We start from the raw sequence: 72,089 nt of genomic DNA, 5'->3' as shown, positions 1-72,089 counted from the left end.
TCAATTTGCATTTATTTGCCTTATGCCCTATTTTTCCGCATTTATAACAAACAATTTTCTTTCTAATAAAATTATTTCTTCTTAGTTGGTTCATTTTCCTTAGGTTTTTTATATCTTATTTTCTTAGAATATTTTTTAACTTTCTTTTTGTATGCTGAGGGTGACTTAATTCTTTTTATTCCAAATGCATCACAGAAGGATCCTACTTCTTTTTGTTTTGATCCATATTTTATTTGTAATCTTAATTCTGAACATAACATTAATCCTTCTTTTTTCACAAAAGCAAATAATTGTCCAAAAGTAATATTCTCGAATGAAATGACATCTGTTCCCATTTCTTTTTGTAAATTATCCATTATTCTTTGTGAAAATAAGTTTGGTAATCCAGTTATGAATCTTTTTTTCCAGAATAAAGCATTACAATCAGGTCTTCTTAATACATTTGTTAAAAACATATCTTTATACCATCTAAAATTTGATAATGTTGGACATCTTAAATTTGTTAAGAATGTTTTATTTGAATTTAATTCCTCTTTTGGGTTTCCTATGAAATACATGACTATTGTTACAATTAAAAATTCTGCAGCATCTGACTGTATTTGAATATTTCCTTGATCATCTTCTATTTCTTGTGTATGATCTAATATTGATAATTTATCTTGTAATGTTAAAGCATTATCCCACCAATTTTTTAATTGTCCAGTAAATCCTGAGACTAATAATGTTGCAATATTTCTTTCTTGAATGTTTTTAATTTTGTAAGCTAATCTAGCCATTCCCATTTCTTGCAAATTATTTAATACTTCATATTCAGTTTTGCCATCTATATTCCCTTCATATATTGAATCTCCATCATATTTAGTAGTTCTAAATTTTGATCTTTCCTCATATTGAATATCCGGAGGACTTGGTCTAGGATAATAATTTTTTGAACTTACCATTTTCCAATTATTTCTTTTATTATAATTTTTTCCTTTTATTCTATTTATCTGATTTCCTTCTGTTTCTTCAAATTGGTTTTCTATTGGTAAAATTATATCTTCTTCTTTTTCGGATTCTGTTGATTTTTGAGATAAATCTTCCATTTCTTCAGTTGAGTTTTCTTCTATTATTCTATCTAATGTATTTATTTTTGGAGTGGAAGGTTTAGATTCTGTGGTTAAGTTTTGTAGGGTTTGAGATATTTTATTTAATAAATTATCTGTAGTATTTATTTTTTGACTATTAATATTTTGTACTAAATCTTGCTCTTTTTCTCTTGTCAGGCTTCTAGGTTTAAAATGAGGTGCTGAAATATCATTTGAGAGTTTTAAATCTGATTTCTTTATTGTATCAATCTTAGTATTTAATACTTCCATATGTTGAGATATTGTATGAAGAATTTGATTTGTATAATTATTTTGTTGATAAACTTTTTTAATATCATCTAAATTTATATTATTATTTGTACTTGATTCAGATTCTCTACCCTTTTTAAAAGGTGAGGCTATTATATCTCCTTGTCCTATATTAATTTTTACTTCTTGTAATGGGGGATGTATTGAGGTTAATATTTGATCATCTTTTAATTTTTATTTTTTATACAAATTAGTTTGAACATTTATTTGCGGTGTATTATATACATTGTTTATTCCTAATTTTGATGTATAAAATGTTAACCAGGTAAAGAAAGGGAAATCAAACTTTTGTTTATCTATTTCATTTTTCCATTCTATAATTAATTTTTCTTTATATTGTGATTCTAATTGAAAAAACCAAATTCTTTTTTCAGTATTTTCTTCATCATCAAAATCTTCTTGTAAATATTTATGATTTATCTTATATGGTCTATCTATTACATTTATTTCTCCTTTCATTTGTGAATGAGTAGGGGAATAGTCTGATTGATTTTGATTTATAACTTCTGGAACAAGAGTTTTATATTTAAATGTTGAAGTATTTTCTACAGGAAAATTTATTTCAGTGGATTCATAATTAGAATGTCTAGCTGGTAACCATGAATAACTTGAACTAGGTCTTTCTCTTAATGAAGCAAATCTTATTAAAGTGTTTCCATCAGGTTTTTCTATAATATTTTCAGCAGTAGTTTGTTCTATATTTCTTGCTATTTGGAGATTTTTTATTTCAAATTCACTTGGTATGGTTATTTCATTCCATTTTAATCTTTTTGGGTTATAAGTTGTAGGTCTATCTGCATCTACTTGTAATAAAGTTGTTTCTTCTTTAAGAGTTGGAGTCATTATAAATTTTGGATTTAATTGTGAAGATAAAGGTCTATAATATATTCTGTATATTATTGCAAAATTCTTTGTATGTTTTTCGAATTCATTTCCTTGCATATGAATATCTAGTATGACTGAATTCAAGATGTGTGGATCTGTTAAATCTATTGAAAAATTTGGAACACAGTTAAAATATATAGGTCCATTACAGACATTAGTTTGAATCATAGAAAGTAAAGAAGTTTTATATCTTTTGAGTCTAGTATCTCTTAATGCTAAATATATAGGAGCATCTACTCCTAGATGGAATAAAGGTTTTACAGCAATTTGTATTAAACCTATATGAATATATCTATATCCTTTACTTAAATATTTTTGAATTGTACTATGATTTAATAATGGAATTGATTGATATTCTTCTTGAATAGATATTGTTTCTTCATGGGTTTTAACTGATAATGCTGTTTTGAAATCTAAAGGGCCTATTCTATAAATATGTTCTATTTTTTCTTCTGGAATAGTCCAATCTGAATTATTTATAGGCATATGATATTCATGACTTTGTACTATATTAGCTTGTTTTGAATTAGATCCTATTTTAAATTGTCTAAGAAATGCAGCCATGTTTAATATTTAATTAAAATTTTTACCTAATCGGGAACAACCGAGCACTATGCCTGGAACATCCTATTCTGGATTTACCAACGGTCTTACAAGGCATCAAGTCTTACCAACGATTTTAGCAAAAGTTTAATAAAATATGTAAACATAAATGCATGAATTAGCAAATTCAAAATAAAAACGTAATTCAAACCAGATAATAGTAGTATAAAGTCTTAAATATGCAGGTGCATATAAATTTGGGTGTGACTCTGATACCACTTCTACCCAGGCAATACAATAAGCATGCAATAGTTGGCAATAAGGATATAAGCTTGTAATAAGCAAAAGAGTTGGACTTATATTGAAATTAAAGATATGGACTTACAATGAAATTTTGAACTTGAGTTACACACGGAAGCTTTGACAAATTGAATCTTCTTACAATTTCTTGAAGTCAAGGGTGGTTGAGAGTGGTTGAGAGTGGTTGAGATGAAGTTGAAAATAAGAGAGAGTGGTTGAGAGATTTTTTCTAAGGGTTTTACAAGCACTAGTCTGCTAATTTTCGCCGATGCCTTCATTCTGCAATCGTTCTTCAATTTATAGAGGCTCGGGATTTTGTCATTTGAATTTCATTTCATTTTCATTTGAGTTTTATTTGCTTTTCATTTGTGGCCGACATCTTTTTCAAAAGTAATCGACCTCTTTTTTCAAAAGTCGTTTGGCTCTTGTCCGCATGGTCCCCCGAATGGATCAAAAGTTGATTCGGATGATTCTGCTGACTCGTCAATTTTGTCGGCTTCTTCCCTCTTTTCTGACTTTTGTAAATAATCTAGATATTCTTTGGTAGCCTTGGATCTTGCATCATCTTTTTCATCAAAAAGTCATTTGAAGTTGTCTCAGATACCATTTCAGTATCTTTCTCTTTCTTTATTGGAGTAGTGGTTGGAGTTGGTGCCGTAGTGGTTGGAGTTGGTGTAGACTTTGTTGTAATAGGTACAAAAGTTGTTGGAGTAGATGTTGGCTTGGTCCATTTGAGTTTATCTCCGGTAGTTAGGAATCTGATAATGTTCACTTGATCTCCGAATTCTTGATTGAATCATGTCCACCATTTAATTTTGAATTCTCTGACTAATGACATTGGAAGTGGTTTTTCAAGCTCTTGATGAATTTTGAAACTCCAGCAAAATATCCATGGTACTTTGAACTCCATATGGAATATAATTGGTCTTGTATATTCTTCCCCTCTTGCTCTTTTTAGATATGTTTGAAATCCCATAAGCACATTTGGAGGTAGTATCTCTGATTGTGGTCCAAACCATTTCCACCAGTGATTGAACCAAATTGGAAATTCTCTGCCACAATTTTCTTTGAATGTGAAGAACCATGAGTGATTGAATGGTGTAAAAAGGAAAGCACGATACCATGCCATTTTGTAGTCTTGATAAGTGAATCCTTCTGGAATGAACCTTACTGAAAAGGATTTTTTAGAATAAAGAGAAGTCCATTCATTTGGAGAACAAACTTTCTTTATTATGCATTTGGAGTGGCTAATTATATTTGGATTTTTTCTGTCTGGAATTGGGAATATTTCTACAGATTGAGTATCTGTAAGAATTAATTCATAATAATCCAGATTTTTTGAGGGATCATCTGGTTGCCAAAAATATTTTGGAGGAAAGATTCTTTGAGTAATTTGATTGAGTGTAGAATACAAAGGTACTTCTTGGAATTTGGTTAAAGTAATATGTTGAGTAAATGGCTTTGTAAAATAGGTATTTTCGATGGATTTTTCTGGGGATTTTGGTAGTTGTTGAAGTGGTTGGATTTGAGAAGAAGTTGGAGTACAAGCAGCTTGACTATAAGTCAATGCTGGAAAATCTGATAAAAGTTGGAATCTGTTTTGAGTAACAGGAGTTAGACTCATCTCATAATCTTGAGGAGTCTTAGGCCTGGAATTTCCTGCTTTTGAATCCATAATCCTGCAATATTAATAAACAATATCTTTAAGTTGGTCAGATAATTGCTTATTTTGCTTTCTGTGATATTGAATAAATTCCTCACTTCTCTCAATTCTTTTCATAACTTTGATTCGAATGGTATTTTTCTGAATCTTTCTTTGAATAAGAAAGGCTCTTTCTTGAGGAGTAATGGTGGTGTAAGGGCTTTTTCGAATGTGTATGGTGTCATATTTAGGAATTTGATGAGCTGGAATACATTGCTTGCCATAACTGGTTTGGGCAAAATATTGATATCCTCTAGATTGGATATCTTTTTCTTTGTTTTGGAGTTTGGGAGAATCCCTTTGAACTCTCAAATAATTGGTGTATTCTCGTTCTTCTCTTTGAGCCATCATTTCACGATCCATGTCCTTGTAGAAATTCTCTAGCAAGAAAATCTGGTAAAGAATTATTTTCTCCTTTGATAAATTCTATGTCAAAATCAAATACAGATAAAATAGCTTGCCATCTAGCAAATATTTGTTTTGAAACTATATTTTGAACATCTTTTTGTAAAATTTCTTTGGCAGATTTAAAATCTATTCTAATTAAAAATTTTTTATTATATAAGTCATCTTGAAATTTTGATATACACAAAACTATGGATAAAATTTCTGTTTTAATAGTTGAATAATTCTTTTGAGGATCAGACCATGTTCTTGAATGAAATCTAACTAATTCTTCTTTTGAATTATCTATTCTTTGTTTTAATATTCCACCATATCCTAATTCTGAGGCATCTGTTTCAACTATCATGAATGCTTTAGGATGAGGTAAACATAGACATGGTAAATATTCGATTTTTTCTTTTAAATATTTTTATTTTGAGTATGTTCTTCTGTCCAAGGTTTTGGGTTTTTCTTTAATCTATTATATAATATAGAACATTCTTGTCTTAATTTAGGAAAGAAATCTGCTATATAATTTAAGTATCCTAAAAATCTTTGTAATTGATTTTTATCTTTTATTTCATTTGGAAATTTAATAGCAAATTCTAAAGCTCTATTAATTGGTTTTATTGTTCCTTGATATATATTGTGTCCTAAAAATCTTACTTTAGTTTGAAATAATTTCATTTTTGAAGCAGAAACAACTAATCCATTTTTCTTAACTATTTTTAAAAATATACTTAAATGTTTAAAATATTGTTCTATCGTTTCTAAAAATATTAATACATCATCTATATAGACTATACTAAATGAACTGTAAGAATTAAAAATATCATTCATTATATTTTGAAATTCTGATGGTGCATTTTTTAATCCAAATGGCATAACTTTCCATTCATAATGTCCAAAAGGTGTTGTAAAGGCTGTTTTATATCTATCTTTTGGATCTATTATTATTTGCCAATATCCGGATTTCATATCAAACTTTGAAAATATCTTGGCATTAAATAATCTATTGAGTAAATCTTTTTTATTAGGAATAGGATATCTGATCCATTGCAATACTTTATTTAAAGGTTTATAATTTATTACTAATCTTGGAACTCCTCTTTCTTTTTCAGCTTGATTCATAACATAAAATGCAGCACAACTCCAAGGTGATTTTGAAGGTGTTATTAATCCTTTATCTATTAATAGTTTTATTTCCTTCTTACAAAATTCTAGTAACTCAGAATTCATTTGTATTGGTCTAGCTTTTGTTGGAATATTCTTTTCTTCAAAGTTTTTTTCATAGGGTAATTCTATCATATGTTGTTTTCTATTCCAAAAAGCATTAGGAATATCTGCACAAATTTCTTTTCGAAATAATTCTTCTAGTTCTGATATTCTTTTTTGTATTTTAATATCATTTAATTGTTCTTCAATTTTTAAATAAGATTTTTCTTCTTTAATATAACTTGTTTGTTGTTGTACTTTAGTAATGGTATTTATTGTTTTATATATTGAAGATGTTTGTAATGTTTGTAATTCTCTCTGTCTTATTGGAGTTAAGAATTTAAAGGTAATAAATTTTCCCATTATGTTTACTGAAATTCCTTCATTACTTACTAAAAATGGATGTATTTGAATTAAAAAGGGTGTTCCTAATATTACATCATGATTTATATTATTTACAATTATGAAATTATGTCTAATACAATATTCATTATTGCATATTGATCCTTTTGTAAATTTATATTTTATTTTTAAATTTTCTCCATTTGCTGCCATTAGTTTTTCTTTTGTTCTTTCACAATATTTAGTGGAGATTATTCTTTCTTTAATACAACTTGTATCAGCTCCACTGTCTATTAGAGTTACAAATGTTTCTTTGAAATCCTCTACTGTGATAGTTACTAAGGCAAACCATTTTTGAAAAGTCATTTTTTCTATAGTATTTATATATTGGTCTTCTTTTACTGGGTTTTCTGCTATTGATATTTCGTTTGTTTTGGTATTAGAGGTTGAAGGTTGATTGTTATCTATTAATATTAGTTTAGCTTCTATTTCCAAGTCTTTTGTCTTTAAATCTATAATTTCCTGTTGTAATTGTTTTACTTGTGTTTTAAGATTATTAATTTCTGATTGAAGATCTTTAGTAGTTTCTTTTTTCATTATATTTATATTTGGATATTTATCTATTAATTTTGAACTAAATATATAGGAGCATCTACTCCTAGATGGAATAAAGGTTTTACAGCAATTTGTATTAAACCTATATGAATATATCTATATCCTTTGCTTAAATATTTTTGAATTGTACTATGATTTAATAATGGAATTGATTGATATTCTTCTTGAATAGATATTGTTTCTTCATGGGTTTTAACTGATAATGCTGTTTTGAAATCTAAAGGGCCTATCCTATAAATATGTTCTATTTTTTCTTCTGGAATAGTCCAATCTGAATTATTTATAGGCATATGATATTCATGACTTTGTACTATATTAGCTTGTTTTGAATTAGATCCTATTTTAAATTGTCTAAGAAATGCAGCCATGTTTAATATTTAATTAAAATTTTTACCTAATCGGGAACAACCGAGCACTATGCCTGGAACATCCTATCCTGAACTTACCAACGGTCTTACAAGGCATCAAGTCTTACCAACGATTTTAGCAAAAGTTTAATAAAATATGTAAACATAAATGCATGAATTAGCAAATTCAAAATAAAAACGTAATTCAAACCAGATAATAGTAGTATAAAGTCTTAAATATGCAGGTGCATATAAATTTGGGTGTGGCTCTGATACCACTTCTACCCCAAAAAGATTAAAATGGAATGAAATAACCATACCAAGTGAATTTGAAATCAAAAATCTCCAAATAGCAAGAAATATAGAACAAACTACTGCTGAAGATATTATAGAAAAACCTGATGGAAACACTTTAATAAGATTTGGTTCATTAAGAGAAAGACCTAGTTCAAGTTATTCATGGTTACCAGCTAGACATTCTAATTATGAATCCACTGAAATAAATTTTCCTGTAAAAAATACTTCAACATTTAAATATAAAACTCCTGTTCCAGAAGTTATAAATCAAAATCAATCAGACTATTCCCCTACTCATTCACAAATGAAAGGAGAAATAAATGTAATAGATAGACCATATAAGATAAATCATAAATATTTACAAGAAGATTTTGATGATGAAGAAAATACTGAAAAAAGAATTTAGTTTTTTCAATTAGAATCACAATATAAAGAAAAATTAATTATAGAATGGAAAAATGAAATAGATAAACAAAAGTTTGATTTCCCTTTCTTTACCTGGTTAACATTTTATACATCAAAATTAGGAATAAACAATGTATATAATACACCGCAAATAAATGTTCAAACTAATTTGTATAAAAAATGGAAATTAAAAGATGATCAAATATTAACCTCAATACATCCCCCATTACAAGAAGTAAAAATTAATATAGGACATGGAGATATAATAGTCTCACCCTTTAAAAAGGGTAGAGAAGCTGAACAAGTACAAATAATAATATAAATTTATATGATATTAAAAAAGTTTATCAACAAAATAATTATACAAATTAAATTATTCATACAATATCTCAACATATGGAAGTATTAAATACTAAGATTGATACAATAAAGAAATCAGATTTAAAATTCTCAAATGATATTTCAGCACCTCATTTTAAACCTAGAAGCCTGACAAGAGAAAAAGAGCAAGATTTAGTACAAAATATTAATAGTCAAAAAATAAATACTACAGATAATTTATTAAATAAAATATCTCAAGCCCTACAAAACTTAACCACAGAATCTAAACCTTCCACTCCAAAAATATATACATTAGACAGAATAATAGAAGAAAACTCAACTGAAGAAATGGAAGATTTATCTGAAAAATCAACAGAATCCGAAAAAGAAGAAGATATAATTTTACCAATAGAAGACCAATTTGAAGAAACAGAAGGAAATCAGATAAATAGAATAAAAGGAAAAAATTATAATAAAAGAAATAATTGGAAAATGGTAAGTTCAAAAAATTATTATCCTAGACCAAGTCCTCCGGATATTCAATATGAGGAAAGATCAAAATTTAGAACTACTAAATATGATGGAGATTCAATATATGAATGGAATATAGATGGCAAAGCTGAATATGAAGTATTAAATAATTTGCAAGAAATGGGAATGGCTAGATTAGCTTACAAAATTAAAAACATTCAAGAAAGAAATATTGCAACATTATTAGTCTCAGGATTTAGTGGACAATTAAAAAATTGGTGGGATAATGCTTTAACATTACAAGATAAATTATCAATATTAGATCATACACAAGAAATAGAAGATGATCAAGGAAATATTCAAATACAGTCAGATGCTGCAGAATTTTTAATTGTAACAATAGTCATGTATTTCATAGGAAATCCAAAAGAGGAATTAAATTCAAATAAAACATTCTTAACAAATTTAAGATGTCCAACATTATCAGATTTTAGATGGTATAAAGATATGTTTTTAACAAATGTATTAAGAAGACCTGATTGTAATGCTTCATTCTGGAAAGAAAGATTCATAACTGGATTACCAAGTTTATTTTCACAAAAAATAATGGATAATTTACAAAAAGAAATGGGAACAGATGTCATTTCATTCGAGAATATTACTTTTAGACAATTATTTGCTTTTGTGAAAAAAGAAGGATTAATGTTATGTTCAGAATTAAGATTACAAATAAAATATGGATCAAAACAAAAGGAAGTAGGATCATTCTGTGATGCATTTGGAATAAAAAAAATTAAGTCACCCTCAGCATACAAAAAGAAAGTTAAAAAATATTCTAAGAAAATAAGATATAAAAAACCTAAGGAAAATGAACCAACTAAGAAGAAGAAATTTATTAGAAAGAAAATTGTTTGTTATAAATGCGGTAAACTAGGGCATAAGGCAAATAAATGCAAATTGAAAGAAAAAATTACAGAAATCTGTGTAAACGAAGAAGAAATTAAAAATAAATTAATAAATTTGTTAATAAATGAAAAAGATAAAAGTTCTGAAGAAGACTATTATGATGATATTACTAGTTCCGAAAGTGAAGAAGATTGTAATTGTAGTCCAAAATATATAAATGTTATAACTAAAAAAGAAGACAAAGAATTTTTATTAGATATAATAGATAAAATTGAAGACTCAATAGCTAAAAAAGAATATTTAGAAAGACTAAAAAGCTTAATTATTCAAGAAGATAAAATGCCAAAGATAATAGAATCTTTTAGCATTTCAAAATTAATAGATAAATATCCAAATATAAATATAATGAAAAAAGAAACTACTAAAGATCTTCAATCAGAAATTAATAATCTTAAAACACAAGTAAAACAATTACAACAGGAAATTATAGATTTAAAGACAAAAGACTTGGAAATAGAAGCTAAACTAGTATTAATAGATAACAATCAACCTTCAACCTCTAATACCAAAACAAACGAAATATCAATAGCAGAAAACCCAGTAAAAGAAGACCAATATATAAATACTATAGAAAAAATGACTTTTCAAAAATGGTTTGCCTTAGTAACTATCACAGTAGAGGATTTCAAAGAAACATTTGTAACTCTAATAGACAGTGGAGCTGATACAAGTTGTATTAAAGAAGGAATAATCCCCACTAAATATTGTGAAAGAACAAAAGAAAAACTAATGGCAGCAAATGGAGAAGATTTAAAAGTAAAATATAAATTTACAAAAGGATCAATATGCAATAATGAATATTGTATTAGACATAATTTCATAAGTGTAAATAATATAAATCATGATGTAATATTAGGAACACCCTTTTTAATTCAAATATATCCATTTTTAGTAAGTAATGAAGGAATTTCAGTAAACATAATGGGAAAAATTATTACCTTTAAATTCTTAACTCCAATAAGACAGAGAGAATTACAAACATTACAAACATCTTCAATATATAAAACAATAAATACCATTACTAAAGTACAACAACAAATAAGTTATATTAAAGAAGAAAAATCTTATTTAAAAATTGAAGAACAATTAAATGATATTAAAATACAAAAAAGAATATCAGAACTAGAAGAATTATTTCGAAAAGAAATTTGTGCAGATATTCCTAATGCTTTTTGGAATAGAAAACAACATATGATAGAATTACCCTATGAAAAAAACTTTGAAGAAAAGAATATTCCAACAAAAGTTAGACCAATACAAATGAATTCTGAGTTACTAGAATTTTGTAAGAAGGAAATAAAAATATTAATAGATAAAGGATTAATAACACCTTCAAAATCACCTTGGAGTTGTGCTGCATTTTATGTTATGAATCAAGCTGAAAAAGAAAGAGGAGTTCCAAGATTAGTAATAAATTATAAACCTTTAAATAAAGTATTGCAATGGATCAGATATCCTATTCCTAATAAAAAAGATTTATTCAATATATTATTTAATGCCAAGATATTTTCAAAGTTTGATATGAAATCCGGATATTGGCAAATAATAATAGATCCAAAAGATAGATATAAAACAGCCTTTACAACACCTTTTGGACATTATGAATGGAAAGTTATGCCATTTGGATTAAAAAATGCACCATCAGAATTTCAAAATATAATGAATGATATTTTTAATCCTTACAGTTCATTTAGTATAGTCTATATAGATGATGTATTAATATTTTCAGAAACGATAGAACAACATTTTAAACATTTAAGTATATTTTTAAAAATAATTAAGAAAAATGGATTAGTTGTTTCTGCTTCAAAAATGAAATTATTTCAAACTAAAGTAAGATTTTTAGGACACAATATATATCAAGGAACAATAAAACCAATTAATAGAGCTTTAGAATTTGCTATTAAATTTTCAAATGAAATAAAAGATAAAAATCAATTACAAAGATTTTTAGGATGCTTAAATTATATAGCAGATTTCTTTCCTAAATTAAGACAAGAATGTTCTATATTATATAATAGATTAAAGAAAAACCCAAAACCTTGGACAGAAGAACATACTCAAAAAATAAAATATTTAAAAGAAAAAATCGAATATTTACCATGTCTATGTTTACCTCATCCTAAAGCATTCATGATAGTTGAAACAGATGCCTCAGAATTAGGATATGGTGGAATATTAAAACAAAGAATAGATAATTCAAAAGAAGAATTAGTTAGATTTCATTCAGGAACATGGTCTGATCCTCAAAAGAATTATTCAACTATTAAAAAAGAAATTTTATCCATAGTTTTGTGTATATCAAAATTTCAAGATGACTTATATAATAAAAAATTTTTAATTAGAATAGATTGTAAATCTGTCAAAGAAATTTTACAAAAAGATATTCAAAATATAGTTTCAAAACAAATATTTGCTAGATGGCAAGCTATTTTATCTGTATTTGATTTTGACATAGAATTTATCAAAGGAGAAAATAATTCTTTACCAGATTTTCTTACTAGAGAATTTCTACAAGAACATGGATCGTGAAATGATGGCTCAAAGTGAAGAACGAGAATACACCAATTATTTGAGAGCTCAAAGGGATTCTCCCAAACTCCAAAACAAAGAAAAAAATATCCAATCTAGAGGATATCAATATTTTGCCCAAACTAGTTATGGCAAGCAATGTATTCCAGCTCATCAAATTCCTAAATATGATACCATACACATTCGAAAAAGCCCTTACACCACCATTACTCCTCAAGAAAGAGCCTTTCTTATTCAAAGAGAGATTCAGAAAAATACCATTCGAATCAAAGTTATGAAAAGAATTGAGAGAAGTGAGGAATTTATTCAATATCACAGAAAGCAAAATAAGCAATTATCTGACCAACTTAAAGATATTGTTTATTAATATTGCAGGATTATGGATTCAAAAGCAGGAAATTCCAGGCCTAAGACTCCTCAAGATTATGAGATGAGTCTAACTCCTGTTACTCAAAACAGATTCCAACTTTTATCAGATTTTCCAGCATTGACTTATAGTCAAGCTGCTTGTACTCCAACTTCTTCTCAAATCCGACCACTTCAACAACTACCAAAATCCCCAGAAAAATCCATCGAAAATACCTATTTTACAAAGCCATTTACTCAACATATTACTTTAACCAAATTCCAAGAAGTACCTTTGTATTCTACACTCAATCAAATTACTCAAAGAATCTTTCCTCCAAAATGTTTTTGGCAACCAGATGATCCCTCAAAAAATCTGGATTATTATGAATTAATTCTTACAGATACTCAATCTATAGAAATATTCCCAATTCCAGACAGAAAAAATCCAAATATAATTAGCCACTCCAAATGCATAATAAAGAAAGTTTGTTCTCCAAATGAATGGACTTCTCTTTATTCTAAAAAATCCTTTTCAGTAAGGTTCATTCCAGATGGATTCACTTATCAAGACTACAAAATGGCATGGTATCGTGCTTTCCTTTTTAGACCATTCAATCACTCATGGTTCTTCACATTCAAAGAAAATTGTGGCAGAGAATTTCCAATTTGGTTCAATCACTGGTGGAAATGGTTTGGACCACAATCAGAGATACTACCTCCAAATGTGCTTATGGGATTTCAAACATATCTAAAAAGAGCAAGAGGGGAAGAATATACAAGACCAATTATATTCCATATGGAGTTCAAAGTACCATGGATATTTTGCTGGAGTTTCAAAATTCATCAAGAGCTTGAAAAACCACTTCTAATGTCATTAGTCAGAGAATTCAAAATTAAATGGTGGACAGGATTCAATCAAGAATTCGGAGATCAAGTGAACGTTATCAGATTCCTAACTACCGGAGATAAACTCAAATGGACCAAACCAACATCTACTCCAACAACTTTTGTACCTATTACAACAAAGTCTACACCAACTCCAACCACTACGGCACCAACTCCAACCACTACTCCAATAAAGAAAGAGAAAGATACTGATATGGTATCCGAGACAACTTCAAATGACTTTTTGATGAAAAAGATGATGCAAGATCCAAGGCTACTCAAAGAATATCTAGATTATTTACAAAAGTCAGAAAAGAGGGAAGAAGCCGACAAAATTGACGAGTCAGCAGAATCATCCGAATCAACTTTTGATCCATTCGGGGGACCATGCGGACAAGATCCAAACGACTTTTGAAAAAAGAGGTCGATTACTTTTGAAAAAGATGTCGGCCACAAATGAAAAGCAAATAAAACTCAAATGAAGATGAAATGAAATTCAAATGAAAAAATCCCGAGCCTCTATAAATTGAAGAACGATTGCAGAATGAAGGCATCGGCGAAAATTAGCAGACTAGTGGTTGTAAAACCCTTAGAAAAAATCTCTCAACCACTCTCTCTTATTTTCAACTTCATCTCAACCACTCTCAACCACCCTTGACTTCAAGAAATTGTAAGAAGATTCAATTTGTCAAAGCTTCCGTGTGTAACTCAAGTTCAAAATTTCATTGTAAGTCCATATCTTTAATTTCAATATAAGTCCAACTCTTTTGCTTATTACAAGCTTATATCCTTATTGCCAACTATTGCATGCTTATTCGAATTAGGTTATTTAAAAACTAGTCAAGATATGAGTCACTTTTTCTAGAACTTGCTTTCTTTTTCCAAAGAACCTCACAAAGAAACAATTAATGGACTAGCACAAATAATTTGTAAGTAGAAGAAATAAGCAATATGTATTGCAACACAATAAATAAAGGAATAGAATGGCAGACCAAGTTTCAAATTTGACTTAAGTTTGAATATCACTTTATCTACCAAGTTTTTTCAAGTTAATCAACTTACAACCAATCTCTTGTGTATAAAGGAATGATCACTTCCTCCTTGTCTCAAGTCTCACTTGATCAAGTAAGGAAGTTTTACAATCACTCGGATAACCCTAATAAATCTACACTATTGAAGAAACTGAATCACACTTGAAAAGCTAAATGAATATTACACAACTAAGAGTACAAATCTTCTTTTTGGAGTATTCTTACACTTGAATCACTCAAGATCTGATGTAGACTTAATGTGTAAAAGTTATTTTGAAGTAGTTAACTATTTTCTATTTATAGGAGACCAAAAAATTCTTCAATTAATGCTGTCAATGGATAGAAGGCATCTGAAGAGTCAACTAGCCGTTAGTGGTGTCGGACGTCCGATACTCTGATTTTCCGCGTCCGAACGAAGACAGTGAGTTCAAGACATTTTCTTGAAATTCTTAGGACGTCCGATCCTTCCACAATATACGTTCGAATGTAAACTTGCAAATCCTTTTTCATTTCTTTCGAACGTCCGGTGCTCTCAGTGTATTACGTCGAAAGTACTGCAACGTTTGTCGGACGTCCGGTACTGAAGTATTATGTGTCCGATCGAGATCAGTGATCATAAAAGACTTGAATTATTATCTTCGGACGTCTGAGTGTGAGTTCTTCATGCGTCCGAAGTTACTCAATAGTTGTCGGCCGTCCGATATGGTTCTTTTGTGCGTCCGACAGCTATTTCAGCAATTTGTTAATCTTTGATCCTGTTTTGACTTCAAGCCTTTGACCTTGTTTTTGTTTCAATTCCTGAAACAAACTCTTCAAAGAATATTAGTAACATCCAATTGTTTTGTAATCATCAAAAGTTATGGACTGAGATATACAATCTCTCCCTTTTTTATGATGACAAAACATTGGATGGACAAAACATTGATTGCAGCTCCCCCCTTGCATAATGCGAGAGTGTTCGCAACTCTCTCTCAAACCGACTCCCCCTTACTTATAGATTCCATGTCAAGAATATTCGCAACTCCCCCTCACTTATAAGTTTCATATCCATTTTCTCCCCCTTTTTGTCATCATAAAACAGCCATATGATCAATATTTGTCAACAGATTTGTCAACATTTAATAGGAATTATCAATCAAACGAAATATATCCAACAATATCAGCAACAGTATCAGCATCCATCCAGAATCACCAAAATCCAAACCGGCAGTAATCAACAAAGAACAACCAGAATCATGTACAGCAAGGGATAAAGACATCCATTCATAGAAGAAACATCATAGAAAAAAAATCAGTTAACAAAATAGCATCGGGTTTACAGAACAATAAAGGAATATGATCCTTAATACATAGCATACTAAAAGTTTTTCAATGCAAAAGATGAACTATTGTCCTAATGATGAAGTGCAGTGTTCTAGCAGTGCCTAGATGGTGATTTTAGACGATCCAGGCTTTCTCTTGGTTAGACGAAAAACTACTCAGGATCCACTTGGTCTTTTTCCTCAGTCCCTTCATCATCTTCTTCAGTTGCCTCCTCAGTTACAGGAGCCTTGCCTTTATATTTGAGCTAAGAGTTGGAAGCATGTGCTTTTGGAGTGATTTCAGTATCAGGAGTATGCTCTGTGGGCTGAGATCTTAGCTCTTTTTTATGAACACTTTCATTGAATTTTGGGATTGAAGACACAAGGAGATTCTTTTTTTCAATAAAAATAGACTGCTGGGCAGGGGACATGGTCATCATGAGACCATCTTCAATGAGCAGAACATGCTGTTTGAGGTTCTCAAACAAGGAGATGACCTCAGAATTGGAAGAGAGTGACTTGCTGGCTGATTTTCTAAGGTAGATGGTGAATGGAGAGATATACATGGACTGATCACGAGGAGTCCTAGGAGTGACAGGGGTTTCGTGAAGGTTTTTTCTCCTAGTTTCTGGAACTGTCTCCTTATAACACCAATGGCTCTCAAAAAATTTTAGATTCTTTCTTTCAAAATATGCTTGTGAGAAAACTGTTGAGGCACTATTTTTGGGTGATTTTCCAGTAAAAGGGATTTTAAAATGGGTAAAGATAGGAGTCAGAAATTTTTCATAAGAGAGTTTCCTACGACTATCAGTGCTAATCTTGAGCAGAAATTTGCACATCACAAACCCAAAGTCAATTCTGATTTTTTTCAACAAAACAATAAAATAGATAAAGCTCCATTTTGGTCACATCAATTCTGTGGCCATCAGTGGGCACCAACAGATTTGAAATTATGGTAAAAGTGATCAAGTTCTGAGGGTTAAGATCTTCTAATCTTGCCTCAGCAGGAGTATTGAAGTACAATCGAAAATAGGTCATGAGTTTAGCAATGTGAAAATGATGATAAGCGGAATGATATTCCTCATATGAAAAGAAATTTGTAACTTTTCCTTTAAAACCAGGTTTAATACTTGTTTTCAGAATAAAATTCACAATGTCAGGAGTTAACGTGATATCTACAGAGTTGACCCTAGAGATGAGTTTTGTGTGTGAATTATCCTTTCTGAGATTTACAAAGAACTGATAAAGCATATCAGGGTAAAAAGTATTGAAAATGGACAAAAGATGAACCCATTTTTGGAACTCAAAAAGTTTAATGATAGGTTTGAGGTCAAACTTACGAAATTCAAAAGGAGAAATAGTCCTTTGAGTGATGAATCCCTTTTGTGAGACCAATTCAAATCTATCTCTGACCTCATCATCAATGAATTTTGGCAGAGGAGTAGGTTCCTTGGCAGGCTGAGTCATTGATTCCTTTGCAGAATGTTTCCTTTTTGCTGTTTGCTTAGTAGATGACTCAGTATTCTGAATCTCAGGCCTTGTCCGTAGAGATTTTCTGGTAGATGGTTCAGGGGTGTACTGATCTTCAGCATTTTTTTCTGCATTTGATTAAGCAGTGCTTCTCTTTTGGACAGATCTTTTTCTCCCTCAAGTGATTTCATGACAGTTACTTCAGCATGGGTGAGCTCTTCCATTTCTTCTACATTCCTACTAACTGGATTTTCTTCAGAGTGATGTTCTTCCATTTGCTCATCAAATGGCTCAACAGTTGGAGCGTCCCATTTCCTTTGAGCGGTTTGCTTCACCTTTCTACCTCAATTTGCAGTTTTCTTTTTGAATCCTTTGATGGAGGGTTCCATGATAACAATATCCTCATCCCTAAGTCTAAAAGAGCGTCTGACCCCCGCAGAACCACCTCTAATTCTAACCATGATGTAATGTAGTTGGATGTTGATGTAGGGAGTCGTTCAAAGTGTATGAGACAGATGAAAAATGCAATATGAACTAATGTTGATGCACGAACCAACCACAAGGAGTAGGTTTTGAGAACTTAGGGTTTCGGATGCGAATTGAAAATTATGAAATAGTTGGAAGTTGGAAGAGGTTATTATGTTCAGATAACGGGCAATACGAGTGTAATAGTGTCGATTGAATCAATTTCTTGAAACTTGATTAGAGGAGAGAGTAATTTGAATTTTGAATTTTGAGAGAAAACTAAAGGGTTGTGTCCGAGACTAAGAAAGTAAATGAACTTAATGAGGTAGGTGGTTTCTTTATATGAAGCAATTTTTGAGTATCGGACTACCGAACGAATGACGTGTCGGACGAAACCGTTCGAACCAGAATTTTTCTGAAAAAGGGATGAAAAACACTGTCGGACGTCCGTTCTAATCTATCGGATGTCCGATAAAGAGTGACCAAAGAGAAACTTAGAGAATTTTTTCTGAAATGCCCAGTTTTGTTCTCAGATACACAAATTGATCCAGTGGAAGGATTTTTGTGAGGATATCAGCAATTTGATCTTTAGAACAAACATATTGAACACAAATTTCACCCTTGTGGACAAGATCGCGAATGAAATGATGGTTAATGTCGATATGCCTGGTCCTAGAATGTTGAATGGAATTTTTTGTCAAATTGATGGCACTAGTGCTGTCACAAAACATAGGCACACAATTATACACTAAATCAAAATCATTCAATGTGTTTTTCATCCACAACAATTGAGCACAGTAAGCACCAGCAGCAACATATTCTGCTTAGGCTGTAGACAATGAAATAGCATTATGTTTCTTGCTGAACCAGGATACTAAGCAATTTTCAAGAAATTTACATATGTCAGTTGTACTTTTTCTATCTACTCTACAGCCACCAAAATCAGTATCAGAAAATCCACACAAGAGAAGTTCATGACACTTAGGATACCAAAGGCCAAAATTCAAAGTTCCTTTTAAGTATCTAAAGATTCTTTTTTACCGCATTTAAATGTGATTTCTTTGGACAAGACTGAAAACGAGCACACAAACACACAGCAAATATGATATCAGGACTACCAGCTGTTAATTAAAGCAAGCTACCAATCATACCTCTATATTTTTTTTCATCAACTTTTGTAGCTTCTTCATCTTTGTCAAGTTTGGTAGATGTGCACATGGGTGTTCCAACTTGTTTCGAATCCTTCATTCCAAATCTTTTTAGCAGTTCTTTGGTGTATTTGGTTTGATCGATGAATGTTCCATCTTAAGTTTGTGTCACTTGGAGTCCAATGAAGAAATTTAATTCTCCCATCATGCTCATTTCAAACTTTTTTACATTATTTTGAAAAAGTCCTTGCACAATCTCTCATTAGTAGCACTAAATATAATATCATCTACATATATTTATACAATTAGAAGATCACGTGAACTTTGTTTAGTGAAAAGAGTAGTATTTACTATGCCTCTTTTGAAGCCATTTTCAATCAAAAAACCACTCAAACGTTCATACCATACTCTTGGAGCTTGTTTTAATCCATATAAAGCTTTTGAGAGTTTAAAAACATGATTTGGATAATTTTCATTTTCAAAATCAGGAGGTTGATCAACCTAAATTTCTTGATCTATAAAACCATTTAAGAAAGCACTTTTAACATCTATTTGAAATAATTTAAAATTCTTGAAACATGCAAAAGTCAAAAACATTCTAATAGATTCTAACCTAGTTACGGGTGCAAATGATTCATCAAAATTTATTCTTTCTTCTTGAGTATATCTCTTAACTACCAATCTGGCCTTATTTTTAACTACCTCACCTTTGTTATTCATTTTGTTTCCAAATACCCACTTAGTGCCAATGATAGGATGATCTTGTGATCTACCAACTAATGTCCAAATCTTGTTTCTTTCAAATTGATTTAACTCCTCTTCCATGGCTACAATCTAGAACTCATCTTTCAATGCATCAACAACATTTTTGGACTCAAAATGTGAGACCAATGCAAAGTTATCTATTAGTTGTCTAGAAGAGGAACGTGTTCTGACCTTTTTGGATGGATCACCAATGATAAGTTCCTTAGGATGGTTTTGGACAAAATTTCAGGCTCTTGGAAGATCATTAGGAATGGTAGTGTCTCTGTCATTATCTTTCCTAGCAGGACTGTCTTGATTTTCATCTTCTTTTGAGTCATTTTCTGATGAAACTGTGCCTTGGTTACTGATTGTTAGTTTCTTTAGTTCTTCTAGAACACCTGCATCATCATCTTCACCAAAACTTATGGAAATATCACCATTAGATTCATCGAAAGTGATATGTATAACTTCCTCTATAACCAGAGTTCTACGATTATAAATTCTAAAACCTCTCTTATTTTCACAATATCCTAAAAAGATTCCCTCATCAGATTTTTTATCAAACTTACCAAGATACTCCTTGATGTTTAGAATGAAGCATTTGCAACCAAACACTTTAAAATAATCAACAACGGGTTTTTTTATCAAACAACAGCTCATATGAAGTTTTATTCAAAATTGGTCTTAAAAGAACTCTGTTTTTGGTATAGCAGGCAGTGTTTATAGTTTCAACCCAAAAATACTTTGGTAAATTGCATTCATTAAGCATGGTTTTAGCAGCTTCTTGAAGAGTTCTGTTTTTCCTTTCAACCACTCCATTTTGTTGGGGAACTCTAGCAATAGAAAAGTCACGTGTAATGCCATTGTTGTCACAAAATTTTGGAAAGTCACAGAAACGAAATTCTGTACCATTGTCACTTCGAATTTTTATGATTTTCAAACCAATCAGATTCTGAACCTGAGCAAACAAAGAAACAAAGTTTTTGAAAGCATCATCTTTATGTGCAAGAAACATCACCCAAGTGTATCTAGAATAGTCATCAACAACCACAAAACAAAATCTTTTGCCACTTAGGCTTGTGGTTATAGTAGGATCAAAAAGATCAAGATGTAAAAGTTCTAAGAATTTTGTAGTAGAAACACATTTCTTGAGTTTAAAAAATACCTTGACTTGTTTTTCAAATTGGCAAGCATCATAGATACGGTCTTTACAAAAGTTGAGTTTTAGAAGCCCTCTAACCAGTTCCTTTTTGGAAATCTCTTTTAACAAATCCATATTGAAATGACAAAACTTTCTGTGCCACAACCAGAGATCCTCATTTGCTACTTTGAGACAACTAAGGCTAGAAAAATCAACTTTTTCAAGAATAACTACATAAATGTCATTAACTCTTTTTTCTTTGAAAACAATGTTGAACTTTGAGTCAAGAATAAGGCATTCATGTTTTTTGAATAACACAAACAGGTTTCTATCATATAATTGACTAACATTTAGTAAGTTATAGCTCAGGTTGTCAACTAAAAGGACATTATGAACAAAAGTTTGACCATTCTTACCAACATCACCAATTCCAACAGTTTTGGCTTTATTATCATCTCCAAAAGTTACCTTTCCACTTGCTTTTAGCTTGAGCTTAATGAATTGTGATGCATCACCGGTCATATGTCTTGAGCATTCACTATCTATGAACCATTTTGATTCTTTAACAATATTTACCAAGTTCGCCTACATAAAAAATTCACAAGATAATATTTGGTACCCATTAATTTTTGGGTTCTTGAGAGTTAGCATTATGTCTAATCATTCACATGCATCTCATACCATTTTTCATGTTTTTCTTAACATAACAGTTACTATTTATGTGACCAAATTGACAACAAAACCTGCACATGGTTGATGGATCATTCAAATGAACAGGTTTAATAAAACTGACTTGACATCTCCTATAGATGGTAAAATCATTTGCATGATAATTTAACTTATTCTGATGAGTGCTAAAGTGAGATTTTTTAACATTTCTTTGAAAGTAATTCTGTTTCTGATGTTGAAGCCACTAAGCCAAGATCATTCATTTTTCTTTTCAAATAATTTTGTTCATTTTTTAGTATGTCACGAAAATTTTTTTTTCTTTCGAGTTTAGCACGCAAATCTAATTCAATCCTTTTCAGATTCTCATTTTCATTTTTCAAGTGTTTGTTTTGTCGATAAAGATTTGCATTGTCTTGAATTAAAAAACTGATCTTCTGTTTTAGTTCCTTATTTCTAACATAGGATTCTTTTAAACTGTTGTGCATTTTTTCTAAAAACGAATTAAAATCATCATCAGATTCACTGTCACTATCAGTTAGAGAGTTACACGTAGTTACCTCTTCTTCACCAATGGCCATGAAGGCCATTTGGGCGGATTCCTCTTTTTTTTCGACTTCACCTTCTGAATTGCAGTCATTCCAGGTAATCTGAAAATTGTTGAACCTTGGTTTTCATTCAACCTTGCTCTTCTTCTTCCTTTTTGCTGGACACTTATTTGTATAATGTCCAGGTTGGCCGCATTCAAAACACTTATCAGTTTATTTTTTGTTAAAGTCTAGTTTCCCTTTATTTCTCAAGTTGTTGGACTGATTCTGGAAGAAATTGCTCGAACCACCTTTTCTGAATCTTCTCTTGTTGAGTATTCTTTTGAAATCTTTTGTGATGAGTGCAATATCACTGTCATCACCTTCCATATTTTCTCCATCCAGGGAGGCTATATCCTCTTCATCTTGTGAAACTTTCAAATCAATACTCCTCTTCATCTTTGTGTCTTGTTCTTTCTGCACCTCGGATTTGAGTTTCAACTCATAAGAGGTTAGAAAGTTAATAAGAGATTCAATAGGTAGGATATTTAGACCTTTAGTTTCCTCTATGGCAGTCATCTTACTCTCCCAATCCTTTGATAGGGCATTCAGAATTTTTCTGTTTTTCTCACCTAGAGAGTAGTTTTTCTCAAGCACTTCTAAATTATTGATACGATCCAGCTGACTCATCTTTTTTGTCTTTTTCTTTCTTGTCTTGATTTTGCAAATAATTTAGGTATTCTTTGAGCATTTCCGGATTCTGCATCATCTTTTTCATCAAGAAGTCATTTGCCGTGGTGTCTGATGTTGAGCAACTTTTGATCCATTTGGTGGTCCCTGTGCTCAAGACCCGACAGACTTTTGATAAAGTGGTCGGCCAATTTCAAAGATGCCGATTTCAAGATAAGAGAAGAATTTCAAAAGGACCAATTACAAGAAAATAAGATGTCAGCAAGAAAAGCAAATGAAATTCAAATGAAAGTGTCGGCAATCAAATGAAGATGAAATTAAAAAACTCGATGCCTCTACAAATGATCTTGAGTTCTATTTATAGAGACTGCTGTCTTTTAATTTCATTTTCATTTGATTGCCGACACTTTCATTTGAATTTCATTTGCTTTTCTTGCCGACACCTTATTTTCTTGTAATTGGTCCTTTTGAAATTCTTCTCTTATCTTGAAATCGGCATCTTTGAAATCTTCTACCATTATTGTGACTAAGGCATACCATTTTTGAAATGTTATTCTTTCTATTGTATTTAAATATTGTTTTTCATCTATTGGTTTTTCTGAAATAACTATCTCTTCTGTATTTAATGTTTTTGAAGTAGAAGGTTGATTTTCTATCAAGATCATTTTTGCTTCTATTTCTAAATCTTTAGTTTTTAATTCTACAATTTCTTTTTGTAATTGTTTTATTTGTCCTTTTAAAGTATTAATTTCTATTTGCAGATCTTTAATAGTTTCCTTTTTTATATTATTGATATTTGGATATTTGTCTAGTAATTTTGAAATACTAAATGGTTCTATTATTTTTGACATCTTTTCTTCTTGTATTATTAAACTTTTTAATCTTTCTAAATATTCTTTTTTAGCTAAAGGGTCTTCCATTTTTTTATTATATCTAATAAAAATTCTTTATCTTCCTTTTTTGTGATTACATTTATATATTTTGGATTACAATTACAATCTTCTTCACTTTCTGAACTACTTATATCATTATAATAATCATCTTCTGTACTTTGTTTTTTTTCATTTATTAATAGATTTATTAGCTTATTCTTTATTTCTTTATCTTCTGCACAGATTTCATTTAATTTTTCTTTTAATTTACATTTATTTGCTTTATGTCCTACTTTTCCACATTTATAGCAAATTACTTTCTTTTTATAAAATTTTCTGTTTTTCTTTTCTTCATAATTTTTATATTTATTAGATTTTTTATATCTTAAATATTTTTTATCCTTTTTACTTTTCTTTTTATATGCTGATGGTGATTTAATTCTTTTAATACCGAATGCTTCACAAAATGATCCCACTTCTTTTGTTTTTGATCCATACTTAATTTGAAATTTTAATTCTGACCATAATATTAATCCTTTTTTTTTTACAAAAGCAAATAATTGTCCAAAAGTAATATTCTCGAATGAAATAACATCTGTTCCTATTTCCTTTTGTAAATTATCCATTATCCTTTGTGAAAATAGACTTGGTAATCCTGTAATAAATCTTTCTTTCCAAAATGAAGCATTGCAATCTGGTCTTCTTAATACATTGGTTAAAAACATATCTTTATACCATCTAAAATCTGACAAAGTTGGACATCTTAAATTTGTTAAGAATGTTTTATTAGCATTTAATTCTTCCTTTGGATTTCCTATAAAGTACATTACTATTGTTACAATTAAAAATTCTGCAGCATCTGACTGAACTTGAATATTACCTTGATCATCTTCAATTTCTTGAGTATGGTCCAATATTGATAATTTATCTTGAAGTGTTAAAGTATTATCCCACCAATTTTTTAATTGTCATGTGAATCCTGATACTAACAAGGTTGCTACATTTCTTTCTTGAATATTTTTTAACTTATAAGCTAATCTAGCCATTTCCATTTCTTGTAAAGTATTTAATACTTCATATTCTGCTCTTCCATCTATATTCCATTCAAATATTGAGTCTCCATCATATTTAGTAGTGTGAAATTTTGATCTTTCTTCATATTAAATATCCGGGGGACTTGGTCTTGGATAATAATTTCTAGTACTTATCATTTGCCAATCTTTTTTATTATTCCTAAAAGGTTTTCTTCTTCTTATTTTATTTATTTGATTACTTCCTTCTTCCTTAAATTGATCTTCTATTGATGAAATTACATCTTCATTGCTTTTTGATTCACTTGATTCTTCTGTTGATGTTTCTTTATTTTTTACAGTATCTAACATATTTATTCTAGAAGGTTGAGTTTGGGCTTCTGTTGTTAGGTTCTGCAATGATTGAGATATTCTACTTAATATATTATCAGTATTATTTATTCTTTGAGTATTAACACTTTGAATTAATTCTTGTTCTCTTTCTCTAGTTAAGGTTCTAGGTTGAAAATAGGGTGCTGAAATATCATTTGGAAATTTTGTTACTGGTTTTTGGATACTATCTATCTTAGTACTTATAACTTCTATATGTTGTGATATAGTATGAAGAATTTGATTTGTATAATTATTTTGCTGATATAATTTTTTAATATCATATAAATTTATATTATTAGTATTACTACTACTTGCTTCAATTTCTCTGCCTTTTTTCAAAGGGGATGCAATTATATCTCCTTGTCCTACATTAATTTTTACTTCTTGTAATGGAAGATGTATTGCCGTTATTACTTTGTCATCTTTTAATTTCCATTTTTTATATAAATTAGTTTGAACATTTATCTGAGGGGTATTATATAAGTTGTCTATTCCTATTTTTGAAATATAGAATGATAACCATGTAAAGAAAGGAAAATCAAACTTTCTTGTTTCTAATTCATTTTTCCATTCTATTATTAATTTTTCTTTACATTTGGAAGATAATTGAGAAAACCAAATTCTTTTTTCTGTATTTTCTTCATCATCAAAATCTTCTTGTAAATATTTATGATTTATTTTATATTCCTTAATTATTACATTTATTTCTCCTTTCATCTGAGAGTGTGTTGGAGAATAATCTGATTGATTTTGATTAATTACTTCATTTTCAGAGGAGAATTATCAAATGGACTAATCCAAATCAACAATCTACCAAAGGAGTTAATTCCCCAACTACTCCACAGAAGATAGAAAAAGAGAAAAGTTGCTCAACATCAGACACCACGGCAAATGACTTCTTGATAAAAAAGATGATGCAGAATCCGGAAATGCTCAAAGAATACCTAAATTATTTGCAAAATCAAGACAAGAAAGAAGAAGACAAAAAAGATGAGTCAGCTGGATCGTCATCAGAATCAACTTTTGATCCATTTGGTGGTTCCTGTGCTCAAGACCCGACAGACTTTTGATAAAGTGGTCGGCCAATTTCAAAGATGCCGATTTCAAGATAAGAGAAGAATTTCAAAAGGACCAACTACAAGAAGATAAGGTGTCGGCAAGAAAAGCAAATGAAATTCAAATGAAAGTGTCGGCAATCAAATGAAGATGAAATTAAAAGACAGAAGTCTCTATAAATAGAACTCAAGATCATTTGTAGAGGCATCGAGTTTTTTTTAGCTATCATAGGAACTTTCTGTAAACCTCTAAATTCTCAGCTTTTATATTTCTTTGTATGCTCTTTGATTCAAGAAGTTCAATAAGAATTCGAAATTTGATTTCATCTCAAAGGCTCTGCTATTTAAAGTTTTCGTTGCAAAGCTACTCTGATTTCCAAGTAAGTTTTATTTAATTTTATGTCAATTATATGCCTGGGTTGGTTCTGGTATCAGAGCCACACATTGATGTCATATACTACTGATTGTTTAGAATTATATCTTGTCTTAAATTTCTAATTTATGCATTCATGCTAACTATCTCATTTATAAATTTAACTTAGCATTGGTAAGACTTAGAAGCTTTGTAAGTCGGTTGGTATGTCCAGGATAGGATGTTCCACGTTTAGGCTCGGTTGTTCCTGATAAGATAAAAGAATAAATAAAATATTAATCATGGCTGCATTCCTTAGACAATTAAAGATAGGATCTAGTTCCAAACAACCAAGTATAGTACAAAGTCATGAATATCATATGCCTGTAAATAATTCAGATTGGACTATTCCCGAAGAGAAAATAGAGCATATTTACAGAATCGGACCTTTAGATTTCAAAACAGCTTTATCAGTTAAAACTCATGAAGAAACAATATCTATTCAAGAAGAATACCAGTCAATTCCATTATTAAATCATAATACCATTCAAAAGTATCTAAGTAAAGAATATAGATATATACATATAGGCTTAATTCAAGTTGCGGTTAAACCCATATTCCATTTAGGAGTAGATGCACCTATATATTTAGCTTTAAGAGATACAAGACTAAAGAGATATAAAACATCACTTTTATCTATGATTCAAACAAATGTATGTAATTGACCTATTTATTTTAATTGTGCTCTAAATTTTTCAATAGATTTAACTGATCCATACGTTTTGAATTCGGTAATATTAGATATTCATTTACAAGGCGATGAATTTGAAAAACATACAAAGAATTTTGCTGTAATTTATAGAATGTATTATAGACCATTATCCTCACAGCTAAATCCTAAATTTATTATGACACCAACTTTAAAAGATGAAACAACGCTATTACAAGTTGATGCTGACAGACCTACTACTTATACTCCAAAGAGATTAAAATGGGATGAAATAACCATACCTAGTGAATTTATAATTCAAAATCCACAAGCACCAAGAAATATAGAACAAACAAGTGCAGAAAATATTATTGAAGAACCAGATGGAAAAGTTTTACTGAAATTTTTTTCATTCAGAGAAAGACCAACTACTTCTAATTATTCTTGGATACCAGCTAGAAGGTCTAGTTATGAATCTATTAATACAAATTTTCCTGAAGAAAGTACTTCAACATTTAAATTTAAAACCCCTGTTCCAGAAGTAATTAATCAAAATCAATCAGATTATTCTCCAACACACTCTCAGATGAAAGGAGAAATAAATGTAATAATTAAGGAATATAAAATAAATCATAAATATTTACAAGAAGATTTTGATGATGAAGAAAATACAGAAAAAAGAATTTGGTTTTCTCAATTATCCTCCAAATGTAAAGAAAAATTAATAATAGAATGAAAAAATGAATTAGAAACAAGAAAGTTTGATTTTCCTTTCTTTACATGGTTATCATTCTATATTTCAAAAATAGGATAGACAACTTATATAATACCCCTCAGATAAATGTTCAAACTAATTTATATAAAAAATGAAAATTAAAAGATGACCAAGTAATAACGGCAATACATCCTCCATTACAAGAAATAAAAATTAATGTAGGACAAGGAGATATAATTGCATCCCCTTTCAAAAAAGGCAGAGAAATTGAAGCAAGTAGTAGTAATACTAATAATATAAATTTAGATGATATTAAAAAATTATATCAGCAAAATAATTATACAAACCAAATTCTTCATACTATATCACAACATATAGAAGTTATAAGTACTAAGATACATAGTATCCAAAAACCAGTAACAAAATTTTCAAATGATATTTCAGCACCCTATTTTCAACCTAGAACCTTAACTAGAGAAAGAGAACAAGAATTAATTCAAATTGTTAATACTCAAAGAATAAATAATACTGATAATATATTAAGTAGAATATCTCAATCATTGCAGAACCTAACAACAGAAGCCCAAACTCAACCTTCTAGAATAAATATGTTAGATACTGTAAAAAATAAAGAAACATCAACAGAAGAATCAAGTGAATCAGAAAGTAATGAAGATGTAATTTCATCAATAGAAGATCAATTTAAGGAAGAAGGAAGTGATCAAATAAATAAAATAAGAAGAAGAAAACCTTTTAGGAATAATGAAAAAGATTGGCAAATGATAAGTACTAGAAATTATTATCCAAAACCAAGTCCCCCGGATATTCAATATGAAGAAAGATCAAAATTTCACACTACTAAATATGATGGAGATTCAATATTTGAATGGAATATAGATGGAAGAGCAGAATATGAAGTATTAAATACTTTACAAGAAATGAGAATGGCTAGATTAGCTTATAAGTTAAAAAATATTCAAGAAAGAAATGTAGCAACCTTGTTAGTATCAGGATTCACAGGACAATTAAAAAATTAGTGGGATAATGCTTTAACACTTCAAGATAAATTATCAATATTGGACCATACTCAAGAAATTGAAGATGATCAAGGTAATATTCAAGTTCAGTCAGATGCTGCAGAATTTTTAATTGTAACAATAGTAATGTACTTTATAGGAAATCCAAAGGAAGAATTAAATGCTAATAAAACATTCTTAACAAATTTAAGATGTCCAACTTTGTCAGATTTTAGATGGTATAAAGATATGTTTTTAACCAATGTATTAAGAAGACCAGATTGCAATGCTTCATTTTGGAAAGAAAGATTTATTACAGGATTACCAAGTCTATTTTCACAAAGGATAATGGATAATTTACAAAAGGAAATGGGAACAGATGTTATTTCATTCGAGAATATTACTTTTGGACAATTATTTGCTTTTGTAAAAAAAGAAGGATTAATATTATGGTCAGAATTAAAATTTCAAATTAAGTATGGATCAAAAACAAAAGAAGTGGGATCATTTTGTGAAGCATTCGGTATTAAAAGAATTAAATCACCATCAGCATATAAAAAGAAAAGTAAAAAGGATAAAAAATATTTAAGATATAAAAAATCTAATAAAGATAAAAATTATGAAGAAAAGAAAAACAGAAAATTTTATAAAAAGAAAGTAATTTGCTATAAATGTGGAAAAGTAGGACATAAAGCAAATAAATGTAAATTAAAAGAAAAATTAAATGAAATCTGTGCAGAAGATAAAGAAATAAAGAATAAGCTAATAAATCTATTAATAAATGAAAAAGAACAAAGTACAGAAGATGATTATTACAATGATATAAGTAGTTCAGAAAGTGAAGAAGATTGTAATTGTAATCCAAAATATATAAATGTAATCACAAAAAAGAAAGATAAAGAATTTTTATTAGATATAATAGAAAAAATTGAAGACCCTTTAGCTAAAAAAGAATATTTAGAAAGATTAAAAAGTTTAATAATACAAGAAGAAAAGATGCCAAAAATAATAGAACCATTTAGTATTTCAAAATTACTAGACAAATATCCAAATATCAATAATATAAAAAAGGAAACTACTCAAGATCTGCAAATAGAAATTAATACTTTAAAAGGACAAATAAAACAATTACAAAAAGAAATTGTAGAATTAAAAACTAAAGATTTAGAAATAGAAGCAAAAATGATCTTGATAGAAAATCAACCTTCTACTTCAAAAACATTAAATACAGAAGAGATAGTTATTTCAGAAAAACCAATAGATGAAAAACAATATTTAAATACAATAGAAAGAATAACATTTCAAAAATGGTATGCCTTAGTCACAATAATGGTAGAAGATTTCAAAGAAACGTATGTAGCTTTATTAGATAGTAGGGCAGATACAAGTTGTATTAAAGAAGGAATTATTCCTACTAAGTATTGTGAAAGAACAAATGAAACTTTGATGGCAGCAAATGGTGAAAATTTAGATGTAAAATACAAATTTACAAAAGGATCAATATGTAATGATAATTATTGTATTAGACACAATTTTATAATTGTAAAAAATATAAGTAATGACATAATCCTAGGAACACTTTTTTTAATTCAAATATATCCATTCTCAGTAGGACATGAAGGTATTTCTACTAATATTATGGGGAAAACTATTACTTTTAAATTCTTAACTCCAATAAAACAAAGAGAATTACAAATGTTACAATCATCCTCTATATATAAAACAATAAATTCAATTACTAGAGTAAAACAACATATAAATTATATAAAGGAAGAAAAATCTTATTTAAAAATTGAAAAACAATTAAAATAAATAAAAATGCAAAAAAGAATTTTAGAATTAGAAGAATTAATTAAAAAAGAAGTTTGTGCAGAAATTCCAAATGCCTTTTGGGATAGAAAACAACATATGATAAAACTACCATATGAAAAAGATTTTAATGAAAAAAATATTCCAACTAAAGCAAGACCTATACAAATGAATAGTGAATTATTAGAATTTTGTAAAAAAGAAATACAAGCATTAATAAATAAAGGATTAATAATACCCTCAAAATCACTCTGGAGTTGTGCAGCTTTTTATGTTATGAATCAAGCCGAAAAAGAAAGAGGAGTTCCCAGATTAGTTATTAATTATAAACAATTAAATAAAGTTTTACAATGGATTAGATATCCAATTCCAAATAAAAGGAATTTATTAAATAGATTATATAACGCAAAAATATTTTCAAAATTTGATATGAAATCAGGATATTGGCAGATTTTAATAACCCCTGAAGATAGATATAAAACAGCATTTACAACACCTTTTGGCCACTATGAATGGAAAGTAATGCCATTTGGTTTAAAAAATGCACCTTCAGAATTTCAAAATATAATGAATGATATATTCAATCCTTATAGTTCATTTAGTATAGTTTATATTGATGATGTATTAATATTTTCAGAATCATTAGAACAACATTTTAAACATTTAAAATATATTTCTAAAAATAGTCAAGAAAAATGGTTTAGTCGTTTCAGCAACAAAAATGAAACTATTCCAAACTAAAGTGAGATTTTTAGGACATAATATAGATAAAGGAACAATAAAACCAATAAATAGAGCTTTAGAATTTGCAAACAAATTTCCAGATGAAATAAAGGAGAAAAATCAATTACAAAGATTTTTAGAATGCTTAAATTACATTGCAGATTTCTTTCCTAAACTAAGACAAGAATGTGCTATATTATTTGATAGATTAAAAAAGAACCCAAAACCATGGACAGAAGAACATATTCAAAAGATCTGCAGTACATCTTGTCAATATTTTCATGAGATTCCATCATAAAGGATTCATACTTAGTGACCAGGATGGATTTCTTTTGTTCTTTCACATTCTCGTTTCCTTCATGAATTTCTCTAAGTTTATCCCAAATTTCTTTCGCAGATCTGTAGCCTTTGACTCTAATGGATTCATTTGAATCTAAAGCACTATATAATATATTCATAGCCTTGGCATTTAGAGTAAGATGAGTTCTATCTTCAGCAGTCAACTCACTTCTTATTTTTGGTCTCGGCCTATGAGTATTATCATCAATAATAGAAGCATCATATGGACCCTTATTAATAATAAACCATAACTCAATATTAATAGATTGTAAAAAAATGATCATCCTCTCCTTCCAACTCACATAATTTGACTCATTGAACATTGAAGATCTAGTGACAAATTGTCCCTCAAAGAACATGGCATTGTTGGTTGTCATTTTTACTCCCAAACCGATTGAGCTTAATCACTAAGAGACCAAGTTCTGATACCAATTGTAAGGATCGAAGACAATCTAAGAGGGGGGTGAATTAGGTTATCTAAAAACTAGCAAAGATATGAGTCACTTTTTCTAGAACTTGCTTTCTTTTTCCAAAGGACCTCACAAAGAAACAATTAATAGACTAACATAAGTAATTTGTGAGTAGAAGAAATAAACAATATATATTGCAAGACAGTAAGTAAAGGGATAGAATGGCAGACCAAGTTTCAAACTTAACTTAAGTTTGAATATCACTTTATATACCAAGTTTTTTCAAGTTGATCAACTTACAACCAATCTCTTGTGTACAAAAGAAGGAGCACTTTCTCCTTACCTCAAGTCTCACTTGATCAAGTAAGGAAGTTTTACAATCACTCGGATAACCCTAACAAATCTACACTATTGAAGAAACTGAGTCACACTTGAAAAGCTAAATGAAGATTACACAACTAGGAGTACAAATCTTCTTTTTGGAGTATTCTTACACTTGAATCACTCAAGATCTGATGTAGACTTAATGTGTAAAAATTATTTTGAAGTATTTAACTATTTTCTATTTATAGGAGACCAAAAAATTCTTCAATTAATGCTGTCAATAGATAGAAGGCATTTGAAGAGTCAACTAGCTGTTGGTGGTGTCGGACTTCCGGTACTCTGATTTTCTGCATTCGAACGAAGACAGTGAATTCAAGACATTTTCTTGAGATTCTTAGGACGTCCAGTCCTTCCATAATATACGTCCGAATGTAAACTTGCAAATCCTTTTTCATTTCTTTCGGACGTTCGGTGCTCTCAGTGTATTGCGTCCGAAGTACTGTAACGTTTGTCGGACGTTCGGTACTGAGATATTGTGTGTCCGATCGAGATCAGTGATCATAGAAGACTTGGCTTATTATCTTCGGACGTCCGAGTGTGAGTTCTTCATGCGTCCGAAGTTACTCAACGGTTGTCGCCCGTCCGATATGGTCCTTTTATGCGTCCGACAGCTATTTTAGCAATTTATCAATCTTTGATCCTGTTTTGACTTCAAGCCTTTGACCTTGTTTTTGTTTCAATTCCTGAAACAAACTCTTCAAAGAATGTTAGTAACATCCAATTATTTTGTAATCATCAAAAAGTTATGGACTGAGATATACAGATTCAGCTTTTTGTCAAAACACAAAAGTTATAGCCTTATAAATGAGCTTTCCAACGCCTCTGGAATTTCTTAATTCCCATCTATGAGTCATGAGTTATGGTCGTTCAAACAGGGCCTGTTCAGTAACTTGAATTGAAACGGTTGGGACTGTCTTGTTCATTTTGCCCTAGTTCTGTTGCGATCTGGACTACAGGGCCTTCATGAAAATTGTAACTCGTTCTCTTAGCTTCAAAATGGTGTCTCATACACTTTAATCCGACATTCCTAGCCTAACTTGTAGTCAAAACAGTTTGGGACGACAAATCTGTCCGTTTCCGTTTTGCCGGCCGTTTCCATTTCTGTTTCTGTTTGCCGTTTCCGTGTGCGTGTGTATTCGTTTTGCAGTTTTACTTGATTTATGCCTCTTAGTAGTCATTTGTGAAATAATATGGTGTAATCTTCTATTTCAAACAGTGGTGAGATAGACGGAACCAGTGGGATCTACTAGTTATCATTCGCGACGCGATTTTTGCATTTTTGCTATCCTTGTTTTGTGTGTGAGTATTCAAACCGTTTTTATGTATAAGTTGCTTATGTGTTTTGAGGTGAATGAAAGGGTACTTAAGCCAGAGTGTATTTTATCACACTCGACCTAAACCCTAATTTACATATATATTTGTACATGACATGTGTATATGAACTGTGTTGGGACTGAACCCTTTGAACTTGTAGCTCAGGGTGACTTTTGTGAATTTGTGAACTATGATCAAATTGGGGCCCGATCTCAAGACCTAGACGGACTATTCGAGCCGGTCGGGGTTTAGTTGAAATCAGTCCAATCTAGTCTTGAGGTCACAAGTTTGTGAACCAAGTTTGTTTTCGTTTTAATTGCTCGAGCCATTTTATGTGGTTGACTGGCCAGTGAGGGTGATAAGGGGTACGGTGGGAGTACAAGTGGAGTTCTACGGACCCTTATTTGTGGTCGACGGAATGTTAACAGGAGGTTACCCATGGCACACGATTTGGCTTTGGAGCCAACCTGTATCCTTAACTTGTGTTGTTACTTTTGTACTTTTGATTTGACATCATTGTGACATAATTGTTCGTCTTATTGTGAAATTTACGCTTTTACCCTTGTTTACTTACTAAGTTTCTAGCTTAATCTTTTCCTTTGTTTTCCTTATCAGAGGACGACGCGAGGACCCTTTTGGCACTATCACTAGTATAGATAGTTTCAGGTTGTCATAATTGGACAATTAAAATATTTTTTCTTGTTTTGGTGATCTGTATAAGAACCCTTCTTCGAATTTACTTTCTGTTTTTGGTTATTACCATAGGATAATGTAGCATTCTAGATATCTACTTTTGAGGATGTAAATAGTACTCTTTTGGTTTAAATAGTTTCATTACTTTGCGTTTTCGAGTCCTGGCGCGAGTTAGGCAGACGGTCCGCTAACCCCTTTGGTACGCCTCTGGGTGCGGTGAGGTCGTCACAGAACCACCAAGATGAAGTCTTTCTTCTAACTTAAGTGAATTCCCAAGTGATGTTGAGGTTGGATGGTGATTTGTGAAGGATTTGGAGCAAGAATTGAAGTGGAATGGTGAAGAGCTTTTCTTCTTCTTTTTCTTGAAGAGTTTCGGCCAAACTTGGTGATAGGAGAGAGAGAGTATGCTGATGAATGAAGCTTCTTGGAGAAACTTGAATGATTTGTGGTTAAAATTTGCACAAAAGTCAACTATGAATAGTACTCGCGCGCGCGTTTCGTGTCCTTTTTCTCTTTGATTTGTTTCACTTATGCCCTAAACCTCTAATGTACTTCCTTTTAACACTATAATTAATCACTTTTAGTAGTCTAAAATAAATTTACTAAATCTCCATCAGATCGATTTGAAGTGAAAACGCGAATTTTCGATTCGCGCGCGATAAAGCGAAATTCAAAAGAAATTTTATAACGATAATACAACTCACTAATACTAGAGCAAATAATTCTAAAAATAACTATTTTTGAAATAAAAACATGAATCCTTACAAGTATTAATTTTTCAAATCTCCAATTAGTTTGTACAGGCGCGACTTTCGGGAAACTTTCAATGCACTCGCGGTATAAGCTTAAATTTTGAACTCACTCACCTCCAATCCATCAATTAACTTTTTTTAGTCTACTATTACTCATTCTTAATTCGCTAGGATTATTGCACTCTCAATTCAAATATTGGCTCGAAAAACATATATTCACTATTTCTTAATAAACGAGCCTCCGAAAAATTAAATTTGCTAACGGGACGTTTTAAAATATAAGTAGGACAGTATTCTATGTAAATAGTTTTAAAATGGTTGAAATAAATTATTTGGAGAAAATGAGTGAATAAATAATTAAATAAACCAATAAAATAGAATTAAAAGTAAGAAAAAATTCGGGTTCTCGCAAAAAGAAAAAATTTGGGTACTCACAAAAAAATCTACCAATAATTTACAGATCCTTTGGAGTTTGGAGAGAGTAAATCAAAAAACAAAGGTGCTGAACCAACGGCTACATCTACAACTATGTAGATAGGACCCTATCAATTGCAACCACATAGAACTCCTTGGGCATGGTATCGATAACGTACAGATTCACGTTTCTCACCATTCTTGAACAACAAGACCACTAGTACAGCCTTGATCTCATAGTACTCAGCAATTTCCAAGTCATCATCCGCACAAAGCATTTCAATGTGCCGGTATAACTTTACGCCACTGTTTTAAGATCAGTTTGTTCCATAACTTACTCGTGACCACCGTAGCTGCAGGTTACAAAAGAAAAGAGTATGTTTAACTCTAAGCACCCATTTCTATATTTTCATGACAACCGTCCAACACTCTTAGAATGCGAATTGAAGGTCAACAATAAATCAACCATGGAATTGCATTCTTAAAGGTAAAGGTCATGAACAACCAACTATTTCTTGGACCATGTATAAAATTTTTTGTAGTTAATTTATTTAATATTGCAAGTTTATTATAGTCAATAATTTTGCAAAAAATCTTATTAACGAGTGTGTTTTTATGAGATCTAGATATTATGAGAAAAATAAAGCATATCATGTTATTTGTATCATATTTTTTTACAATTTAAATTTTGAGACTAATGTTTTTCTACACTAATCTAGCTTTGACTATATTGGGTGGTTGAACACATTGGACCACTGCAAATGAATTGAGTCAACTTGCAAGTGTAGTTAACACTCGAGTAGAGCTTGAATAGCCTGAGCAAACCTTTGAGTCGAATTAGATTCCAAAGATAGTCAATTCAAAGGCTCGCAAGACTAATAGTCTTCACTTATTTTATTTTTTATGTTCATGATATTAGCTAGAGGTGGCAATTTGTCCCAAATCCCAATGGGTTACCTATGCCCATGGAGACTTTGGGCGGGATGGGTACTGAAATTTGATATTGAGTTTAAAATGAAACAAATCCCAATTGTACCTATTAATTGATGGAAAATTTTGAAAAATACTTGGGTACCCATTGGGCTCAAATAACAAGATTCAAAAATTATCTTTAACAATTTTTATAGTCATACTAGCGAATATAATCTAGCAGTTTTCCTAGTCATTATCCATAAGAATTTCTAATATTCCAATCAGTTTAGACCAGTCATCCTTAGATAATGATGAGTATAAATATTCAACACCCTAAGTGCCTTGGCCATCTTGATATACGTTGGAATATGGCTATATATCTATCTTTTTCTTTATTTGTTAATCCAATTTTTGGTGGGAATTGTGGCGACCCCACTTCCCCCTGAGGCGAACCAAAGGGTTGGCGGGCCGTCTGCCCAACTCTCGCCAGGACTCTCGCAAGCATTCTAACCCAAATCCTTTCAAGGATAACTTAATATATTACAAAACAAATTTTCTCGAATAGGATCAATCTTAAAGTCACATTATCTTCAGAGATAGCAGTGATAAAATAACCAGTCGGTGCTCTTAAACGTCCTACGTGCTACGTACCGAAGTACAAAGTCATCACAAATCGGATAGATAAAATGCATAAATCCATAATACAACTTACAAGCCAAGTACTTGAATTAAGGTTACACATTTTCCAGCTTCAAGTGGCAATCCAAAGGAAAAGTGCATTATCTCAAATAACACATTACAGCCCACATAATAAGTTATAATATTCAAATACAACCCAAAAGGAAAACATAAGTAAGCGTCCAGCTTTCAGTTTCCAGCTCCTGTTAAGGAAAACAATAAACGTGGGGTGAGCTAAAGCTCAGTGGTGCCCCAAAACATGCAATCACATAAATCAAACAGCGGGTAATAATTTAAATCAAATTGAAACCGTTAGGAAAGCATGTAACAGCACAAGGTAGGATACAAGGGCTCTCAGGAGCCATTTTCCACGCTTGATCAGATACCATCGTAGTTGACCCTCCGTCAACTTTCCCTACTTAATTTCCATGTAGATACACTTATTTTAATCCTAACCCGTCACCGTTCATACCTCTGCTTTGGGCCCAAACTTCATCTACCGACGCAGTATACTCGAGATATACCCGTAATAAATTTGTCGAGGGATTCACCCAACGACGTTGTGGTAGTTAGATTCAGATGTCGAGGGATTCACCCAACGATGCAACTACATTTAGATTCATGGATTCAGATGTTATGGTAGTTGGATTCACATGTCGAGGGATTCACCCAGCGATGCAACTACATTTAGATTCACAGATTCATTAGAAAATGTTTCACACATGTCACCACTCGAACGGCTAGTGCGATAAAGTACACACTGCTCACTTCGATGGATCAAAAATCATTTATTGCATTTTGACAATTATCACATAGCGAATTGATAAAGCGCCTAACCACATAACATAGAACAAGCAGGGACACTCACCACGAGTGAAGTTCAGATATTGGATTGAGGATCGAGTTCCGCGTCCTCGTAAAATCCTAGAATATCAGAATTTAAGCCATAAGTTTTCTATTGGAACTTTTGGCTTGCACATGTAGAGTTTTCTAGCATGTTGCTAGTTTACTTTTTCTCAAAATATTTTACTTGGAATCGAGCTTGTGAGAACCGTACATTATTTCTTATAATATTCCTGGAATACTTTTCCTCGAAGAAAATACTATTATTATTTTCTTAAAATAAGTCGGCAAGATATTTAATATCAAGGCTAAAAGTATACCTTGGAAAAAGTTCATTGGAGTGGTTGTGCCTACAAAAATCTTTGCTAAGGCTTAAGGGTAAGGTCTATTGAAAAATGTTGCTAAACTAAGGTTTTTTTTTTTCTTGCCGAGCAGGTTCCTACGTTTAAAACTAAAGTGATCGAGTTTCACCTTTTAAATTTTCCTTAGTTCCGACTAGCCTTAAACGATTTATAAGGAAGGAAGGGATTTACAACAAGAATTTAGGTTTTGAGTCTGGGAGCATCATTTTTTTTTCCAAGTTAATAAGGCTAATCTAACTCCAGGAGTAAAAATTATGTTGTCTAAGTTTTTTTTTTTTTCGGGCAAAATAGTAGATATAGTGTTTGGTAGTACGGTGTTAAATCGGTACCATTCAAGACTTTAGAGAAAAATAGTCTTTCCATTTACTTGATCAAGCGTTTGCTTGGGTTCATAAGGTCAGTACGACTGCTCACGTTTTCGATTCCAATCCAAAAAATCACATTTTATCATATTGTACAGTCGGGATTTTAAATAGTCATATCACTAGGGCTTTGCCAATCATTAACCCTGAGTTCCGATAAATTATGTCTAAGCACAAGCAGGAAAATTTTGCCAAGCCTTCGTCGATACTTAGCACATGGTAATCAGTACTTATATCAACTCACCGTTTTACAAAAATGGTAGCATAGATTTCTAATCAACTGCAGCAATTCAGTCATCTATTCAAGTGGGAATTCATAGAGCCCACTCTCAACAGTTTTCCAATAGCTTGACCAATAGTTCAAATGTGGGAATTCATAGAGCCCACTGTCAACAATTCTAACACATTGTTTTCTCAAGGAAAAATAAATTTCAACAATTCACTTCCAATATCACAATAGGATCGGGTCACAGACATTACATCAACATGTTTTTATTTCAAACCGTCCATACATTTCCTTATAGATTTCCGAACAATATATTCCAGGCAATTTCATCCATTATGAATTCAAAGAAAACTTCACAATCCAGCTGGGAATTTTAAACTCAAACTTTGGCAATCACAAGGAAAATTTCCAGCAATTGTATACCCATATTTTTGGTTAAACCTTTCAATGTATTAAACATTTCATTGCTAAACTACTTATACCACATAAATATTCCACTCTTAGGTATTTCTAAAACGTTATATACCAAGGGATGGATAAAATAAATTCCAGAAACCAATTTAAACTTCCCAAAAGCAATTTTGAAAAATTCTAGTTCATCATACGGCTTCCAAAATTTTCCAGCATCCAATCTGCTTTAGTTCAACTTTTCCCTTGGTTTTATTATCGTGTTCGGTGCTCAAGTTCAGAATGTAAACATCTAGCAAGTTGCTAAAAGTTTCCACTTCAAAATCAGGTTCATATAGTAACTCAAGTCATCTAGAAAATCAGAATTTTTTCCCCACTAGTCACGGTTGAATCATGCGTGAAGAGCTTTCAGTCTTCTTTTCATTTTCTGGGTTTAAATATGCTTATAAATTCTCAATTTCCTTATGCACTTATCTAGCTAGAAATTGAACATTTCCAGTTTAAAATTCGAGCTCAAACAATACTCCTTAGCATCAAAATTTCCAAAATTTTCCCTGCTTGGCTCGGATAATCTTGCATTAAGGCATATGGCATTCTAAAATTTAGTTTTCTGTTTTAAATTTACAAATCAACTACATGCAGAGTCTAATTACTTGTTATTAGCTATTAGATTATGGTTGTAAGCTTAAATCACAAAATTAAAACCAATATAGGCTGCAATAATCCAAAACAAGTTCGCGGCCACTCCGACACTTGCACATAACAGAAATTCGATTCTTACAAATTTCCCAATCAAGTGCCTAACCTCAACATGCAAGTTCTTAGATAGCCTAAGCTTCTTGTTTCTAATTAGTTAAACACTTAATCTAACTCAAAATGTTACAGGAAATCAGAAATAGCGCTACATTTCTAAACCAGCTACTCAGCAGGGATGATTTACCCCAAACAGAATTTCCACAGCTTTGGTTTCCTCATCTGGTTACAAAATTTAACACATCCAAAGTCACAGCTAGCTTAAACTACCTCTGATCATCCATTTTATTCCAGAAAATTTACCTCAAAGCAAGTTAAGATCCCACACAAAATCTGAAAAATTTCTGCTCCCTCTCAGATCTCACGCATGCGACAGGCTTGCTGGTTCTGGTTTGGTGTAGCGGCTTCAACTGGTGGAGGTGGAAGGTGGTGGTATTGCAGCCGTGAAGTTGGGTGTAGAATGGTTGAAGTTTTGCTCACGGTCCCTCTCTGCCTTTCCTCCAGCTTACGGTCAGAGCAATACGGAAAGAAGATTTCACTCACGTTCCCTCCCTTGCTCTCGGATGCCTCACGATGAAAATGAAGTGTAGTGGTTTGCGGTGTAGGAATGAAAAGGGAGAGGGATGGTTCCGTGGTTTTGAGTGTAGAAGTTGGTTGAGTGTTGAGTTGGTAGTGAATTTTGATTGGTTGAATGGTGCGGTGCTGAAGCTTCTGTCCGAGGAGTTGCTTGTGCAGAGAAGGAATTAACATCTGCGGTTTGTGTCAGTGAAAGTGAAGGAATGGTATTGTGTTTTGTGGCTGTGAAATAGAGCAAATGGTATCGTGGTTTTGTGATATGAATTGGATTGGTAGTATGAAGAAATATTGTGGGCCGTGGTTTTAAGATGTGAAATAGATTGAGTGGTATTAGAAAGTATTGTGGTTTGAGACGTGAAACAAAGAGAATGATACAAGTGCCGTTGTTTAGGAGAATGGTTTGCGTGTGAAAATGGATTGCGTATAACAACGGTTGCGTATCGAAATGGTTAAAAGCAATTGTGATTTGATTTGTGTCATACGTCTTGTTTGGTTTGCATGGAAAGGTAAGGCAAGGCTATTTTAGTCTTTTCACTTCGCTCCTTAATCTCAACTTAATTTCTCGCATCCGACTAAATTCTAAAAATTATCCCAAGTGCGATTTGAACGCCTAATTAATCTCTACTATACCTAACCCATTTTTTTTTTCGAATAACTATCGATTAATCTTAAATGTTAAGGTTTCCAGTAATTCTTATATTATTTAGCGATTAAAATTTAGTCATTAGATTATCCAATTATTATTTCTCAAGAAGTAGAGTTAATCTAACTCGACATTTATCGAATTAATAATATAAAGTCAAGTGAAATAATAATTTAATCCAAGGTGCCAATTTACACAAAAAAAAATTTATTTCCACCCTGAAGATATTAATTAGTCAAATAAAATCAAGAAATTTCATAACTTTGGAAAATTATATTATTTTTCACGTAAACCTATTTTTACGCACTTGGTTATGAACAATTAAAAGTAATACTAAAATTTATCCAAGAATAAAAGAAATGCAAATGAAATATGCACTAGTTTATATAACCATTTTTCAGGGTTCTCACATCCTACCCTCCTTACAAGAATTTTGCCCTCAAAATTCACACTTCCTAAGGAAATAAATCAGGGTACTTTTTCTGCATTTCTTCTTCTAATTCCCAAGTTGCTTCCTCCAGTCCATGATTCCTCCATAAAACCTTCACCAGAGGAATTTTCTTATTTCTCAGTTCCTTTACTTCTCTTTCCAAAATCTTGACCGGTCCTTCTTCATACGTTAACGTTTCATCCACTTCAATTTCTTCCAGGGGCAGCACATGACTTGGGTCGGGATAATATTTCTTAAGCATGGATACGTGAAATACATCGTGAATCTTAGCCATGCTTGCGGGTAACTTCAGTTGATATGCTACATTCCCAACTCGCCTCAGAATTTCGAAAGGTCCGATATACCTTGGCTTTAGCTTCTTACCTTTCTTAGGTACTACTCCGCCCTTCAAGGGTTTAATTCTTAGGAAGACCTTGTCCCCTACTTTGAATTCCAAATCTTTCCTCCTTGTATCGGCGTAGCTCTTTTGTCTACTCTGGGCAGTTTGAAGCCTTTCTCTAATTAGTTTCACTTTCTCCTGGGCTTCTCCTATCCAAGGTATCGCTGTCGGATCTAAAATCTTCTTCTCTCCTATCTCATCCCAATGAATCGGAGATCGACACCTTCTCCCATACAAAGCTTCATAAGGTGCCATTTGAATTGAGGCTTGATAACTATTGTTATACGCGAATTCTACTAAGGTCATATAATTACTCCATTTACCTCCAAAATCCAATATACACGACCTCAGCAAATCTTCCAAAGTTTGAATTGTTCTTTCCGACTGCCCGTCGGTTTGGGGATGGTACGCAGTACTAAACTTCAACTTGGTCCCCAAAGATTCCTGAAATTTCTGCCAAAAGCGTGAGACAAACCTTGGGTCTTGGTCGGACACAATACTTACAGGAATACCATGTAATCTTAGGATCTCTTCTGTGTACAACTTGACCAGTTTTTCCAAAGAAAAGCTCATGCTTACGGGTAAGAAATGTGCAGACTTAGTGAATCGGTCAACTATTACCCAAATTGCATCAAATCCTTTTTGGCTTCTAGGCAGTCCCGTTACAAAATCCATTGTGATATGTTCCCATTTCCATTCAGGGATTTCTAACGGTTGCAATAAACCAGAGGGTTTCTGATGCTCTGCTTTTACTTGTTGGCAAGTTAAACATTTCTGTACATACTCTGCCACATCCTTTTTCAAACCTTCCCACCAGTATAATCCTTTCACATCGTGATACATCTTGGTCACTCCTGGATGTATGGTATACTTCGATCGATGTGATTCTTCCAAAATCTCTTTCCTTATCTCTTTATCTGCCGGAATCACAATTCGATTTCGGAATCTCAATATTCCTTCAGGTCCTAACTTGAAATCTGAGTTTTCCCCTTTTTGCACTTTCTCCAAATTCTTTTGAATTGTAGGGTCCCTTTCCTGGGTCTCCTTAATACGCTCTAGCAATGATGACTTCAATGATAAATTCCCAAATAATATCCTCAATTTCTCCAAGCGAGGGTTCCAACTAGTAACTTCTTCCAGCATGTCCCACTCCTTAATCAGTAACCCTGCTATTTGGGCCTTTCTACTTAGAGCGTCAGCTACCACGTTGGCTTTTCCTGGGTGGTAGTTGATCGAACAGTCATAATCTTCCAAAAATTCTACCCATCGCCTTTGTCTCAGATTCAGTTCCTTTTGGGAGAACAAATACTTGAGGCTCTTATGATCTGTAAAAACCTCAAAAGTCACGCCATACAAGTAGTGTCTCCATTTCTTTAAGGCGAAAATCACTGCTGCTAACTCTAGGTCATGAGTTGGGTAGTTCTGCTCGTGTGGCTTCAATCTCCTGGAAGCATAAGCAATTACTTTACCATTTTGCATTAAAACACATCCTAGACCTTCTCCGGAAGCATCGGAGTACACGGCATAACCTTCACCTCCATCAGGTAACACCAACACAGGAGCGGATATTAAACGCTTCTTTAATTCCTTAAAACTTGACTCGCATTTTGGAGTCCAGATAAACTTATTTCCTTTCTTGGTTAGCTCGGTCATGGATCCTGCAATCTTCGAAAAATCCTTGATAAATCGCCTATAATAACCTGCTAAACCCAAGAAACTTCTGATTTCAGTTGGAGTTTCTGGCCGCTTCCAATTCATAACGGCTTCAACTTTTGCCGGATCCACGGCAATTCCATATTTGGAAACCTTGTGTCCTAGAAAAGAAATCTCCTCCAACCAAAACTCGCACTTGCTGAATTTTGCATATAACTTATGCTCTCTTAGTAACTGCAATACTATCTCCAAGTGCTTAACGTGTTCCTCATGAGTCTTAGAGTATATCAAAATATCATCTATAAAAACGACTACAAACTGGTCCAGGTATTTCTTAAAGACTCTCTGCATTAGGTCCATGAATGCAGCTGGTGCATTAGTTAATCCAAAAGGCATGACTGCGAACTCGAAATGCCCATATCTTGTACTAAAAGCAGTCTTGGGTATATCTTCCTTCTTCACTTGATCACTGGGAGCATTAATCATAAAAGCTAAGAAACCTTGAGCTCCTTTTGATAACATTTTCCTCGCTCGTATCCCTGAGATCATAGCAGATGATGCTAACCTACCCTTAACATCTAACCTCAGAGTTGCTTCTCCAGGTATACAGAATTCTACCACTTTTGCTCGGCAATCCAGCTTAGCATGATATTGACCTAGAAAATCCATTCCTATGATAACATCGTACCCCTTTATGTCCAGACTGATTAGATCCACTAGCATTTTACGCTCTCCAATCCAGAATTCACAATTCTTAAAGGCTAAACTAGCGATTATCCTCTTATCATCCATTGGTGTCCTAACTTCAAGATCGAAGGGTAATTTAACAGGTCTCACGTCTATTCCAGACATAAACGATGGATTTACGAATGAATGAGTTGCACCAGGGTCAATTAACACTTTAGCTAATCGATGAAAAATGGGGAGAGTACCTTCCACGACTTCCGAGGAATCAGGTATAGGTTGGTCATCTATAGCATACACCCTGGCAGGAACTGTTGGCCGGCTCCCTCCAGAAGTGTTTGGTCTAGCGTTCTGAGGAGTCCCTTCCTGCACCTTTGGACATCCAGAGATTTGGTGCTCACTACTTCCGCATCTCAAGCACCTTCCTTGCTTCTTCCAGCAACTATCCATGGAATGACCAGGTTTCTTGCAATAAGCACATGTCACTTGAGGAACTATTGCTCGACCCCCTTGCGGCCGATTTCTAGGTTGTCCTCTTCCAATTGGTCCCCCTCTAGCTCCATTATTTCGTCCACCTGCATTCCTGGCCCCGTTTCCTCTTGCTTGGACGCCTCGTGGTGCTCCAGAACTATTCACTCCACTAGTTCCTCGGCCCACTTTGGCCGGTGGAGCATTTCCAAAAGTCGGCTCCCGACTACTGCTAGGAGCAAATCTTTTCTTGGACTGAAAAGACTTCACTTGAGCTCTGGCTACTTCAACTCGCTGCGCTCTTTCAACAGCCTCAGCGAAGGTATCTATCCTTATAGCGGCTAAACTTTCCTGTAGTTCCACATTCAAACCCTGCACAAACCTCCGAACACGTCTTTGCTCGGTGGCTATCAACTCAGGTGCAAAGCGTGACAGCTTTGTGAACTGGACTTCATATTCGGCGACACTCATCGTCCCTTGTTTGCATCTAATGAAATCATCCTCTCTCTTCTCCTGAATGAGAGGTGGAAGGAATTTGGCATTGAACTCCCTTGTGAAGTTCGCCCAAGTCCTTGGCGTATGGTTAGTCTCCCACGAAATCCTCACCAGGTTCCACCAGGAGCGGGCAGCTCCCTCAAACTGGAAGGTAGCAAAGGTCACTTTTCGCTCCTCTGTATAGTTCAAGGCGGCGAAAATCTCAGTGATTCTCTCCCACCAGCCTTCGGTCACTTCCGGCTCGGGTCCTCCATAAAATTTGGGAGGTCCAAATTTCAGAAACCTTTCCAGTGCCCGATCATCGGAGTCAGCTGGGGCTCCTGGTTGATGCACTGGTCCAGCGGTTTGGCGTTCAGTTAAGCGCTCGAGGACTTCAGTGATACGGTTTATTGCGGTGGCCACTTGATCTCCGGCCACTCCCCCTTGCCCTTCGTTTTGGTTGACCTCGGGTTCCCTATCACCACCCGCTTCCGAGTGTTGTCTACGGGGTCTCCCACGGCCTCTTCCTATTATTTGGCGATCCATTGCCTAATTATACCTAATACGGAAGGGTAAGACAATTAGGCAAAAATTTTATTTATCACTAATCATTATTATCCGTTAGGTGATTAAAATCAACATAGTAATAGAGGGAAAAGAAGTGAAACACTTAACATATATTTCCGTGGAATCAGTCATACAATTAGCAAGTTGGAACATTTCCAAAAGTAAGGCACATAGGTTAGCAAAAATACATACAAATAATCCCTTAAGCACAAAATTAGGGATATGGTGCCTCAGAAGCAAGTCATTCACCTAGACAAAACTTGATGACTTGACTAATGTCCCTGATCTGATCCTACCTATCTAATACTATCAAGTCAATCCCAATCTAACCCTCAGCAGGGCTATCAGGAGCAATGTCCTCAGCCGGATCCTCCTCCGGATCCTCCTCTGGATCCTCCTCCGGATCCTCCTCGGCGCCTGCCTGTTCATCCTCCTGAAGGTAACTAGTGGCTTCATCCATAAGCATGGAAGCATCAGCCCTGATGCCAGCACTCCTATCTCTGATCCCCTCAGCAAGTCGGGTCACTCTAGACCTCTGCCTTTCTATCTCCAAACGAGCAACCTCTAGCATATTATGCTCCGCGGTTAGCCTAATCTCCAGGTCAGCTATGCGATCGAACTGAGTATCCACCATGATACTCAGCTCCTCCACGTCCTGAGTCAAAGTGTGGTTAGCGTCCCCCAAGTGGCGGCGCTCATCATCAAGAGATAGTACCAACGCGTTGGGATACGCGTATGTGGCCCTACATTGGCACCTAGGGTGCCTATCAGCTGGGGAGTATCGAACTCTGTCTCCTCCACCTCGAGGTCTATAGGAAATGGACCTTAGCGGCTCTACGTGTCCATTAGTCTCACTACTACCATTGGCATGCCCGTTACCATTCTCCATACCTGCAAAATGATCAAAACTTAGAGATTAGAACTTAAATAGCTAACCGGATCATATATTACTTAAGGTACTTCTAATGATCTCAAAACTTATTCCTAGAGAGGATTAGGGTTTCTAGCACAACTAATATGTCTTTCAAATAACTTTTCAAACCTAGGCTCTGATACCACCTGTGGCGATCCCACTTCCCCCTGAGGCGAACCAAAGGGTTGGCGGGCCGTCTGCCCAACTCTCGCCAGGACTCTCGCAAGCATTCTAACCCAAATCCTTTCAAGGATAACTTAATATATTACAAAACAAATTTTCTCGAATAGGATCAATCTTAAAGTCACATTATCTTCAGAGATAGCAGTGATAAAATAACCAGTCGGTGCTCTTAAACGTCCTACGTGCTACGTACCGAAGTACAAAGTCATCACAAATCGGATAGATAAAATGCATAAATCCATAATACAACTTACAAGCCAAGTACTTGAATTAAGGTTACACATTTTTCAGCTTCAAGTGGCAATCCAAAGGAAAAGTGCATTATCTCAAATAACACATTACAGCCCACATAATAAGTTATAATATTCAAATACAACCCAAAAGGAAAACATAAGTAAGCGTCCAGCTTTCAGTTTCCAGCTCCTGTTAAGGAAAACAATAAACGTGGGGTGAGCTAAAGCTCAGTGGTGCCCCAAAACATGCAATCACATAAATCAAACAGCGGGTAATAATTTAAATCAAATTGAAACCGTTAGGAAAGCATGTAACAGCACAAGGTAGGATACAAGGGCTCTCAGGAGCCATTTTCCACGCTTGATCAGATACCATCGTAGTTGACCCTCCGTCAACTTTCCCTACTTAATTTCCATGTAGATACACTTATTTTAATCCTAACCCGTCACCGTTCATACCTCTGCTTTGGGCCCAAACTTCATCTACCGACGCAGTATACTCGAGATATACCCGTAATAAATTTGTCGAGGGATTCACCCAACGACGTTGTGGTAGTTGGATTCAGATGTCGAGGGATTCACCCAGCGACGCAACTACATTTAGATTCACAGATTCATTAGAAAATGTTTCACACATGTCACCACTCGAACGGCTAGTGCGATAAAGTACACACTGCTCACTTCGATGGATCAAAAATCATTTATTGCATTTTGACAATTATCACATAGCGAATTGATAAAGCGCCTAACCACATAACATAGAACAAGCAGGGACACTCACCACGAGTGAAGTTCAGATATTGGATTGAGGATCGAGTTCCGCGTCCTCGTAAAATCCTAGAATATCAGAATTTAAGCCATAAGTTTTCTATTGGAACTTTTGGCTTGCACATGTAGAGTTTTCTAGCATGTTGCTAGTTTACTTTTTCTCAAAATATTTTACTTGGAATCGAGCTTGTGAGAACCGTACATTATTTCTTATAATATTCCTGGAATACTTTTCCTCGAAGAAAATACTATTATTATTTTCTTAAAATAAGTCGGCAAGATATTTAATATCAAGGCTAAAAGTATACCTTGGAAAAAGTTCATTGGAGTGGTTGTGCCTACAAAAATCTTTGCTAAGGCTTAAGGGTAAGGTCTATTGAAAAATGTTGCTAAACTAAGGTTTTTTTTTTTCTTGCCGAGCAGGTTCCTACGTTTAAAACTAAAGTGATCGAGTTTCACCTTTTAAATTTTCCTTAGTTCCGACTAGCCTTAAACGATTTATAAGGAAGGAAGGGATTTACAACAAGAATTTAGGTTTTGAGTCTGGGAGCATCATTTTTTTTTTCCAAGTTAATAAGGCTAATCTAACTCCAGGAGTAAAAATTATGTTGTCTAAGTTTTTTTTTTTTTTTCGGGCAAAATAGTAGATACAGTGTTTGGTAGTACGGTGTTAAATCAGTACCATTCAAGACTTTAGAGAAAAATAGTCTTTCCATTTACTTGATCAAGCGTTTGCTTGGGTTCATAAGGTCGGTACGACTGCTCACATTTTCGATTCCAATCCAAAAAATCACATTTTATCATATTGTACAGTCGGGATTTTAAATAGTCATATCACTAGGGCTTTGCCAATCATTAACCCTGAGTTCCGATAAATTATGTCTAAGCACAAGCAGGAAAATTTTGCCAAGGCTTCGTCGATACTTAGCACATGGTAATCAGTACTTATATCAACTCACCGTTTTACAAAAATGGTAGCATAGATTTCTAATCAACTGCAGCAATTCAGTCATCTATTCAAGTGGGAATTCATAGAGCCCACTCTCAACAGTTTTCCAATAGCTTGACCAATAGTTCAAAGGTGGGAATTCATAGAGCCCACTGTCAACAATTCTAACACATTGTTTTCTCAAGGAAAAATAAATTTCAACAATTCACTTCCAATATCACAATAGGATCGGGTCACAGACATTACATCAACATGTTTTTATTTCAAACCGTCCACACATTTCCTTATAGATTTCCGAACAATATATTCCAGGCAATTTCATCCATTATGAATTCAAAGAAAACTTCACAATCCAGCTGGGATTTTTAAACTCAAACTTTGGCAATCACAAGGAAAATTTCCAGCAATTGTATACCCATATTTTTGGTTAAACCTTTCAATGTATTAAACATTTCATTGCTAAACTACTTATACCACATAAATATTCCACTCTTAGGTATTTCTAAAACGTTATATACCAAGGGATGGATAAAATAAATTCCAGAAACCAATTTAAACTTCCCAAAAGCAATTTTGAAAAATTCTAGTTCATCATACGGCTTCCAAAATTTTCCAGCATCCAATCTGCTTTAGTTCAACTTTTCCCTTGGTTTTATTATGGTGTTCGGTGCTCAAGTTCAGAATGTAAACATCTAGCAAGTTGCTAAAAGCTTCCACTTCAAAATCAGGTTCATATAGTAACTCAAGTCATCTAGAAAATCAGAATTTTTTCCCCACTAGTCACGGTTGAATCATGCGTGAAGAGCTTTCAGTCTTCTTTTCATTTTCTGGGTTTAAATATGCTTATAAATTCTCAATTTCCTTATGCACTTATCTAGCTAGAAATTGAACATTTCCAGTTTAAAATTCGAGCTCAAACAATACTCCTTAGCATCAAAATTTCCAAAATTTTCCCTGCTTGGCTCGGATAATCTTGCATTAAGGCATATGGCATTCTAAAATTTAGTTTTCTGTTTTAAATTTACAAATCAACTACATGCAGAGTCTAATTACTTGTTATTAGCTATTAGATTATGGTTGTAAGCTTAAATCACAAAATTAAAACCAATATAGGCTGCAATAATCCAAAACAAGTTCGCGGCTACTCCGACACTTGCACATAACAGAAATTCGATTCTTACAAATTTCCCAATCAAGTGCCTAACCTCAACATGCAAGTTCTTAGATAGCCTAAGCTTCTTGTTTCTGATTAGTTAAACACTTAATCTAACTCAAAATGTTACAGGAAATCAGAAATAGCGCTACATTTCTAAACCAGCTACTCAGCAGGGATGATTTACCCCAAACAGAATTTCCACAGCTTTGGTTTCCTCATCTGGTTACAAAATTTAACACATCCAAAGTCACAGCTAGCTTAAACTACCTCTGATCATCCATTTTATTCCAGAAAATTTACCTCAAAGCAAGTTAAGATCCCACACAAAATCTGAAAAATTTCTGCTCCCTCTCAGATCTCACGCATGCGACAGGCTTGCTGGTTCTGGTTTGGTGTAGCGGCTTCAACTGGTGGAGGTGGAAGGTGGTGGTATTGCAGCCGTGAAGTTGGGGTGTAGAATGGTTGAAGTTTTGCTCACGGTCCCTCTCTGCCTTTCCTCCAGCTTACGGTCAGAGCAATATGGAAAGAAGATTTCACTCACGTTCCCTCCCTTGCTCTCGGATGCCTCACGATGAAAATGAAGTGTAGTGGTTTGCGGTGTAGGAATGAAAAGGGAGAGGGATGGTTCCGTGGTTTTGAGTGTAGAAGTTGGTTGAGTGTTGAGTTGGTAGTGAATTTTGATTGGTTGAATGGTGCGGTGCTGAAGCTTCTGTCCGAGGAGTTGCTTGTGCAGAGAAGGAATTAACATCTGCGGTTTGTGTCAGTGAAAGTGAAGGAATGGTATTGTGTTTTGTGGCTGTGAAATAGAGCAAATGGTATCGTGGTTTTGTGATATGAATTGGATTGGTAGTATGAAGAAATATTGTGGGCCGTGGTTTTAAGATGTGAAATAGATTGAGTGGTATTAGAAAGTATTGTGGTTTGAGACGTGAAACAAAGAGAATGATACAAGTGCCGCTGTTTAGGAGAATGGTTTGCGTGTGAAAATGGATTGCGTATAACAACGGTTGCGTATCGAAATGGTTAAAAGCAATTGTGATTTGATTTGTGTCATACGTCTTGTTTGGTTTGCATGGAAAGGTAAGGCAAGGCTATTTTAGTCTTTTCACTTCGCTCCTTAATCTCAACTTAATTTCTCGCATCCGACTAAATTCTAAAAATTATCCCCAAGTGCGATTTGAACGCCTAATTAATCTCTACTATACCTAACCCAATTTTTTTTTCGAATAACTATCGATTAATCTTAAATGTTAAGGTTTCCAATAATTCTTATATTATTTAGCGATTAAAATTTAGTCATTAGATTATCCAATTATTATTTCTCAAGAAGTAGAGTTAATCTAACTCGACATTTATCGAATTAATAATATAAAGTCAAGTGAAATAATAATTTAATCCAAGGTGCCAATTTACACAAAAAAAAAATTTATTTCCACCCTGAAGATATTAATTAGTCAAATAAAACCAAGAAATTTCATAACTTTGGAAAATTATATTATTTTTCACGTAAACCTATTTTTACGCACTTGGTTATGAACAATTAAAAGTAATACTAAAATTTATCCAAGAATAAAAGAAATGCAAATGAAATATGCACTAGTTTATATAACCATTTTTCAGGGTTCTCACAGGAATCCTGAGTATAAAGCACTTGCATGTTTATTTAATAAAACTAAAAGAAATTTAATAAATAAAAAATATTAAAGTTATATAAAAAATTAAAAATTAATTAAAGGAAAAAAATATGTAGAAAATATATTTGGGTATTGGGCGGAATCAATCTAAATCCATCCCAAAGTGATCCCGTCCAAATTAGTCACAAAACACATATGGGTAAGGTTGGACCCAAACCATATGATTCGGTTTTATCTCAAACCAAGCAAATCCCGCCCATCCCGCCCATTTTGCCACCTCTAATATTAGCATAGTGTCTATTTTATTCAATTTAAAATATTAAAATTATTTTATATATTTATTGCGCCTCTAATTTATATTCAATAATTTGATTCTAATCTAAGAGGCTAAAGGTAGAAGAGATGCTGTAACTACACAACACTTAGAAGATCAAGGGGAAGAGTCTTTTAATAAATGCAGAAACAAGAAGTTACTAGTCCTGGATGACAAGAGAACAAAGAAAGACATAGGCCATGTTTGACAATTTGATTCAGCACTTAAATTTAATAGATTTAGATCGTAATATATTCAAATCATTTGATAACCAAAATTTGAACACCTGAATTAATTAAATGGCACTGAATTTTTCGGGCAAAATTTGCTCCCAAAATTAAATGATAAGTTATTCATTTATCACTGAATGTGATATGCACTTAAATGTGTTAGATTTAATACTTAATAATTCAATAATTTAATAGATTCAGATTTCAAATTTCAGTTTTGAGACTTTAGTTTTATCAAACGGATCCTTAGTTTAGTTTTTTTTTTTTTAAAAAAATATTCCCAAGGGCTTGCCATGCATATAGGCTTTTGCTTTTGGCAAATGGGATACCGAGTTGCGTCAGCTTGGCGGTCTAAAATTTTTTAAAAAAATTCCCAAGGGTCAGTCATGCTTAATAAGCACTACACGCATAGTTCAAGGAAACTGTATCATCATCAAATCAACATTTGTGCGATTTTTTTTCCATTGATATTCTAAGAAATTAGCGAGGGTTTAATAATTTTAGCCCATTTTAATATGGGATAATTTCAAAAACTTCCCTTGAAATTTCTGACTATTTAACAAGCCTCCCTTTAAATTTTAAAAATAATAGTAACCTCCCGGTTAATTATCTTGTAACATTTAGAGCTAATCGATAATTAAAAGGCAATAATCGAAGAGAAAAGATAATAATATGATTATATTATTACCCTAATCTACAACATTATTCAATTAATTGAATACCAAAGCACACATTAAAAAAATTAAAATTTACAATTTATCATTAGGGATCAAACCACATATAGTATCAAAAAATAGTATATTATGTTATACTTTTCACTGAATATAAGATACAAATTATTCTTGTCAGTTATATACTCATTGTCAAATATCATTAACAACAAATAATAAAAAATTTGTTACCAGGAGAACAAACTTTAACATCATAAATATTCTTGTTCATATATTAAGATTAGTTGCTGAAATTTTATGGTATTAAAGTTCACATTTTGTAATATTTTTGTTACAGATTTTTTTAATTATTTATTGTTGATGTTTGACGATGAGTTTATAACTGAAAAGAGCAATTTAGATCTTATATTAAATAAAATATATAGAATGATATACTATTTTTATGCTATATATGATTAAATCCATGATGATAGCAAATTCTAATATTTTTTTAATATTTAGGCGGGTATTAAATTAATTAAATAATTTAGTAGTTGAGAGATAACGGTGGAATCATATTTTGTTTCTATTATAATATTACTTTTTTATTATTGATTGGACATAAATGTTATAAGATAATAAGTCTTAAAGGAAGGTCACTATAATTTTTAAAATTTAGAAAAAAAAAGCCAGTGAAATATTCAGAAACCTCAGGGTAGGATTTTGAAATTATCCCTTTTAGTGTGCAACAATCGGTCCACATGAAAACCTCCGTATAGCGTTTATTTATTCAATCAAATTATCCCCGAGTATGAGACATCCTTGACGCCTCTGTGTGACAAAAAGAAGAAATAATGGAGGGCGAGAATCCCCACGATGCCACAGAAACCCAACCCAGCAGCGACCGCATCAAGCTTAATGTCGGAGGCAAGCTATTCGAGACCACCACCTCCACTCTCCGCTCCGGTGGCCCTGACTCTCTTCTATCGCTGTTGTCCAACCGGTCGCTCCACCACCACGACCCGTCTCAACCGGTCTTCATAGATCGCGACCCTGAGATATTCTCAGCCCTCCTTTCTCTCCTGCGCTCCAACCGCCTCCCTTCTACAGCTAAACGCTTCTCCAACCAAGAACTCATCGACGAGGCTTCTTATTACGGGATTGAATCCCAATTAAAATCCGCTCTCGCTCCGTCTCCTCTAACGGGCATCGACGCCTCCCTTTTCACCACTATCCGCCCCTCTTCTGACGCCACGGTTTCTGATTTCAACGCCATCGACTCCGACGGCTCCGTCTGGGTCGCCCACGGTGGTCAGATTTCGGTCTACGATTGGAATTTAACCCATTCCGGGACCGTCAGGACCCATCTTGATTATATAAGTACAATTCGGAGGATCGGACCTGGAGTAGCCGCAGTGGGGTCGGAAACACTGGCGGGGCTTCATGTCTACAACACAGCGAGCGGATACCGGTCTTGCTGTGTCGACTGGGCGGACCCTACAGACCCTAGGATCTATAAGGCCCGAGTCAACGCGATCGCTGACTCAGACAACTCGGTCTTTGCTTCCTTCGATTGTCGGCACAAGGAGAATTGCGTTCTGATGATTGACAAGAACAAGTGGACGACGTTAGAGGTCGCGAGGCAGTCGGGGAGCTCTTCCAAGTCCATGGTTGCCGGAAAGCTGAAGTATGTGCCAAAGGCCGGAGTACTTGTCGGAGTTTCGGTGACGTCCGGAGCGTTTGGTTATTCGGGTTATATACGATTGTGGGACCCGAGGTCCAAGGAGGTGGTTTGGGAGACAAACGAGCCCGGTTCAGGTAGGAGCAGCAGGTTTGGGGACTCGTTTGCTGACGTGGATGTGGATGTGGACGAGTTGACACTGGTCAAACTGGGTTCTAAATCGGGGGATTTGGCCGTGGCAGACCTCCGCAAATTAAGCGAAGATCCATGGATTTATTTGGAAGAGAAGAACCCCAGGATGAGGATGATGACTGGTGGGGCCAGCAGCGTGGGCAATTGTGTGATTAACTGTTACAGGAAACAGCTGTTCGTGGGTAGGGAAGGTGAGCTAGAGGTGTGGTCCACGGTGGAGGGAGATGGTGATCAGAATGTGGGTGGAGAGAGGATTCTATGTGAAGGGTCGTATAGGAGGAACTATGTGGATAAAGTGGAGGATTCTGAAAGAGGGGTTATAAAGAAAATTGAGGGTGGTGGGGATAGGCTATTTGTGATTCGAGAAGGCGTGGAGGGAATTGAGGCTTGGCAAAGTTCACGCTTTTCTGGTGTAGTTTCTTCCTCTTGATTAATGTAATGCTTTGGCCTCTTTCACCCTGGCCCTTATCCTTTCTTTGCGTTTTTATTCAACCTGCAAAGGCAAAAAATTATTGGAGGGTTCTTCTCAATCTTCTTCCAAGAAATCCAGGCAATCCAAGTATAGATTCTCTCTCTCAATTTTCGATTCCCTCTTTCTTTGTTTTTTAATTTTCTTTATTCAATTGCTTTACGGAGGAATTTATTCTTCTATTTTCTTTCTTTCAAATTTGTGGATGATTATTTCTTAAAATGCATTTTTTTTGTTTGGAATTTGTGGCCATTTTGATGATAACTATTCGAGCAATTAGCCTCAGAATAGTAATGGAAACAAGAAATGGTTTTTCAGGAACTATCATGTGCCTGTATGACCATAATAAGAAAAATCTGTTTGTAAAAAGACAAAAAAGACAATAGTGCTTAAGTGCTACTTAGGATTCCCTTTCTTGGTTCCTGATCATTACTTCATAAGTTTTGGCAATGCAGGGTGGTTAGTATTGGTAATATGCTTCTGAATTTTGAGATTTTATGAAAGCTCTTTGCGAGATCCCCCTTTCTATTTTTATTTTTATTTTTTTGATTGAGTTTTCATATAGTTTAAAGCTGTGATTCATTGAATTGCATTAAAATTCCCATAAGAAATGATGATTTATGGTGAAAATTTGAGGATTTTTCTCTGGTTGCTTCATTGTTGCATCTGATCAATATGCAATTTTATTTTCTGAATTCTGATTTTTAGCATGTAAAACTGATATCATTTTTTATGAATGATCAATTCATTGAAATAGCTTTGTTTTATATATCATCCCTGTTAATATAAGTATTCAATTGTTCCCACTTTGTTACACTTCAGATTCTAGGTTTACACAACAAGAACTTCCTGCATGCAAAGCAATATTAACTCCCGGTCGGTATGTTTTCTTGATATTCTGCAACTGGAATTTGATCTATGAAACTTGATCTTTTTCCTTTTCTGTTCTTTTCTGATTATCTTTTGCCTTATGTTATTGTTTCAGGTGGTTATAACTTTTATACTTTTTTTTTTTTTGGTAGGAAAGACTTGCATAAAATAAAAAGGAAAGGTTTCAACTTAGCAATGTATCTGGGGAAATAGACTTCCCTCAAATCATCAGACAAAATAGATCCTAAGCTGAGAGGACAGGAATCTAGAAGTGAAAAGGGACACAAAAGCTTTTCACCCAACTTTGCTAGTGCATCTGCTCCTCTATTCGCCTCTCTGTAGATGTGCCTTACTTGCACTTGCTGGAAATTAGAGAGAAGGTACCTGCAATCATTTAAGCTAGGAGCAAGGTCATGACCTTCAGGAATTGAGGTGTTTAGCATGTTAAGGACAACTTCCCAGTCGCATTCAACAATCAAACATTGGATATTCAATGATCTTGCGATTTCGAGTCCATCTCTGATGGCCCAACATTCTGCAAGCAGATTGTTGGTGTGGCCGAGCTTTCGAATCGACCCTTTAATCCAAGTACCAAGATGGTCTCTTATTAGGGTCCCGCATCCTCCGAGACCAGGGTTGGGTGAGCAGGATCCATCAGAATTCAGTTTAAGCCATCCTCTTTGTGGTGGAGTCCATCCAATAAGGACCTGGCTTTTGGGTAGGGGAAGGGGAGAGCAGCTTGGACCAATAGCGACAAATTCGGCAGCAAGATTTAAAGCCTGAATGTGAGGGAATTTCCAAGCTCTAATTGGTTCGAACAAAAGTTTGTTTCTATTGTTCCAGAGTACCCAACAAGAGAAAGCAAGAATGACGTTCCAAGAAATGGAACAGTAGGGGGAGGGGGAGGAATTTTTGCAGTTCTGAAGGAGCCAAATGTTAAAAGGTTTCCAAGGGTGGTGAAGGAAGGGAGGCTGGATTTTGTCCCAGAACTCTAAGGCTCGGGGACATCCTCTCACCACATGTTCAGCATCTTCCGAGTAATGGTTACAGAAAGGACAAGAGGTGTCAGGGATGATATGCCGGTCGAAGAGGTGTTGCTTGGTAGGAATTCTCTGTTGGGCTAACAACCAAAGAAAGTGTTTAATTTTTGTGGGGATGTGCAGAGACCAGATCCACGAGGGGTTTGACTCGGTTGGGTTTGGGTATTTTTGGAGAAAAGCTAGGGAGTAGGCAGATTTAAATGAGAAGCTACCATTAAGGGAAGGTCCCCATCTAATGGTATCAGGGGTGGGGTTGTAATTCTGCTGTGGGATGGCAGATATCCTTTGGCTTAGATCCTGGGGAAGCGCCATAGATAAGGCTTCCAGATTCCAGTCATGAAGGGAATTGAATAGGTCCTTCACAAGCATGGAGTGGTCTTCCAAAGTTAAAGGCCCTTGGATCAAGGATCTGAGGGTACCTTGGGGAAGCCATTTATCATGCCAAACAAATGTATTTGCTCCACTTTTGATAGCTTTCGAGCTACCAGCTTTGAACAAGGGGAGGCATTGTTGAATACATTTGAAATTTACCGAGCCTCTACGTCTAACAGAATTCCAATCAAGGAATGGGGTGGGATGGGAGTTGGGTAGGTATTTGCGGGAGATGATTTGTGCCCAAGGTTTCGTGGTTTCTGTATGAAGCTGCCAACAGAATTTAGCTATCGAAGCCTTATTAATTAAGGCAGTTTGCTTGACTCCCAATCCTCCCAGGTCTTTAGGCTTGGTAATTTTGTCCCAGGAGACTAGGTGAAGCTTCCTCTTTTGAGAAGTTGAGCCCCAAAGGAAATTTCGCTGCTTCTTGTCAATGTCATTACAGAGAGAGGCAGGGAAGGGGGTGCATTGGGAGTAGTAAACAGGAATGGTAGTGGTTGTTTGCTGGATTATGGCTTTCCTTCCAGCAAAAGAGAGGAGTCTTGCCTTCCATCCTGAGAGTTTTTTTTTTACCTTGTCTAAAATGAAGTTTAGCTGGTTTCTGCTAACCCTATCCCCAGAAATGGGGAAACCAAGGTATTTGCCAAACTCATGAGATTCAGAAAAGCCTAACTGATTGACTATAGAGAGTTTAAGATTCGGGGGGGTGTTAGGAGAAAAGAAAATTTTTGATTTCTGTCGATTGATAGATAAATTGGATCGGAGGGAAAAATCTTCCAGGATGTTTTGGATGGAAAGAATGGATCCTAGGTTAGCTTCAGCAAACAAGGTGATGTCATCCGCAAAAATGCAGTGAGATAAAAGGGGAGTGTTGGGACGAAAAGAAAGTGGCTTCCATCTCTTTTTTCAGAGATAGCTTTGTTTATAGATAAGGAGAGGTATTCCATGCACATAATAAATAAATAAGGAGAGATGGAATCTCCTTGCCTTATACACCGTGAAGGGGAGATCCAATCAATGGGCTTACCATTATGCAGGACAGCAAGTCTAGGAGAGGAAATGCATTGGAGGATAACTTGAGTGAGAGCTTCGGGAATGCCAAAGAAAACCAGGGCTTCCCTAATGAAGTGCCACTCTAGTTTGTCAAAAGCCTTTTCAAGGTCAATCTTAATAGCACAAAGAACTCTTAGTGCCTTTTTTTGATTTAATTTTGAAAATGGCTTCCTGAACTAGTTTGACATTATCGGAGCAACTCCTTCTAGGTAGGAAACTGGTTTGAAAAGGAGAGATAACCTTAGTCAGGTAAGGTCTGAGTCTGTTTACAATCACTTTAGAGAGGATTTTGTAAAGTGAGTTGCAAAGACTAATAGGCCTAAAACTTTGAATGAGTTCAGGGCAAACTGTTTTGGGGATTAAGCAAATATAAGTATCCTTGATACCTTGAGGAAAAGGTAAATGGTTGAAGGCATCCTGGATAAACTGAATAATAGAATTTTTCAGAAGGGTCCAGAATTTTTGGTAGAAGTAGGCGTGGAGTCCATCAGGTCCAGGAGCCTTGAAGGGCTTGAAATCTAAGCAGGCTTTCCTGATTTCTTGGCTGGAAGGGATACGACTAAAAAACTGGGCTTCACTAGGCGAGAGGGTAAGAGGGGATGTAGGAAAAGGTTCAGGGTGAAGGCTGACTTCTACAAAGTCAGAGGTGAAAAGATTGGTGAAAAAGAAGCGGATATGACATTTGATAGCAGGGTCCTCAGTGATCCAGTTACCAACATGATCCAGGGTTCATACTAATTGGTCTTGCCTCTTTGTCTGCATCAGAGGGGGTAAAGCTTTAGATGATCCATCTGCTAGTGTCTTTCAGAAAAGTAACCTTCTCAATTGGTCTGATATGCTATTGCTGATATATGGGTGATTGAAATTGTAGACTGCCATGGAGAAAACTGCATTCATTCAGAATGACAAGACCAACAAGGCTGTGTCAGGAGCTTGACAGAAGGTGCAACTTCTTAGTACTGATGTTTGCAGATACAACACAGAAAGAATTTGTTTCATTTATTCGACCCTCTTTCTCCAGCTCAAAAATATTAGTCTGCAAAATGTTTGTTTAGATCCCAAAGAAAATGCAGCAACCAGCTTACATCTATTACCAGATTGATAAATTCTATCAAAACCATTGTCTGTGTGTTTTGAAATTGTCTCTTGGGTGTTTTTTCCACTGTTTTTGTGAAAACACTTGCATGCGAGGCTTTCTAAACCAGTCCAAATGAGTAATTTGTCTTAATTATGTGAAACTTTCCTGGAGATCAGAGTGGATTTTTATTTGATTCAGGTGGAGATGACTTGTTCTTCCAATTTTATTGATTCTCCAGATTCTGTAGTTTCATGGGTTTACTTGCAATCATGCTTTGCTTTTACTCCTGATATAGTTTAATTTGTGGGTGTGGAACTGCTTCTTTATTTGTGGCATTTTTTGTAGTTTTCCCGCTCATTGCCATAACAGGAAACTCTGAATTAATAGAAAGCTAATTGCAAATTTGAGAGTTCTTGTGCGCTATACTGTTACTTGATTAATTGGTATCATCTTCACTTATTCAGAGTTAGGGATGACAATGGGGATGGGTGCCTGCGGGGGGCTCTCGAGGCGGGGGCTGGGGCTGGGGGGAATTTTTTCCCCCCGCTTAGAAACGGGGCGGGGGGCGGGAGAGTATACCCCCGCCCTATCCCCCCCACCACCCGCAAAACAAAAAAAATATATATATATATATAAATATATATAATATGTAAGTTAATTAGTTATAAACTTATGATAATGATATTATTAGTTAGATGTATTATATAATGTATATTAGTTTATGTAATATAATGGATATTATCAATTATATGAATAATTATACATGTATACTAATAGAATTTATTAATTAGTTATACTAAATTTACTAATACATTTATACTAAATTTCTAATTACACTTAATAGAATAACACTTTTTTCTCAAAAAAAAGCACAAAAACAATAATGAATTAGTGATTGCATTTGTACTAAAAGTGAAAACTTGACTATTTTAGTTATATTTATTTTATCATATTGGATTGTATTCAAATAACTTCTGTTTGATTGTTTTTATGAGTTTCAATTGTAAAATTACAGTGAATAATAATTTGGTGATGTGTTGATATTTTAGTACTTGATTATTTATTAAAATTTAATTATAATAAAATTATATAATAAAATTTTATTAACCTCGCGGGGGAAGTGGGGCGGGGGCGGGGCGGGTCCTCCGCCCCAACCTCGCCCCGTTGCCATCCCTATTCAGAGCTTCCCTGAAATCTCAATCTCCTTTCCATCTTCAGGTTGTTTATTACAAGCCAGTGTGATGTAAAGTGTCTGATTGCTTTTTATTATATGTGGCAAATCAACCCAATTAATTTTACCCATACCTGCCCATGAATAGATGGGTATGGGTATCTTAAGTTTTTGTATATGGGTATAAATGGGTTACCCAATAATATCCATTTACTCAATAATACCCATAAATACATCTATTAACCCATCAAACCCATAAACTATTATTGGGTTAATAGATGTAAGTTAATAGTTTATGGGTTTGATGGGTTACCCATAATTCTATATGTAAGTTAATAGTTTTTGTTATTGAGTAACCCATCAAACCCAATAAACCCATTTAGAATTATTTTCTCCCAAATCTCCTCTCTTCTCCCGCCCATTTTTTTTTGAAGATTTTTCATTTTGTTATGATGTTAACTACTTTTGTTTCATTATTATTGTTATTTGTTAGTTTTATTTTATCATTTTATTTTCTCTTAATTTGTTAACTTACTCATTTTTTGGCATTACCAATTTATGATAAAGTTTTAGCCTCTTTTCCTACATTTTTAAAATGAAATTTTAAATTTTCACATGCAAAAAATGTTAGGGGTTCAAAATTTTTGGATTAAGTTTTTATGTTAATTTTTATAGTACTTAATTTAAATTTTTAAATTTTTATTATTCAATTATTAAATAGTATGTAATTTTGCGACATAGAGTATGGATAGGAAAAAAAATTAATAATTAGGCTTATTGAACATTATAAGTAAATATTTAAAACTAATGATGGGTGCAAAAAGTAGTATAAATTGATAACTTAGTTTGCAAAAATGAATTTAAATGAGTTTACAAAAGTTAAAATAAATGGGTTATAAATGGGTAATTGGGTTATCCAATTCATTTTTTGACTTACCCATTTATATCCATCTAATTAAATGGGTATAAATAGGTTGACTCATTTATACCCATTACCCATTTTACCCAACTCAAACCCGTCCATGTCATCCATTTTGACACTTCTACTTGTAATGCAGATATGTCAAAAGCAGAAGTGACAAACAGTAGCGCTCATTGATAATAAGCGCATTGTGCCTTGGTGCCCTTGTTACTGGGAGTATGTTCAATGATGCTCATGAATTGTCAGTTAAGGGCATGAATCTATCTGTAAACGAGAAAGATGTTGCATAGGACAGTAATAAGAACTATATCATTTAATTTGGATCAAAAGTTTATCCTATAAGCTTTTAGCAAGGAAGCTTGATTGGAGGTGGAAAACCTGATGAGAAAATACCAGTTAACGCAGTCATCCCTTCCTTTTGTCTTTTTTCTGTCGCTCTTTCAAAATCTCTCCCTTACTTTTTCCTGTTTACCAATTCAAGTGTTCATTTATTCTACTCGATTATTGGCTTGTAACAGTGAGAAGATCTTCTAGTCTGGTGCGCACTGCAGCATTTCCGAGCTTTTGAAAGTTGTATGGGTGAAATGAACAGTATGTTGAGGCTAATGAGAAGATTACAGTAGTGATACAGTATAACGATAATGATTATGCTTCTGGAGGCAAAAAGAAGCTGGTTCTTTCGACTGTGACTTGGATTGGTGGAAAAAACAGTTTCTTAGGCTTGGGATACATCACTATTGGTTGGATTTGTGCTTAATCATTGCAACAAATCTCATAGTAATGTACCTTATCATGTGGAGGTGCCGTCATTAGTAGTTATTTTACGATTGCTCATTAGTAGTCATCAATCCTCTCTTTACTGTTTAGGATTAGATGGATATGGTTCTTCTAGTTATGGTAGTGTGAAATTTTTAAATTTACTTTACATCCTCAATGAGTATATAATGCAAACAACCGAGACCAGACTCATTGGATGAATTCTTTTTGTGTCACTGGAAATTGAGCTTTTGTTTTAAGATGAGAAACCAAAATATGAAACCATTTGGTTATAATCTTTTCTCTTATATATGATTTATCGGCATATAGAATTATGAAAATAGCATTATTTATGAAAACATACGCCTGTTTGCGAATTTAATTTGTTAGAATTTCTGTTTACAACATTAGTTAAAATGATACCTTTGCCTTTTACTTGGTAATTCCTGAAAACTTCTTTTGTCCATTGTCACTCATGCAGGCCTTTAGGCGATCCATCTTATATGTCTTGGTACAGTTGTCCGTCGGGAACTGAGTGTTACGCTATGTTTGTTCCAATCGGCCAATTCTTAATGTATTAATATTCCATTGTCATATTCTGAATCTTAGCATTTATTCATGGTTTTTTGGATTTTCTTTTCTTTTTTCTGTGTATATTGCCAAAGTTAAGTTGCATGGCATTGGTTTTGTAGGAACGCGCTTTTTTCCCTTAATCCTAGGCAGTATATATTGTGGATAGTAAAAGCAACTAATGAGCAATTTGTTAGTATACATTACATCGTGTATGTCATCTTATAATATCATTTACATGAAAGTGTGGCATGACCTATTTTACGGTAGTTGTTGATCTTCAATGCCCTTGAAACAAAGTTGATAACCTATTATTAATTCTCATCTTTACAGTTTTCATTTGCGCTTTGTGAGGTTAATTACCACTTCCAAGAGACAGAACTCTATATTGGCAAGTTACAAATATGATCTAACTTAAGTGTACATGCATGATTCATCACATCCACATGACACATGTAGTCTTATCCATATGAATACCTTTGCAAATGGGAACCCAGTAATGAAAAACCTCTCTGTGGGCTGATGGACTTCTATTTGAGAAAGGATCTCAAATGAATGGACATTGAACGTTGAGTTTTCAAACTTCCAAACAATAATAAATCAAATGACTGTTTTTGCAAAATGAATGAATTGGAAGAAAGATAATAGATTTGGTGATCTAAAGTTTGTCAATTAATTCGCATGAAAAATTTTGAGAACCATGATCTACTGTTGGTATGGTAGTGTGACTGTGCTAATGAGGTGTGTGACGCGTAAATTTTTTATAGGCTGTGGAGATAAAAGTAACCAAGTTTTATGATTTTGATGTGTATAATGTTTTACAGTTTGAAAAACTATTAATTGTAATTGCTATAGTAACAAGATACACACAGTTTCATTATTGTAGATATTAGTCGGATGATGTATATATGCAGTTTGGAAGGAGAGGAGGCATGAGAAGAAAGGTAAAGCTTCTAATTTGAGATTTTATGGGGATGGAAAGGATAAAAATGGACAGATATGAGCAAATGTCTTTTAGAGCTATAGTTAAAAAAAAAGGAAAGAAGTGTCCAGATTTGGATAAGAGTTGCCAAAATGCAACTTTTGTCTATAATATATAAAATAGGATAGCGTTAAGTTTTCCAAATCATTTCTTTTATCTCCTAATCTCTACAAGAAGATTTAAAAGCTCTCTAATTTCTTTCTTCTCGTGTCCTTTTTTTGTCATAATTAATTCTTCTTTTCTTCTTAAACTCCAAAACTAGCTTTACTTGTGAACTGGTTCATTTTAAGACGTTATTACCCGAACTGGGAGTCTAGGTTAAGAAAACCAATAAAAAACATGAACTAATAACGAGTATTGAAGCAGAAACATTATTGATGAGAAAAACATCTACAATCCCACGGGAAAACAAAGGCCCCACCACATTTTTTGCTTTTAACTACACTATCAATTTTTTTTTAAATAAGGAACACGCGCACACACAAGAAAGCACAAGTAAATTTTTTGATTAATTGATAACTTCTACATCTATTCTGCTTCTACTCATACTTTAGCTCATTCTAAGGAGGGCCAACTAGGTCATGGGACTACAACTGTGCCATAGGGAACTGACAGATACTAAACCGCTATCGGACCAGACAAGTGCACTACACACCCATATAGATTTGAAGAAGCCAAATGTTAGTGACAAAGTTATGGAAGACCAGTTTTGAATTCTTAACCTTTCGCATCCGAAAAATTTAACTCTTTTGTGGTGGCCAATAGCCCAAGAGTGAAAATGTTTCTTTTCACTTTTTCCATGTAAGTATAAATGGATCTAGTAACAAGTCACCAAAAAGGATACTTTCATTTCTTAAATAGGTTATTACACAGATAATGCTTGGAGACATATAACTAAAAGAGTTATATGGCACTATATCCAATAGGAAGAATACAGTTTTAGTCCTCAATATTTGACTAGCGAGGTATACTAGTCCCTAATGTTTCATCCAAAACAATTATGATCTCCAAAATTTCTAATTTTATGCAGATTTATGACAATGGAAAACTACAATATCCAACAGTCAAAATAAAATTGGAGGAGTTGAAAGTATTGACTTTGTATTTTTTGTTCTTAATGTTTGAAATTTTGATTAATATGGTCCCTTATGTTTTAAATAGTTATATTTCAAATGAATTAGATTAAATGAATAGCAAATGTGTTCTCAAATCACTATAAAAATCCATAAAAGCAGACCACATTGCCAAAACATTGTCCTTTAGCTAGAAAACATCCTTTTAGTGCATTAATTACAAACAAATAATAATGTATGAATAATATATAAAAGAAAAATTACTCGAAAGAAGAGAATCGTAATTTCAATATATAGTAACTTTATTCTAAATGCTACAACATAAAATGTTGCATGACTTGTGAATATGAGCTTCAATTGATTATGATTAGGAATTGTGACTAAATTAATAAATTGATTACTAATATGAAGTACACGTATGAAATTTTAGAAAAATTGAATGTTGTTTTTCTTGTCTTTCCGTAATGTTAAATTAAATCAATTATTTCAATAATAAATTTTAATGCATTTATATTTATATTCAATTGAAAATGATAATTTTTTAAAGAATTTAAACAATTATAAAATGTCTATTTTAGTTGAACTTAATTGATAACGAATTGAAATGCCCAAAAAAAAAAAGAAAATATTATTCAATCAACATAATAACATATAGTTGTTCACGTTTTAATGAGATATTTAATTGAGTATTTTATTATCAATATAAGTGAAAATAATAAAATTCTTTATCAATTAGTTATTGATATGATTAGGTGTATTGTGTCAAATTTGAGACCAATTATGCAAGAGAGAATAAACATATTAGAAAATAGTAGTATGAATAAGTGCAAAAAAGAAATAAAAAAGGAAGAAGAAAAGTTTATTTAGCTTTTCCTCTTTTTTACTATTACAATGTTTAGTACATATAACACAATTCTTTTGGGAGGGGGGGGATGGGTTAGGTGGTAAGGAGGGAGGAAGTAGAAGTAGGAGGTTTTGAACCAGGACGTAGAGCTGTTAAATGGAACGAGCAGCTTGAAAACTCGATTGAACTCAACTCGATAAGGCTCGAGCTCGGCTCGGTAATTGTGATAAACGAGTCGAGCTCGAGCTCGAGATATGCTCGTTTAATTTACAAGTCGAGTAAGCTCAACTCGTTTGTTATCTGAGTAGCTCTATTAGGCTCGATAAGGAAGGGTATATATGCATTTCACAATTCAAAAGCATAAAAATTGAAAATTATAGACTTTTATTGGGGTCAATTTGCATGAGCTCGAGCTCTCGGCTCGTTTGTGAAAAACGAGTCAAGCTCGAGCTCGAACTCGAGCCACATGTCCCATTTGGCGAGCCGAATCCGAACACATTTCAAAGCTCGTCCGCCTAATCGAGCGAGCTCGAGTTAAACTCGAGTCGAGTTTGGTAGACAAATACTCGGCTCAATTAACAACACTACTGATGTGTGCACAAAAGGAGATGGTGAAAACCAAGTGCGAGTACCATTGGGCCCCGTTACACGTGCACGGGCCAAGTGCTTCAAAGAGTCTCCCAAGCCCTTGTTCGAAATGTTCAAGACCAACAAGGGGTCCATAGGAACATTGAAGGCCTAGAAGTTGATCATCGGGATGTCTACACATTGATCCAAGCCCACGAGGAGCTAAGCGATAGTTGTTAGTTTGGCTTTAGTCCATTAGCTAGTCTTTTCCAATTCTTTAATTGAAGGCTTGGCCCACCTAACCCTAAGGATGGCCGAACCCTCCCCTTTGCCCTAGCCCTAGGTTTTCATTAGTTCTTTTAGCCTATAAAAAGGGACAAGTTGTATGGTTGAAGGGGTACGTACTTTGAAAATAAAAATTCTGTTTTGTTTTCTCTTACAATTGGAGAGTACAATTCCATTAACTTGCTTGGCAAGGGTTCTTGAGCAATCTCACGATTGTCCTTGATTGTTCAACCGACCTATCCACTAGAGTATCCATCTCGATTGCAGTCATCGTTCTACCGCCTTGATTCAAGTCGTGTCGTCCTTCTTGAGTCTAGGAGTCGCAATCCAAACGGTTGGAAATCTCGCTAGATCCTTGGGCAAACATGCTGTGTCTCGAAACATGTTGATCGAGGAGCGTATCAACTACCAGGATGTCTATATACAAACATATACATATATATGTATGTATGTATGTATGTATATGTGTGTGTGGGTGTATATATGTATGTATGTATATAATTCTAATTTTCTCAAATTTAAAAATTTTGGAGAGCACATTTACTTTGGTCAAAAATATTAGAGACCAGTTTAGCACACAGATCAAATATTGGGGGACTAAAATTATATTTCTCCTACATATATCTAATATGATAAAATGAAACTACCACCAGAATATTGAGTGCTAGGAAAGTAAGAGCTTATATGTACAACGTATTGGACCAAAAATGCATGAAGATGAGATCTAATTGAAAACGCCAAAACATTTTGTCCCAGTCACAAAATTGTATGTCTACTAAAAAATAGACAATAGACATCAACTTCCCTCAGACTAAAATTCTCTCTTCAACATAATAATTACTGCAAAAGCACATATATAAAGCATCATACTTCAAAATTACAAATGTAGCATGGCAACATCTAGTTCCTGAACCTAATACTACGGCTGATTATTGCATCAATACTCGAGGCTTCCCCATCATAGGTACCAATTGGCTTCCTGATCTCTTCCTACGCACCACTGCTTTTTGGTGCTGCAACTCTGTGTGTGAGATAGGGAGAGAGACAGAGAGAGATCAGCTATGCAATTAGTAGTTTAATATGTTTAAAGAGAAAAGATAGCCAGATACCTTGTGTTTCTTTCTTGGATTTTTGTTTAGCTTCTTCTGAGCATGAGTTAACCCTCTATTCTTCTCCATCTGATAATTGCAAGCACAAATACTACAACTGATAAACACAATACCGTAACCCACTAAACGCAAGTAACATGAGATGCTTCGACCTAATAAGAAATTTGGCGCTTCTCATCTACAAGAATTTCTGGTAAAGGTGTGAGTTTTGTGGATCTAAAGCAAGGAACAAAAATGCAAATAATCATCAATAAAAGTGCCTCCTAATACATGCCTCCTAATACACTGACTTCACAATGAAGAATAAGGTAATAAAAATATTCTTTTGTGCAGAGATGCATTTATGGTAGAAATGTAATGGATAGAATCTGTTCACTGTCTTGAAAACAACACATCCATGTATTGTTTCAAACTTTAAACATCTTACCGATGCAAAAAAAAAAAAAAATGCAGGCATTGGTCCAAAGATATACACATTGAAGGCGTTACTTGCTTTGTTTAATTTTTATTCTTTGGGTAAACAATAAATTCAAAATCCTCCAGCATTAATCATTCACACCTATTTGGTTCTTGTCCTTCTCGTCCTAAACCTTCAGACTAGACTATTGTGAATTCATCGTTAGCAATATCGGCCAATTCCGATACGACTCGACTTAGTCATAATTGGAATGGAGGGGACCGGTATGGTATTGATTTTCAAATCATGGATAATTCCATTTCTGCAATGACTCGTTTTGACTCGGCTGATATAGGCCAATTCGACGCATAATGCATGGTATCAGTAAAAATCTCCGAGTTGACTCGGATTCAACTTAGCCAAACAAAAAAGAAAACAACAATTTCAATCACTATCGAGGCCAAACAAACAAAACAAAACATTATTGAGGGTTCGGTTACTACCATAGAGGTGAGGAATTTAAATCAAATCTGTCACCTTTGCCACAAAAAATCATGGTTCACTAATGCTTCATCAAATTTAAGAGACGGATAATATGATTCATACATTTCTCCCTATTCACATGAAGGAAATCAAGTGCAAATGTCATATTGTTACTATAATAGGTTGAGAGATGAGCATGATTTTGAACCTCCTTTTCATTCTATATGGTACTAATAGGTATGTAAACAAAGTAAAAATTTGTTTTTACTATATTTGATAGAATTCAAGAGTTGTACATAATTCATTAATTTTAATATTTCAGCCATATTTATTATTATTTTTTATTTTAGAAAATTGAGATCAATCACCTGGACACTGTAATATAGGATGAAAATGTTTATTGAGATTATGGTGAAAACGCTTGATTCTTTATGTCTTTGTATTTCATAATATTATTTGATAGGTATTTGTTTCTTTTATTGTATTGAACTAAACACCACTACTTCCTTTGTGTACTGGGATTTGTATTGTATCATGTAATATATGATGATTTTATTCTTATATATAATGTTTGATATCATATAAAATAGGATTAGAAAGCACACCTGATGCTAAAATCATTTATTGTTAATGCTATAGGTTTATCATAATGGCAGCATTATTTTATTTAAATAATTAGTAACTATATATGATAATGTAGGTATTTAGTAAATTTAATTTGAAAATTGTGCCTTTTATGGTATTCTCTATTTTTAATCATTTTTTCAGATGTTTTGAAAATTTTTATGTGCTATAATGTGCGTATCACCTGATATTCAACCGATATATCACGATAGATGTGGAACAATGTGACAGCCCCACTTTCCCCTAAGGCGAACCAAAGGGGCTAGCGGACTGTCTGCCCAGCTCTCGTCAGGACTAACGGTGCAGTTTAGAGCGATCTATTGCGTTCCGGAACTTACAAACGCGCATAAACAAGTCAAAATGTCAAAATAAAATAAAATAAAATAAAATCCGGAGTCGGCCATGAGTAGTAACCGACCCTTCAGAACCCAACCAAATATCAAGCCAACATTCACATCGTGAACTTTAGTATTTACAATTCAAAGCGACATACAAAAGTATTCAAAAGTGGATACATGTATGGTTTGTCAAAACAAAAGAGAAACGGACCCAAAAATACATTTAGGGTTTCAATAAATGAGCTATACAAAAGATATGTTCAACTAACTCAATTCGACAACCAAATATCAATTGCAGTCCAAAAGTATTTATTTTCCTGTAAGGAAAACAAAAGGAATAGAGTGAGCTAATTGCCCAGTGAGATAATCCTGCTCAAGCAACCAAGTTCATAGATGCATCAAGCTTTTCAGTCCAATTCATCAAAAGTAAATAAAGACACACATCAATAATGATGATAAAAGGATACGGGCGGCTCTCAAGAGCCCTTTTCCTCGTTTGCATTCTTGATCGGATCTCATTGACTCTCCGTCAATGTTTAAAAGTAACCAACCGTAGACTTCACTTTACTTCTATCCCTTCCACCTAACATCCCCCTGCCGGGCCCGAACTCCAAACACTTGCACTGTGGTATTACTCGAGTATACCGGAATCGAGAGTCTCTCATACTTCAAGATTCCATAACAGTCCCGAAGGTTCATTAATTGGCACGACCAAGCCCTTGCCGGCTCGATTCAATCAACTACCAATGGGGTTGAGCTCAATGGTAACAATCATGGTCGTTGGATACTCGCCCAAACGACACCAAGTCAAGTACTTTCATTTCATGTAACATTTCATGTAACATTCCAATAACATCATAAGCAATAAGTGAGAGTGATAAAGTACGCTCTCACTTCAATCATTTAACATTCAACGCATCAAGTTCAAGTATCAAAGCCATATAGTAACACACAAGTGAGTAGTACACTCACCAAGCTTGCAAATGGTGTTTCATGCACTTCCGTCAAAAGAACGTCGTGAACCACCGTCACGCCCTCATTTTGCGGTAATGGCACCAAAGGCACTGCGATTATCGGATGAAAGTGTAAGACCCACCGTTTTGAAGCTAAGAGATAGGGCTACAATGGTCCAGAAGGCAACTCTGTCCATTTTCGAGTGTAACAAGGTCAAAAATGCAAGATACTACACCAGAACCGGAAAAACAGATTCACAAAATGCATTCTGGTATAAACATCATAAAACAAGCTACCTAAGTCCAAATCCAGTAATTCCAAAGCCATCCGAAAGCTTAGAAACAGGGCTGAATTTCATCATAAGACCTCAACAACCAATTCTGAAGCAATCCCAACCAAATTAATCAATTACAGATGCAACTATCAAATTCGGGTAAAACCAGGGCAGCAAGGGTAATTTTGACTTTTCTCAAGTTACGCTACTCCGATTGACCTAAAATTTTGTAGGCACCCATAAAATGTCATTCCCTACAACTTTTATGTTTTAACCCAAAGCCAATTTGGCCTCTAACCATAAGCTACAAAACCGGACAGAATGTATAACTTTGAAACCCTAGTTTTTCAATTTTCTTCCAAAACAGAAATTGCTTGCAATTAACCACTTTTCCCACCTCCTAGCTTCATTACATACCA

The 72,089-nt window shown here is 33.6% G+C and overlaps 2 protein-coding genes and 1 long non-coding RNA gene across 3 annotated transcripts; 2 read left to right on the top strand and 1 right to left on the bottom strand.

Annotated features, from left to right (window-relative positions):
• Window positions 1–20,360: 20,360 nt before the first annotated feature.
• On the bottom strand, window positions 20,361–47,426 carry LOC140010636 (uncharacterized). The gene is made up of 6 exons (XM_072057942.1): window positions 46,959–47,426; window positions 46,103–46,519; window positions 44,807–46,009; window positions 44,161–44,689; window positions 43,015–44,016; window positions 20,361–20,644 (listed from the first exon to the last, which is right to left on the bottom strand). Exons 1-6 carry the CDS (start codon window positions 47,424–47,426, stop codon window positions 20,361–20,363), a joined length of 3,903 nt encoding a protein of 1,300 aa, XP_071914043.1.
• A 6,888-nt stretch (window positions 47,427–54,314) lies between these two features.
• On the top strand, window positions 54,315–55,969 carry LOC140004183 (protein ENDOPLASMIC RETICULUM-ARRESTED PEN3-like). Its single transcript, XM_072056676.1, has one exon. The coding sequence runs from the start codon at window positions 54,421–54,423 to the stop codon at window positions 55,867–55,869; it is 1,449 nt and encodes a 482-aa protein (XP_071912777.1). The 5' UTR covers window positions 54,315–54,420; the 3' UTR covers window positions 55,870–55,969.
• A 6,667-nt stretch (window positions 55,970–62,636) lies between these two features.
• Window positions 62,637–63,466, top strand: LOC113699227 (uncharacterized). The gene is made up of 2 exons (XR_011817437.1): window positions 62,637–62,809; window positions 62,933–63,466. It is a non-coding gene; the product is annotated as an uncharacterized lncRNA (long non-coding RNA).
• Window positions 63,467–72,089: the final 8,623 nt, after the last annotated feature.

Source organism: Coffea arabica, chromosome 7c (genome assembly GCF_036785885.1).
Source record: "Coffea arabica cultivar ET-39 chromosome 7c, Coffea Arabica ET-39 HiFi, whole genome shotgun sequence".
NCBI classification, from domain to species: domain Eukaryota; kingdom Viridiplantae; phylum Streptophyta; class Magnoliopsida; order Gentianales; family Rubiaceae; genus Coffea; species Coffea arabica.
This window is presented reverse-complemented; position numbering and strand designations above follow the sequence as displayed.

What these genes read in the sequence shown, in the direction of transcription:
- LOC140004183 (XM_072056676.1), top strand. Translation starts at nt 54,421, where the DNA reads ATGGAGGGCGAGAATCCCCACGATGCCACAGAAACCCAACCCAGCAGC.
- LOC140010636 (XM_072057942.1), bottom strand. Translation starts at nt 47,426, where the DNA reads ATGGAGAATGGTAACGGGCATGCCAATGGTAGTAGTGAGACTAATGGA. An exon ending in TTAATGCTCCCAGTGATCAA is followed by an intron (nt 44,690 to 44,806) that starts GTGAAGAAGGAA and finishes GACCTAATGCAG; the next exon opens with AGAGTCTTTAAGAAATACCT. An exon ending in GTGTATATTGGATTTTGGAG is followed by an intron (nt 20,645 to 43,014) that starts GTAAATGGAGTA and finishes GAATCTTTTTAG; the next exon opens with GATATTGTGAAAATAAGAGA.